Raw genomic sequence first — 72089 nt, 5'->3', positions numbered from 1 at the left:
CTCTTTACTTACCTGCGTTTTAATGAACAGTTTTAGAACATCTGACCCTTTTAACGCTTTCAAACAGGAAGTGAGCTAGTGTGACATTGATCATGGGTGAGACAGGAAGACTGTGAGTGCAGTTTCATATTAGAGTCTTTCTTCCTTCTTTTCTCACATTTTCTGCATTTTAACCACATTCGTTTGTGCTATCTTTCGCATGGGAGCTGGTGACCTACCCGTTGAGCGATCCTAAACCACAAAACACTCAAACACACAGAATACTGATAATAATAACAACATAAGGATGGTTCATAAGTTCGTACTGTTTCTCTGTAAGTTTAATAAAGACACACGCAACAGAGACTTCAGTTATGGAGACTTTAGTTATCAATAATATGTTCTCCTTCACTTTTTACAACAGTTTTCCAGCACTGGGGAAACTTTTCCATTCCGCGGCTGTAAAAATCACGTGATTTTGAGGCGAAGAACTCGTAGAGAGCTTTTTAACCCAGAAAAATTCTTTGAAGATTGTTCGATAGAACGTGGAAAAGGTGAAAAACACTGGGCGCAACATCACGTGAATAAGGTGGTTGCGGAAGGATGTCCCAACTCCTTTATAGTGCTGTTTGGCAGTCTAGTACAGGCTCGTCCAAACTGTGCCCCTGGGGCGCTAGCGCCCGCGATCGCCCGCGGCCAACGCCCCGGGCGAATTCCTATGTTGCTGCAGTGGCGAAGCCGTGTCGCCTAAGCGACTTTAGCTGGCCGTGCGGACCGCCCGCCGAGCCTCGTCATGCCGCTGTACGCAAATGTTGCAAAAAATGGTTCAAATGGCTCTGAGCACTATGGAACTTAACATCTGAGGTCATCAGTCCCCTAGACTTAGAACTACTTAAACCTACGTAACCTAAGGACGTCACACACATCAGTGCCCGAGGCAGGATTCGAACCTGCGACCGTAGCGGTCGTGCGGTTCCAGACTGAAGCACCTAGAACCGCACGGCCACACTGGCCGGCACAAATATTGCAATAGATAAAAGTTTATTTTGCGACCACACATCGCTGTCCTTTTCAGCGGAACTGGGGAAAATGCATCCAAAACCAATATTTTTTGTTAGTTTTTTATTTCAGTTTCAATGAGTGAAACAATTAATTGTTAAAGTGATAAAAGTGTTTTAAAAACAGGATTGTACAAAATTAATTGTATGTTCTTTTCTGGCGTGCTACGAGCAGGAAACAGGTGGGCAAAATTTGTCCACAAGTTACAAATGATCGCTGAGAAGTGGGAAAGCAGGGAAACCCTTTGCTGCTCATTACGGATTGCCTGGTCGACTCGCGGCCTAAGTTCTCTCAATGTTCGGTTCCACGAATATCTGTGAGCGGTTTTTCTCTCTTTTAAACCTTGCTAAAACTAATAACCGTTCATTACTTGGCAATAAAAATTTGACTAATTCTTTGAGGTTATTAGTATCAGGGAATATTGTACCAAACATTGACAAAACCGCTTCCTCGAAAAAGAAAAAAGTGTAAAATGTTAATTGTTTTCTTTAACAATGTTGACTGTAAGGATTAAAGAGTTTTATAACCTTAATTCTATTTTTTTTTTACATTTTCAAACTTGGTCGGTTAAAATTATTACGTAAAAAACAGCAAACTAAGGATCCGATTTCTAAACTCTGAAAAGGGATACAAAGAGATGTAGCCCGAAATATAACAAAAAATATTTACTTGTAACTGCTAACAGTAAGAATGAGACTCTATATCCCTTACATAAAGCTATTTCTAAAATAGAATATTTATGACTCTTGTTCATTTAAGAAACTGATATATTTTTCAGAAGACGCCTATTGTACATATGACGAGTGTGCATGAACAGTGCCGGCCGGTGTGGCCGAGCGGTTCTAGGCGCTTCAGTCTGTAACTGTGCAACATAGCTCCCGAGAATTGGAACCATGGTACACCAGCATCCCAGGGTCCGAATAGCTTAATCGAGACAGGTGGAATGTGAGAAATCTCGACGGAGCTATTATCACGGCGTTCTCAGCCCAGATCTGAAAGAATCCGAAGCTCAGAACGTGGGATCAACACGAGCAGTTTGCGTGCTAATCATGTGCCAGCAGAGCCCTCAGACCTCCACTAAATATCATCATTTATGAGTCACGTTTTCAGACGTGCTAATGGTGACTGTTTGTTGAAAGTGGCTCAAAGAACACATATTGATGACTTTATGATGAGTAGAATACTAGGACGACTGGAGGCTGTTCAAACACAGCAGGTCGTAGCACAGGACCTCCGTGTGCCACAAAGTGTGATCTCAAGATTATGGCAACGATTCGAGCAGACAGGAAACGTATCCAGGCGCTACAGTGCGGGACGTCCACAGTGTACAACACAAGAAGACCGATATCTCAGCATCAGTGCCCGCAGACGGCCACGGAGTACTGCAGTTAGCCTTTCTCGGGACCTTACAGCAGCCATTGGAACAGTTATCTCCAGACACACAGCCTACAGGCGACTCAACAGACATGGTTTAATCGCCCGGAGACCTCCAACGTGCATTCCACTGTTCCCTGGTCACATGACAGCCTGTAAAGCCTGGTGCCAAGAACACAGTACATGGTCATTCGAACAGTGGTCCCAAGTTATGTTCACGGACGAGTCCAGGTATAGTCTGAACAGTGATTCTCGCCGGGTTTTCATCTGGCGTGAACCAGGAACCAGGTACCAACCCCTTAATGTCCTTGAAAGGGACATGTATGGAGTTCGTGGTTTGAGGGTGTGGGGTGCGACTAAGATTGGTGCACGTACACCCCTGCATGTCTTTGACAGGTCAAATGTATCGGGACGTCAGTTTGTACCAGTATTTCCGCCTTTACAGGCGTGCAGTGGGTCCCACCTCCCTTCTGATGGATGATAACGCACGGCCCCACCGATGTGCCATCGTGGAGGAGTACCTTGAAACAGAAGATATCAGGCGAATGGAGTGGCCTGCCTGATCTCCAGACCTAAACCCCGTCGAGCACATCTGGGGATGCTCTCGGTCGACGTATCGCTGCACGTCTTCAAACCCCTACAACACTTCAGACATTTGCAACAATCCCACGCATGGGGTTCACTGTCATCGATCATTCTCCATACAGTCTCGACTTGCCCTCAAGCAATTTTCATCTATTTCCGAAATTTAATGAACACCTTCGAGGATTCCAATTTGATACTGACGAAGCGGTGCAAGCAGAAGTGAGGTTGTGGCTCCGTCAATAGAGTCAAACATTGTATAGCGACGGTACCAACAAACTGGTCTCTTATTGGGAGAAATGTGTTCGTCGCCATGTTGACTACATTTAGAAATAAATAATTAGACTTGGAGAACAAAGATTTAGGATGTTAATAACGTGCGCATCATTTAAAAAGCTTTAAGAGTTTTCACACAAGATGTTCGGAGGCGTAACTTTCCAGCAATATGATACTGCACCTAGAAAGAAAGTGAAAGAACAGAAAATCTCCTGTGGAACGAGGTAGCTAATAAATAGAGATTCAAACAAACTATATCAGATCATTACAGAACAAAAACATCGGAAATGTTTTCGAATGATGTGACTAAATACAACGACAATTCGTTGAAAGAAATATTTGAAAATAATAAAATTACGAACAAAGTAGAACAGGAACTACCGCTGAGAAGTTATCAACTTGCGTAAATTATGATGGCAAGTACTAGACAGCACAGTAACTAAATAAATATCGAAAATTAAACTTACATTTCAAGGTGCCTTTAATTGATAATATAGTTCGAGAGGTGAATCAGAAACTCAGATACTAAATAAACGAATATAAATACATTTTGCAACTAATCTCAGTTTTGGTGTATTCTGTTATTGCAGGTTCAAAAAAAGAAAAATGTCGGTAGAAGTGTGAAGTCATCCACGTGATACCAAAACGAATCCGCTAAATTTCGTTTATACTGTAACCCACACAAATCTAAAGGCTGTAAATTCAACTATATACTCAGCGATACCATTACGAAAAACGCAAATAGGACAGATGGCATGTCGTGGGGAAGGCCAACCAAAGACTGCAATTTATTGGCAGGTCTACTAAAGAGACTGTCCGCGTCATGCTTGTCCGTCCTCTTCTAGAGTAGGCCCCCTATTGTGCGGAGAGGGACCGCGTAAGATAACATTGACGGACATCGAAAAAGTTCGGAGAAGGGTAGATCGTTTTGTGTTATAGCGAAGTAGTGGAGAGAGTTCTACGTATATTGTACGCGAATTAGGGTGGCAGTCATTAAAACAAAGACGTTTTCCGCTGCGGCGGGACTTCCCTTTGAAATTTCAATCACAAACTTTCTCCTCCGAGGGCAAAAATATTTTGTTGGCGTGCACCACAGGTGGATAAACGATCATAATTATCAAATAAGAGAAATGAGAAGTCACTCGGAAAGATTTGTGTTCATTTTTCCCGCGCGCTGATCGAGAGTGGAACGGTAGAGAAGTAGCTTGAAGGTGGTTCGATGAACCGTCTCCCGGGCATTTAATTGTGAGCTGCAGATTAATGATGTAGATGTAAGTGTAGAAAACGAACGCGTTTCGGCGGACACAATTACAACTATAGGAGTAAAACTAAAGGAGAGTAGAACAAAAACAGTGTACTTGTTATTGAACCTTAAACAGAGGAGGAATATTGCGAAAGGAACTTGGAAGATTGTTTACGGTGTGTTTGCAGAGGAAGAGAAATCTCCAAAACCGTAACACAGTGTGACTGTAGGTGTCAATGTTTAATAAAATTATATATTATTTTCGTTTGTAAATGGAGCGACCCAGCGATCCTAGTCTTGAGTATATGACGTTCCAGTGTCCACATGGATAGCTTCCGTTTCGCCAGCCAGCGAGTCTCTCTTTGCCATACGTGCGGGCCGCATTTGCCTTTCACTACGCTGAGCTGCCCTGTTGTCACCTTGGTAGGACACTGCCACCTGATTTCCACATGGTAATTCGCATGTGCCGCGCCTTACCAAGTTAGCAGCGACAATTGTTTATTGCCAATCAGGCCTCATTTCATTTTAGATGCAGTAAAATTTTAAAGAATGGAGCACGTCTTCTTTACCTTTCGCTCGCCATAGTTCTGACGATATTCTCTGAATAGTGAATTATGAATAGGAGCGATGGGTGTGCCTATGATCTTTTAATGTTGTGAGTATATTTTAGACATTCGTTTACTAATTTTAATATCTACAAATTATGGTGACACTGTACTTTGCTTTTTACCGTGTAGGTTCACTTCATGATGCGGCCTAAAGCCGCGAACCGGTCGTGTTTTAATGGTTCAAATGGTTCAAATGGCTCTGAGCACTATGGGACTTAACTTCTAAGGTCATCAGTCCCCTAGGACTTAGAACTACTTAAACCTAACTAACCTAAGGACATCACACACATCCATGCCCGAGGCAGGATTCGAACCTGCGACCGTAGGGGTCACGCGGTTCCAGACTGTAGCGCCTAGAACCGCACGGCCACCCCGGCCGGCCGTGTTTTAATAAACAATAATTTTACCAGCCGTAGCGGAGTTCTTCCTAACATCGCATTGCAGTCATTATACTGTTTGTAGATAAATATAACAACGAATCGAAAGATATAAAATAACAACACCTGAAAATGAATTAAAACAATGAGTATTAATCCTTCTTGAAACTTCCTGGCAGATTAAAACTGTGTGCCCGACCGAGACTCGAACTCGGGACCTTTGCCTTTCGCGGGCAAGTGCTCTACCAACTGAGCTACCGAAGCACGACTCACGGCCGGTACTCACAGCTTTACTTCTGCCAGTACCTCGTCTCCTACCTTCCAAACTTTACAGAAGCTCTCCTGCGAACCTTGCAGAACTAGCACTCCTGAAAGAAAGGATATTGCGGAGACATGGCTTAGCCACAGCCTGGGGGATGTTTCCAGAATGAGATTTTCACTCTGCAGCGGAGTGTGCGCTGATATGAAACTTCCTGGCAGATTAAAACTGTGTGCCCGACCGAGACTCGAACTCGGGACCTTTGCCTTTCGCGGGCAAGTGCTCTACCAACTGAGCTACCGAAGCACGACTCACGCCCGGTACTCACAGCCTTACTTCTGCCAGTACCTCGTCTCCTACCTTCCAAACTTTACAGAAGCTCTCCTGCGAACCTTGCAGAACTAGCACTCCTGAAAGAAAGGATATTGCGGAGACATGGCTTAGCCACAGCCTGGGGGATGTTTCCAGAATGAGATTTTCACTCTGCAGCGGAAACATCCCCCAGGCTGTGGCTAAGCCATGTCTCCGCAATATCCTTTCTTTCAGGAGTGCTAGTTCTGCAAGGTTCGCAGGAGAGCTTCTGTAAAGTTTGGAAGGTAGGAGACGAGGTACTGGCAGAAGTAAAGCTGTGAGTACCGGGCGTGAGTCGTGCTTCGGTAGCTCAGTTGGTAGAGCACTTGCCCGCGAAAGGCAAAGGTCCCGAGTTCGAGTCTCGGTCGGGCACACAGTTTTAATCTGCCAGGAAGTTTCATATCAGCGCACACTCCGCTGCAGAGTGAAAATCTCATTCTGGAAACATCCCCCAGGCTGTGGCTAAGCCATGTCTCCGCAATATCCTTTCTTTCAGGAGTGCTAGTTCTGCAAGGTTCGCAGGAGAGCTTCTGTAAAGTTTGGAAGGTAGGAGACGAGGTACTGGCAGAAGTAAAGCTGTGAGTACCGGGCGTGAGTCGTGCTTCGGTAGCTCAGTTGGTAGAGCACTTGCCCGCGAAAGGCAAAGGTCCCGAGTTCGAGTCTCGGTCGGGCACACAGTTTTAATCTGCCAGGAAGTTTCATATCAGCGCACACTCCGCTGCAGAGTGAAAATCTCATTCTGGAAACATCCCCCAGGCTGTGGCTAAGCCATGTCTCCGCAATATCCTTTCTTTCAGGAGTGCTAGTTCTGCAAGGTTCGCAGGAGAGCTTCTGTAAAGTTTGGAAGGTAGGAGACGAGGTACTGGCAGAAGTAAAGCTGTGAGTACCGGGCGTGAGTCGTGCTTCGGTAGCTCAGTTGGTAGAGCACTTGCCCGCGAAAGGCAAAGGTCCCGAGTTCGAGTCTCGGTCGGGCACACAGTTTTAATCTGCCAGGAAGTTTCATATCAGCGCACACTCCGCTGCAGAGTGAAAATCTCATTCTGGAAACATCCCCCAGGCTGTGGCTAAGCCATGTCTCCGCAATATCCTTTCTTTCAGGAGTGCTAGTTCTGCAAGGTTCGCAGGAGAGCTTCTGTAAAGTTTGGAAGGTAGGAGACGAGGTACTGGCAGAAGTAAAGCTGTGAGTACCGGGCGTGAGTCGTGCTTCGGTAGCTCAGTTGGTAGAGCACTTGCCCGCGAAAGGCAAAGGTCCCGAGTTCGAGTCTCGGTCGGGCACACAGTTTTAATCTGCCAGGAAGTTTCATATCAGCGCACACTCCGCTGCAGAGTGAAAATCTCATTCTGGAAACATCCCCCAGGCTGTGGCTAAGCCATGTCTCCGCAATATCCTTTCTTTCAGGAGTGCTAGTTCTGCAAGGTTCGCAGGAGAGCTTCTGTAAAGTTTGGAAGGTAGGAGACGAGGTACTGGCAGAAGTAAAGCTGTGAGTACCGGGCGTGAGTCGTGCTTCGGTAGCTCAGTTGGTAGAGCACTTGCCCGCGAAAGGCAAAGGTCCCGAGTTCGAGTCTCGGTCGGGCACACAGTTTTAATCTGCCAGGAAGTTTCATATCAGCGCACACTCCGCTGCAGAGTGAAAATCTCATTCTGGAAACATCCCCCAGGCTGTGGCTAAGCCATGTCTCCGCAATATCCTTTCTTTCAGGAGTGCTAGTTCTGCAAGGTTCGCAGGAGAGCTTCTGTAAAGTTTGGAAGGTAGGAGACGAGGTACTGGCAGAAGTAAAGCTGTGAGTACCGGGCGTGAGTCGTGCTTCGGTAGCTCAGTTGGTAGAGCACTTGCCCGCGAAAGGCAAAGGTCCCGAGTTCGAGTCTCGGTCGGGCACACAGTTTTAATCTGCCAGGAAGTTTCATATCAGCGCACACTCCGCTGCAGAGTGAAAATCTCATTCTGGAAACATCCCCCAGGCTGTGGCTAAGCCATGTCTCCGCAATATCCTTTCTTTCAGGAGTGCTAGTTCTGCAAGGTTCGCAGGAGAGCTTCTGTAAAGTTTGGAAGGTAGGAGACGAGGTACTGGCAGAAGTAAAGCTGTGAGTACCGGGCGTGAGTCGTGCTTCGGTAGCTCAGTTGGTAGAGCACTTGCCCGCGAAAGGCAAAGGTCCCGAGTTCGAGTCTCGGTCGGGCACACAGTTTTAATCTGCCAGGAAGTTTCATATCAGCGCACACTCCGCTGCAGAGTGAAAATCTCATTCTGGAAACATCCCCCAGGCTGTGGCTAAGCCATGTCTCCGCAATATCCTTTCTTTCAGGAGTGCTAGTTCTGCAAGGTTCGCAGGAGAGCTTCTGTAAAGTTTGGAAGGTAGGAGACGAGGTACTGGCAGAAGTAAAGCTGTGAGTACCGGGCGTGAGTCGTGCTTCGGTAGCTCAGTTGGTAGAGCACTTGCCCGCGAAAGGCAAAGGTCCCGAGTTCGAGTCTCGGTCGGGCACACAGTTTTAATCTGCCAGGAAGTTTCATATCAGCGCACACTCCGCTGCAGAGTGAAAATCTCATTCTGGAAACATCCCCCAGGCTGTGGCTAAGCCATGTCTCCGCAATATCCTTTCTTTCAGGAGTGCTAGTTCTGCAAGGTTCGCAGGAGAGCTTCTGTAAAGTTTGGAAGGTAGGAGACGAGGTACTGGCAGAAGTAAAGCTGTGAGTACCGGGCGTGAGTCGTGCTTCGGTAGCTCAGTTGGTAGAGCACTTGCCCACGAAAGGCAAAGGTCCCGAGTTCGAGTCTCGGTCGGGCACACAGTTTTAATCTGCCAGGAAGTTTCATATCAGCGCACACTCCGCTGCAGAGTGAAAATCTCATTCTGGAAACATCCCCCAGGCTGTGGCTAAGCCATGTCTCCGCAATATCCTTTCTTTCAGGAGTGCTAGTTCTGCAAGGTTCGCAGGAGAGCTTCTGTAAAGTTTGGAAGGTAGGAGACGAGGTACTGGCAGAAGTAAAGCTGTGAGTACCGGGCGTGAGTCGTGCTTCGGTAGCTCAGTTGGTAGAGCACTTGCCCGCGAAAGGCAAAGGTCCCGAGTTCGAGTCTCGGTCGGGCACACAGTTTTAATCTGCCAGGAAGTTTCATATCAGCGCACACTCCGCTGCAGAGTGAAAATCTCATTCTGGAAACATCCCCCAGGCTGTGGCTAAGCCATGTCTCTGCAATATCCTTTCTTTCAGGAGTGCTAGTTCTGCAAGGTTCGCAGGAGAGCTTCTGTAAAGTCTGGAAGGTAGGAGACGAGGTACTGGCAGAAGTAAAGCTGTGAGTACCGGGCGTGAGTCGTGCTTCGGTAGCTCAGTTGGTAGAGCACTTGCCCGCGAAAGGCAAAGGTCCCGAGTTCGAGTCTCGGTCGGGCACACAGTTTTAATCTGCCAGGAAGTTTCATATCAGCGCACACTCCGCTGCAGAGTGAAAATCTCATTCTGGAAACATCCCCCAGGCTGTGGCTAAGCCATGTCTCCGCAATATCCTTTCTTTCAGGAGTGCTAGTTCTGCAAGGTTCGCAGGAGAGCTTCTGTAAAGTTTGGAAGGTAGGAGACGAGGTACTGGCAGAAGTAAAGCTGTGAGTACCGGGCGTGAGTCGTGCTTCGGTAGCTCAGTTGGTAGAGCACTTGCCCGCGAAAGGCAAAGGTCCCGAGTTCGAGTCTCGGTCGGGCACACAGTTTTAATCTGCCAGGAAGTTTCATATCAGCGCACACTCCGCTGCAGAGTGAAAATCTCATTCTGGAAACATCCCCCAGGCTGTGGCTAAGCCATGTCTCCGCAATATCCTTTCTTTCAGGAGTGCTAGTTCTGCAAGGTTCGCAGGAGAGCTTCTGTAAAGTTTGGAAGGTAGGAGACGAGGTACTGGCAGAAGTAAAGCTGTGAGTGCCGGGCGTGAGTCGTGCTTCGGTAGCTCAGTTGGTAGAGCACTTGCCCGCGAAAGGCAAAGGTCCCGAGTTCGAGTCTCGGTCGGGCACACAGTTTTAATCTGCCAGGAAGTTTCATATCAGCGCACACTCCGCTGCAGAGTGAAAATCTCATTCTGGAAACATCCCCCAGGCTGTGGCTAAGCCATGTCTCCGCAATATCCTTTCTTTCAGGAGTGCTAGTTCTGCAAGGTTCGCAGGAGAGCTTCTGTAAAATTTGGAAGGTAGGAGACGAGGTACTGGCAGAAGTAAAGCTGTGAGTACCGGGCGTGAGTCGTGCTTCGGTAGCTCAGTTGGTAGAGCACTTGCCCGCGAAAGGCAAAGGTCCCGAGTTCGAGTCTCGGTCGGGCACACAGTTTTAATCTGCCAGGAAGTTTCATATCAGCGCACACTCCGCTGCAGAGTGAAAATCTCATTCTGGAAACATCCCCCAGGCTGTGGCTAAGCCATGTCTCCGCAATATCCTTTCTTTCAGGAGTGCTAGTTCTGCAAGGTTCGCAGGAGAGCTTCTGTAAAGTTTGGAAGGTAGGAGACGAGGTACTGGCAGAAGTAAAGCTGTGAGTACCGGGCGTGAGTCGTGCTTCGGTAGCTCAGTTGGTAGAGCACTTGCCCGCGAAAGGCAAAGGTCCCGAGTTCGAGTCTCGGTCGGGCACACAGTTTTAATCTGCCAGGAAGTTTCATATCAGCGCACACTCCGCTGCAGAGTGAAAATCTCATTCTGGAAACATCCCCCAGGCTGTGGCTAAGCCATGTCTCCGCAATATCCTTTCTTTCAGGAGTGCTAGTTCTGCAAGGTTCGCAGGAGAGCTTCTGTAAAGTTTGGAAGGTAGGAGACGAGGTACTGGCAGAAGTAAAGCTGTGAGTACCGGGCGTGAGTCGTGCTTCGGTAGCTCAGTTGGTAGAGCACTTGCCCGCGAAAGGCAAAGGTCCCGAGTTCGAGTCTCGGTCGGGCACACAGTTTTAATCTGCCAGGAAGTTTCATATCAGCGCATACTCCGCTGCAGAGTGAAAATCTCATTCTGGAAACATCCCCCAGGCTGTGGCTAAGCCATGTCTCCGCAATATCCTTTCTTTCAGGAGTGCTAGTTCTGCAAGGTTCGCAGGAGAGCTTCTGTAAAGTTTGGAAGGTAGGAGACGAGGTACTGGCAGAAGTAAAGCTGTGAGTACCGGGCGTGAGTCGTGCTTCGGTAGCTCAGTTGGTAGAGCACTTGCCCGCGAAAGGCAAAGGTCCCGAGTTCGAGTCTCGGTCGGGCACACAGTTTTAATCTGCCAGGAAGTTTCATATCAGCGCACACTCCGCTGCAGAGTGAAAATCTCATTCTGGAAACATCCCCCAGGCTGTGGCTAAGCCATGTCTCCGCAATATCCTTTCTTTCAGGAGTGCTAGTTCTGCAAGGTTCGCAGGAGAGCTTCTGTAAAGTTTGGAAGGTAGGAGACGAGGTACTGGCAGAAGTAAAGCTGTGAGTACCGGGCGTGAGTCGTGCTTCGGTAGCTCAGTTGGTAGAGCACTTGCCCGCGAAAGGCAAAGGTCCCGAGTTCGAGTCTCGGTCGGGCACACAGTTTTAATCTGCCAGGAAGTTTCATATCAGCGCACACTCCGCTGCAGAGTGAAAATCTCATTCTGGAAACATCCCCCAGGCTGTGGCTAAGCCATGTCTCCGCAATATCCTTTCTTTCAGGAGTGCTAGTTCTGCAAGGTTCGCAGGAGAGCTTCTGTAAAGTTTGGAAGGTAGGAGACGAGGTACTGGCAGAAGTAAAGCTGTGAGTACCGGGCGTGAGTCGTGCTTCGGTAGCTCAGTTGGTAGAGCACTTGCCCGCGAAAGGCAAAGGTCCCGAGTTCGAGTCTCGGTCGGGCACACAGTTTTAATCTGCCAGGAAGTTTCATATCAGCGCACACTCCGCTGCAGAGTGAAAATCTCATTCTGGAAACATCCCCCAGGCTGTGGCTAAGCCATGTCTCCGCAATATCCTTTCTTTCAGGAGTGCTAGTTCTACAGGGTTCGCAGGAGAGCTTCTGTAAAGTTTGGAAGGTAGGAGACGAGGTACTGGCAGAAGTAAAGCTGTGAGTACCGGGCGTGAGTCGTGCTTCGGTAGCTCAGTTGGTAGAGCACTTGCCCGCGAAAGGCAAAGGTCCCGAGTTCGAGTCTCGGTCGGGCACACAGTTTTAATCTGCCAGGAAGTTTCATATCAGCGCACACTCCGCTGCAGAGTGAAAATCTCATTCTGGAAACATCCCCCAGGCTGTGGCTAAGCCATGTCTCCGCTATATCCTTTCTTTCAGGAGTGCTAGTTCTGCAAGGTTCGCAGGAGAGCTTCTGTAAAGTTTGGAAGGTAGGAGACGAGGTACTGGCAGAAGTAAAGCTGTGAGTACCGGGCGTGAGTCGTGCTTCGGTAGCTCAGTTGGTAGAGCACTTGCCCGCGAAAGGCAAAGGTCCCGAGTTCGAGTCTCGGTCGGGCACACAGTTTTAATCTGCCAGGAAGTTTCATATCAGCGCACACTCCGCTGCAGAGTGAAAATCTCATTCTGGAAACATCCCCCAGGCTGTGGCTAAGCCATGTCTCCGCAATATCCTTTCTTTCAGGAGTGCTAGTTCTGCAAGGTTCGCAGGAGAGCTTCTGTAAAGTTTGGAAGGTAGGAGACGAGGTACTGGCAGAAGTAAAGCTGTGAGTACCGGGCGTGAGTCGTGCTTCGGTAGCTCAGTTGGTAGAGCACTTGCCCGCGAAAGGCAAAGGTCCCGAGTTCGAGTCTCGGTCGGGCACACAGTTTTAATCTGCCAGGAAGTTTCATATCAGCGCACACTCCGCTGCAGAGTGAAAATCTCATTCTGGAAACATCCCCCAGGCTGTGGCTAAGCCATGTCTCCGCAATATCCTTTCTTTCAGGAGTGCTAGTTCTGCAAGGTTCGCAGGAGAGCTTCTGTAAAGTTTGGAAGGTAGGAGACGAGGTACTGGCAGAAGTAAAGCTGTGAGTACCGGGCGTGAGTCGTGCTTCGGTAGCTCAGTTGGTAGAGCACTTGCCCGCGAAAGGCAAAGGTCCCGAGTTCGAGTCTCGGTCGGGCACACAGTTTTAATCTGCCAGGAAGTTTCATATCAGCGCACACTCCGCTGCAGAGTGAAAATCTCATTCTGGATTAATCCTTCTTGGTTGATGGGACACATATGTCCCACTAAAGTAATATGCAGTTTTGAGCGGTGAGGCGCCAACATTCCATATCTGTCTAGGGCCACCATCTGGAGAGAAGCTTTCTAAACTTGGAGAAAAGTACTATGGACTTTGGGGTGGATAAACGAGGGTTAGAACTTAAATAGTGGCAATTATTTATTCATAATCGATACGAAAGAGTTACGTGTTTGCACCTGTTACTGTCCTTCAGAGTAGTCACCAGCGTTGTGTAGAACCCGTTGCGAGCTAAGTGGAAGGCGTAGTATACCGTCAGCAGAGCCTGCTCTGTTGATGGTGCGAATGGAGTGGTCTAAAGTTATGGTGATTCTTCAAAAAATGGTTCAAATGCCTCTGAGCACTATGGTACTTACCTTCTGTGGTCATCAGTCCCCTAGAACTTAGAACTACTTAAACCTAACTAACCTAAGGACATCACACACATCCATGCCCGAGGCAGGTTCGAACCTGCGACCGTAGCGGCCACGAGGTTCCAAACTGGAGCGCTTAGAACCGCACCGCCACACCGGCCGGCATAGTGATTCTTGTGTTTGACTGTGGTGGTGTTATCCTAATGCATTACGTACCTCCATGGCAGACCGTCAATGCACAGTATTACTGTTCGTTTTTGGAGCATCATCTGCGACCAGCTTTGCGAAAGAAGCGGCGACACTTTCTGCGCAACCCATCCATCATTTTGCACGACAATCCGCGGGCGCATACAGCTCTCTTCGGTCGATGGGACTGGGGAGTACTGTACCACCCACCATACACCCCGGAATTAAGTTTTTGTGACTTTGATTTGATTCCGAAGATGAAAGAACCACTTCGTGGCATTCGCTTCAGAACTGTTCCAGAGATTCGTTAGGCAGTAGACCGCTCCATTCGCACCATCAACAGAACAGACACTGCTAACGGCATACTACGCCTTCCACATCGCTGGCAACGGGTTCTACACAACGCTGGCGACTACTTTGAAAAACAGTAACAGGTGCAAACAATTAGCTCTTTTGTATCGGTTGTGAATAAATAGTTGCCACTATTTAAGTTCCAACTCCCATATATAAGGTCTCTGACTCACCATATGGGGAGCATTGCACAGTATGTCTGTTTCACGAAAATGAGGTCAAACCATTATCCTCCCTGTTCCAAGAATGAAGTTTTCATATACATCACATACTTTTTTTTGAATCGTTACTACGCTCCTCAGTAGTTCCACTGGTTTCTTCGTAATTTGTGGACAGTGAAACACATGTTGTTGTTGTTGTGGTCTTCAGTCCTGAGACTGGTTTGATGCAGCTCTCCATGCTACTCTATCCTGTGCAAGCTTCTTCATCTCCCAGTACCTACTGCAACCTACATCCCTCTGAATCTGCTTAGTGTATTCATCTCTTGTTCTCCCCCTACGATTTTTATCCTCCACGCTGCCCTCCAATACTAAACTGGTGATCCCTTGATGCCTCAGAACATGTCCTACCAACCGATCCCTTCTTCTGGTCAAGTTGTGCCATAAACTTCTCTTCTCGCCAATCCTATTCAATACTTCCTCATTAGTTATGTGATCTACCCATCTAATCTTCAGCATTCTTCTGTAGCACCACATTTCGAAAGCTTCTATTATCTTCTTGTCCAAACTATTTACCGTCCATGTTTCACTTCCATACATGGCTACACTCCATACAAATACTTTCAGAAATGACTTCCTGACACTTAAATCTATACTCGATGTTAACAAATTTCTCTTCTTCAGAAATGCTTTCCTTGCCATTGCCAGTCTACATTTTATATCCTCTCTACTTCGACCATCATCGGTTATTTTGCTCCCCAAATAGCAAAACTTCTTTACTACTTTAAGTGTCTCATTTCCTAATCTAATACCCTCAACATCACCCGACTTAATTCGACTACATTCCATTATCCTCGTTTTGTTTTTGTTGATGTTCATCTTATATCCTCCCTTCAAGACACCATCCATTCCGTTCAACTGCTCTTCCAAGTTCTTTGCTGTCTCGGACAGAATTACAATGTCATCGGCGAACCTCGAAGTTTTTATTTCTTCTCCATGGATTTTAATACCTACTCCGAATTTTTCTTTTGTTTCCTTTACTGCTTTCTCAATATACAGATTGAATAACATCGGCGAGAGGCTACAACCCTGTCTTACTCGCTTCCAAACCACTGCTTCCCTTTCGTGTCCCTCGACTCTTATAACTGCCATCTGGTTTCTGTACAAATTGTAAATAGCCTTTCGATCCCTGTATTTTACCCCTGCCACCTTTAGAATTTGAAACAGAGTATTCCAGTCAACATTACCAAAAGCTTTCTCTAAGTCTACAAATGCTAGAAACGTAGGCTTGCCTTTCCTTAATCTTTCTTCTAAGATAAGTCGTAAGGTCAGTATTGCCTCACGTGTTCCAGTATTTCTACGGAATCCAAACTGATCTTCCCCAAGGGCGGCTTCTACTAGTTTTTCCATTCGTCTGTAAAGAATTCGTTTTAGTATTTTGCAGCTGTGGCTTACTAAACTGATTGTTCGGTAATTTTCACATCTGTCAACACCTGCTTTCTTTGGGATTGGAATTATTATATTCTTCTTAAAGTCTGAGGGTATTTCGCCTGTTTCATACATCTTGCTCACCAGATGGTAGAGTTTTGTCAGGACTGGCTCTCCCAAGGACGTCAGTAGTTCCAATGGAATGTCGTCTACTCCCGGGGCCTTGTTTCGACTCAGGTCTTTCAGTGCTCTGTCGAACTCTTCACGCAGTATCGTATCTCCCATTTCATCTTCATCTACATCCTCTTCCATTTCCATAATATTGTCCTCAAGTGCATCGCCCTTGTATAGACCCTCTATATACTCCTTCCACCTTTCTGCTTTCCCTTCTTTGCATAGAACTGGGTTTCCATCTGAGCTCTTGATGTTCATACAAGTGGTTCCAAAGGTCTCTTTAATTTTCCTGTAGGCAGTATCTATCTTATCCCTAGTGAGATACGCCTCTACATCCTTACATTTGTCCTCTAGCCATCCCTGCTTAGCCATTTTGCACTTCCTGTCGATTTCATTTTTGAGACGTTTGTATTCCTTTTTGCCTGCTTCATTTACTACATTTTTATATTTTCTCCTTTCATCAATTAAATTCAATATTTCTTCTGTTACCCAAGGGTTTCTACTAGCCTTCGTCTTTTTACCTACTTGATCCTCTGCTGCCTTCACTACTTCATCCCTCAAAGCTACCCATTCTTCTTCTACTGTATTTCTTTCCCCCATTCCTGTCAATTGTTCCCTTATGAAACACATATGCCTCAGTAAACTTCCCAGAATGTGCGAATCATTGGTATGTAATATGTCAAAGCCATAATGAAATTTTATATAAAAAACTGTGTGCGATTTTTCTTGTTTTAACTTTCATGAGAATAAATGAGTTTCGGTTCTGAATCGTTATACTTTTGTCCTTGTTTGCCATCCTGACAAAATCTCTCTACAGATAAGAATTTAACTTTGAGAATCCAAAGTCCACGTGAAAGTATGGACCCAGTTTGGTTCTTCGGATACATGTACCTCATCTTACAGCCAACCAAAAATTTTTTGGTAGTGAAAATGTGTTATTGGTCATAATTATTTCTGAAATATGTGTAAAATGAATTTTAACCACGAAAGGGCCAACAGACTGAAATCAAGAAAATGCAAATTAACAATGAAATCATGGAAATACGTGATGAGTTTTTGTACTTAGGCCACTTAAGACAGTGACAGCAACAGAAATGAGTCAAAGAATAAATAATGAATTAGAATCCTTCTGGTACAGTAAATAAGCTCCTCAGAATTAAGTTTCTGAGGTGTGTGAGAAGGGAAATGCATATTATCAGAGTGTATTAGAGGAACTTCGTATACTGTCGGACAGCGTATTGTATCGGACAGTAGCTTTCCAGAGTCTAACGCTAGTGGTAACGTATAAAGCGACACTGCATTGTGAATCCTGGAAGAACAAGACCGCTCACGCACTTTTGAATCAAAACAACAACGCATTTCGGAGCGGCAAGAAATTATCTAACTACAGTAACACCACCTGGATCACAATTTTTTTTAACAACTACCAGGTTAATTCTGCCCCGCAGATCATCTGCAGGTCAGGCGCCGCAAGTTGCAGTTTGTCAGCAGTGGTAGGAATGACATAAAACATATCTAACCAACGCACTGTACTGAACAAAATACGTCCATACTACAACTTCGATAACATTTCATCAGATAACTGATCCTAAGACAACTATGAAACAGCTTACTTGTGCTTATTGAGTTTCCCGGTGCACAAACTTTACTTTGCAGTGTTGTGCTTTCTTGCAAGCACGGAATGTTATATTTTTATTGCCGTTTTAGATACAAGTGTCGTTGTTCTCTATACTGTATACGGTGGCAATGTCCAGCCCAAGTAACAACGCACGGAGTATTGAACTGGGACAGTGTTAAGTTCATGTTGTTTCGCATACAAAAATTTCGAATTGTTATTGGCGAAACAGATAGGTTTTTAAGTTTTTTTCCCTAACACGAAAATACGGAGAAGTCACGACGTAAGTTGGATGAAAATAACATGAAGGAAGTGGTAGAAAACGCCAGACATCTTTAAATAACTATCAGGGAAGCAAGTGAAAAATATTCAGTTTCAAGGCGTATCTTAGGCGACTGACATAAATCTTACAGGAAAACGAAGAGATGACTATCAAACCTATTTTAGGAAATAAAAAGTTTTTTCTGAGAACATTCTGTCGTGAACAGAGAACAATATTGTACACCCAATGGAACCTTAGGAGGAGACTCAATTCAGTGTCACATTTGTGTGGGATGGGCCCATGAGAATTATACATTTGCAGAACTGAATAGTCTTTACTATACACTGTACTAAATACTTCGCTAATGCCATTGACGACATTTTAAATCAGTCTGTGTAACTTCAAGGACATGGACTGATATAATATACCTTCAATAATTGTGAAGCAATTATGGACAGTATGGACAAGCAAATGAAGAGTTTCACTTAACGTTAAACTATAATATTTTTATTTGGGATTATTTGGTTCAAAACTTGAAAATAGTCACTTAATTATAATTTTTTGCATATTTGAGTCAACTTTCTCCCGATGTGGAAACTAAGCAGTAAGATGTATAGTTTGTACTTACTTTAGTATAATGTCGAAGCAATATACGGCCCTGTCAAAACTTTTCCTAACGTAAATGACTTCTTATATGTTACAGTTTCATATCTGATACAACTGTTCAAATATTTAAACAAGCAAAACGCGAAGAATGGCAAAAATCGTTGAGCAGGTAAGCTATCGTATGAGCAATAAAGTCAGCCTTCCCCCCTCCCCCACCCCCCCCACCCCCGCCCCTCTCTGGCCTCTCAGCAGGAGTGCGCATCTATTCACTGTGCACTGAAGTAGCTACAAGTTATACAATGTGGTTTATGGTCAGTAGTGTAGTTGGTTGGTTTGTGGGATTAAAGGGACCAGACTGCTACGGTCATCGGTCCCTCAGTGGTGGAATAAAAGATGTTCTATTCCGTACTTGCCCCTCCTAGGAGTCGGATATGTTTTCTTTGGATTGAGGATTGCTCAAGCACTGTACGAGGGGCGTTTGAAATGTCCGTGCAAAAATAAAAACTACTTACGTGTTTGGGGTAAACCTTTTTATTTTTTGACATAGTCTACTTTTAGACTTATGTACTTCGTCCAACGCTGTTCTAATTTGTTGATCCCTTCCAAATAATAGGAATTGTCCAAGTCTGCAAAATAGTTATTAGTTGCTGCAATCACCTCTTTGTTTGAATAAAATCTTCGTCCTGCCAGCCATTACTTCAAATTGGGGAACAAATACTAGTCCAAGGGAGCCAATTCTGGTGAATAGGGATGTATGAAACGAGCTGGTATCCTATTTCCATTAATTTTACGACCACAACTGCTGAGGTGTGTGCTGGTGCATTGTCGTGATGGAAAAGCACTTTCTTGCTGTCCGATCGGCGGCGTTTTTCTTGCAGCTCGGTTTTAAACGGTCCAATAACGATGAATAATATGCACCTGTAATAGTTTTACCCTTTTCCAGATAGTCGATGTGGATTATCGCTTGCGAATCCCAAAAGACAGTCGCCATAACCTTTCTGGCCGAAGGAATGGTCTTCGCCTTTTTTGGTGCAGATTCTCCCTTGGTAACCCATTGTTTAGATTGTTGTTAGGTCTCAGGAGTATAGTAATGTATCCATATTTCATCCAGAGTGACGAAACGATGCTTAAAGTCCTGCGGATTCTTCCTGAACAAATGCAAACCATCCTCGCAACACTTCACACGATTCCGTTTTTGGTCAAGTGTGAGCAACCGCGTAACCCATCTTGCGAATAGCTTTGTCATGTCCAAATGTTTATGCAAAATATTAAGTACCCGTTCATTCGAGATGCCCACAGCACTAACAATCCGATGTACCTTAACTCTTCTGTCATCCGTCACTGTATCATGGATTTCATCAATGATTTCTGGAGTCGTAACCTCCACAGAGCGTCCAGAGCGTTCAGCATCACTCCGAAAATTTTTTAACCGTTTATAAACTGTTCTAATCGAAGGTGCAGAGTCACCGCAATGTTTATCAAGCTTCTATTTAGTCTCCTGAGGCGTTTTTCCTTCCTTAAAGCAATGTTTAATCACCGCACGAAATTCTTTATCGTCCATTTTTTGACAATCACTCGACTTCCTTGATTTACACGAATGCCAAACACAAAGAAATAGACCAATATGGCTGAAAGTCGGTGTGCGTCCTTTCCAAAGATGCTACTAATTAAAGATGACATCGATAGGCGCCGGTGGTGCCATCTCTCGGACTTTGCATGGACTTTTCAAACGCCCCTCGTATTCACCAGGGAAAAATGCTCCCAAAGGAGCACAAAAAAGGCGAATGTGCTTCTGTTTGAAAGACGCTGATTGAAAACTATGGTACCAGATGCCTCACTCTACTATCCTCAGCACCTTTAAAAATTTTCCCAAAACTTCTGACATGCGAAAATATTCGGTCTCTTTTTGCATGGAGCTCACCTCTCACTGCCACAAGTTCCCGTAAATGTAAGTCGCTCACACCCACTAGTCCATCGCTGTTGCCTCTCCTCTCTGTCACTATGTCTTTCTTCATCGTTGTCCCTGTCATACAATCTGTCTCTCATTACCATTGGCTCTCGCCCATACACTTTCTCCTTCTCTTTATTCCTCTCCCACTGGTAATGTGTCCTTCACTGTTTTCCTAGGACTGTTCTGTCACCTATATTCCACTGCCACTGTGTTCCTCTCTTTCTCCCACACTGCCTTTGTCTTCTTCGCTCTTTCTGTTGTACGATAATTGTCTATTATCTTCCAGTATTTATTATTACTTTTTCGTCTTTTTCCCACTGCCACTGTCTCCTTCTCTGTCAGCGTAAAAAGTGTGAATATGATCCCATTTTTAAAGGTGCTGAGGAAAGAAGATTGAGACAAACAATACCCCACTTCTCAGTGTTTAAAAACAAGAGCGTATTCAGCTTTTTTGTGCTCCGACAGAAGAAATTTTCCGCTGGTTCCCTTCTTTTCCCTGCTACAGCAGGGTGTGTCACTCATATGAAATCAACTTCCTGGGTCAGTAAAATTTTGATAGTTTACTTAAGTGAAACTGAAATAACGCAAAACTAATTTTACACCTCAGACCGGATTTTACATGCATAAAAGTTTTGCATGTGCTTCAGTACTACAACATATGGTTGCCAGAACTCTTGTGATGGTAACGAAAACACTTTACAGCATATTTATCCGTGCTACGTCATTTTATAAACTAATTTTCTGCCTCCAACCGGATTTTACGTGCGTGCTTTACATGTAAGAGTAGCTTTTCAAAGCTGTTCAGCATCAAGAGCTTAGGAATAGATCGTAAAAATTACAACCGTTTGCTGTGCATAGCCGTGTTGGAATCCGCGGTTCGGTTTTGGCACTCAAAATCCATGTTTTCCTGGTGTTTCTTGATAATGGACAAAGATTTTTGAAAATGGGAAGATGGCAGTTCTAGATAAATGCCTAGAGAATATACGTTGAAATTTGAGCAATTTGCTACGTTAATTATTTAGGTATCCTCCACTGAAAGCGAAAAATGTTTAGAAACGCTTTTTTCTGTTTTTCTCAGGAAACGCCCATGAACTAAATGGTGCCTCCACGAGCCCCTTAAGGCACACGGTAGACCACATGTAACCCAATGAGAACGAACCGATTTGCTCCATTTGCGTAAGCTGGAGGAAGTACGAAATCCCAAGAATTGACACTGCACTGTAGGATAGTTACATTAAGACGATTCTTCTGTTGGGTATATGAATGGTTCTTAGCACAAAGGCTATCCAAAACACTTGACCTTACCTTTCTGTCACCAACAGAACTCGAGGTACGACCATTGGAAAAATGCCGTTTCTATGCTGGGCGTTTTGGAATATACAGGGTGTTACAAAAAGGTAAGGCCAAACTTTCAGGAAACATTCCTAACACACAAAGAAAGAAAATATGTTATGTGGACATGTGTCCGGAAACGCTTACTTTCCATGTTAGAGCTCATTTTATTACTTCTCTTCAAATCACATTAATCATGGAATGGAAACACACAACAACAGAACGTACCAGCGTTATGTGGACATGTGTCCGGAAACGCTTACTTTCCATGTTAGAGCTCATTTTATTACTTCTCTTCAAATCACATTAATCATGGAATGGAAACACACAACAACAGAACGTACCAGCGTGACTTTAAACACTTTGTCACAGGAAATGTTCAAAATGTCCTCCGTTAGCGAGGATACATGCATCCACCCTCTGTCGCATGGAATCCCTGATGCGCTGATGCAGCCCTGGAGAATGGCGTATTGTATCACAGCCGTCCACAATACGAGCACGAAGAGTCTCTACATTTGGTACCGGGGTTTCGTAGAGCTTTCAAATGCCCCCATAAATGAGGTCAGGAGAGCGTGGAGGCCATGGAATTGGTCCGCCTCTACCAATCCATCGGTCGCCGAATCTGTTGTTGAGAAGCGTACGAACACTTCGACTGAAACGTGCAGGAGCTCCATGGTGCATGAACCACATGTTGTGTCGTACTTGTAAAGGCACATGTTCTAGCAGCACAGGTATCGCGTATGAAATCATGGCGGTTAAACGAGGAAGTACAGTACATACTGACGAAACTAAAATGAGCTCTAACATGGAAATTAAGCGTTTACGGACACATGTCCACATAACATCTTTTCTTTATTTGTGTGTGAGGAAAGTTTCCTGAAAGTCTGGCTGTACCTTTTTGTAACACCCTGTATTGGCAGCGAACGCCGTCGCACGTCTACCGATAAAAGTATTTTCGGAAACACAAAGCAAAACATTCAAAGAGTAAATAGCTGTTTCAAAGAGAAAATGTTTTCACCAAATTCGCGTTATATTCTTCAAATCAATATATATGTCGTGATCTATACTTTCTACAGTAGCAAACTTCCTTCCTAAGGTTTTAAACTATCTTCACATAAATTTCGTCAAAATCGGTTCAGCTGTTCAGTCGTGAAAATATAACAGACAAACACACTTTCGCATTTATAATATCAGTATGGGTTAAGTAACGGTATCATAGTACTATTTAGTTTGAAGAATGTCCCAATACAACCTTCAGGAAAGGTGATAAGTTCGTAAAAGCTTACGTGTTGTGTGCTATTCCGACCCTTATCCTACCAGATGTGGTTAGTACCAGTGAGACATGGACCTTTAATACGAAGTTCAATAAGAAACTAACGGCTGCTCAGCAGGCTTTGAAAAGAGATGAATTTCGAGAATGAATCGAGGAGAAAAAGAATGGAGAAATAGATCTGATTGCAGACTGGAGTGGAAGTGTAATTATGACTAGAATGAACTTGAAATACTGGTCGGTAGGTTATATAACTAGCGCAGATGCAACAGGGAGGTTCGTCGTTGGTTTCTAAAATATAAGAAAAGAGTGACGCGATGATCTGATGGAAGATTGGTACGAGCAACTTGCATGCAGAGCTCACTACGTTGTCCTGGACGGCGAACGTTTAACGGAGTCAACGGTATCGTCAGAAGTGCACCAGCAAAAGGTGAAGGGACCGCCCTTCTTCTGGAATTACGAGGGTCACTCCAAAAGAAATGCACACTATTTTTTTAAAGTCCGTCTTTTATTCTACGTGTTTCAAAGTTTTACAGTGTGTAGATACATCCTTTAGGGACAATATTTTCATTTCTCCACATAATTTCCATCCTTCTCAACTGCCTTACGCCATCTTGGAACCAGCGCCTGTATACCCGTAGAGTAAAATTCTGGACCAACCTGTTGGAGCCACTGTTTGGCAGCGTGCACAAGGGAGTTATCATCTTCAAACCTTGTTCCAAGAAGAGAGTCTTTCAGTTTCCCAAAGAGATGATAGCCACATGGAGCCAGCTCAGGACTGTAAGAAAGTCACTATAACTTTTTCGTTGACTGCACGATCCCATTGCTCACTGACTTTCTGGGACACGGTGCCACAAATTAATACGCAGTGGACCCATTGCAAAATCAAGTGTAAACGCCCAGAATGTTGAGGGACGGCATCGTTCTGTTGCAGTATAATTCCCGCTCTCATGTTGACAAGGTTGTTTTCATTACGCAGCAGAAGTTTCGCTGGGAAGCCCTTACACATCCTCCATACAGTCCCGATCTCTTTCCAAGAGATTTCCATATTTTTGGAGCCCTGAGAAAGACATTCGTGATATGCTTCGGACGAAGGGGTGCACTCTTGGGTACAATTGTGGCTCGTGAGCAAACACAAATATTTTTCCATAGAGGCATTGACTTTCATGTCTCGCAGTGGGTTAAATACACACATAAAAAAAGTTTGCGTCACCCCACTTCCCAGAACTCCTGAAGATAGACGTTGACTGTGGATGTTGCATCACATACTCAGTCTCTTTGACGGTTCAGAAATGTCAGTAATCCCGACCAAAGTTGTAAACAACCATGCTTGATCAGCGCCTATTAGACGTAGGGGATCCGACAGCCGATCAGTTCCAGTCATTCCACCAGGAAAGAGGTATACGGCTCGTGTTGTCTGTAGTTCAACCATGCCTAGACGGTCAATATCGCGATTCCATAGCGTCCGCATTGTTACTTTGTGCGAGGAAGGGCTCTCAACAAGGGAAGTGCCCAGGCGTCTCGGAGTGAACCAAAGCGATGATGCTCGGACCCGGAGGAGATACAGAGAGAGACAGGAACTGTCGATGACATGCCTCGCTCAGGGCGCCCTAGGGCTACTACTGCAGTGGATCACCGCTGGATTCTTCCAATGAATCTCAGTCTGGCATCTGCTTTACCAACGATCAACTTTATATGATCATTCCATTTTAAATCACTCCTAATGCCTACTCCAAGATAATTTATGGAATTCACTGCGTCCAGTTGCTGACCTGCTATATTGTAGCTAAATGATAAGGGATCTTTCTTTCTATGTATTCGCAGCACATTACACTTGTCTACATTGAGATTCAATTGCCATTCCCTGCACCATGCGTCAATTCGCTGCAGATCCTCCTGCATTTCAGTACTATTTTCCATTGTTACAACCTCTCGATATACCACAGCATCATCCGAAAAAAGCCTCAGTGAACTTCCGATGTCATCCACAAGGTCATTTATGTATATTGTAAATAGCAATGGTCCCACGACACTCCTCTGCGGCACACCTGAAATCAATCTTACTTCGAAAGACTTCTTTCCATTGAGAATGACATGCTGCGTTCTGTTATCTAGGAACTCTTCAATCCAATCACACAATTTGTCTGATAGTCCATATGCTCTTACTTTGTTCATTAAACGACTGTTGGGAACTGTATCGAACGCCTTGCGGAAGTCAAGAAACACGGCATCTACCTGGGAACCCGTGTCTATGGCCCTCTGAGTCTCGTGGACGAATACCGCGAGCTGGATTTCACATGATCGTCTTTTTCGAAACCCATGCTGATTCCTACAGAGTTGATTTCTAGTCTCCAGAAAAGTCATTATACTCGAACACAATACGTGTTCCAAAATTCTACAACTGACCGACGTTAGAGATATAGGTCTATAGTTCTGCACATCTGTTCGACGTCCCCTCCTGAAAACGGGGACAACCTGTGCCCTTTTCCAATCCTTTGGAACGCTACGCTCTTCTAGAGACCTACGGTACAACGCTGCAAGAAGGGCGGCAAGTTCCTTCGCGTACCCGGTGTAAAATCGAACTGGTATCCCATCAGGTCCATGGCGAGGTGCGTCTTTCCAACCACGACACCATGCAGCGCGGTACAAATGGGTCCAACAACATGCCGAATGGACCGCTCAGGATTGGTATCACGTTCTCTTCACCGATGAGTGTCGCAAATGCCTTTAACCACGCAATCGTCGGGGACGTGTTTGGAGGCAACCCGGTCAGGCTGAAATCCTTAGACACACTGTCCAGCGAGTGCAGCAAGGTGGAGGTTCCCTGCAGTTTCGGGGAGGCATTATGTGGGGCCGACGGACACCGTTGGTGGTCATGCAAGGCGCCGTAACAGCTGTACGATATGCGAATGCCATCCTCCGACCGATAGTGTAACCATATCGGCAGTATATCGGCGAGACATTCGTCTTCGTGGACGACAATTCGCGCCCCCATCGTTTACATCTTGTGAATGATTTTCTTCAGGCCGGCCGGAGGGGCCGAGCGGTTGTAGGCGCTACAGTCCGGAACCGCGAGACCGATACGGCCGCAGGTTCGAATCCTGCCTCTGGTATGGATGTGTGTGATGTCCTTAGGTTAGTTAGGTTTAATGAGTTCTAAGTTACAGTGGATTGATGACCTCAGGTGTTAAGTCCCATACTGCTCAGAGCCATTTGAACCATTTGAACTTCTTTCAGGATAACGACATCGCTCGACTAGAGTGGCCAGCATGTTCTCCAGACATGAACCCTATCGAACACGCCTGAGATACATTGAAAAAGACTGTATATGGACGACCGTGGCTCACCAGCCACTCTGAGGGATCTACTCTGATTCGCCGTTGAGGAGTGGGACAATCTGGACGAACAATGGCTTGATGAACTTGTGGATAGTACGTCACGACGAATACAGGCATGCATTAATGTAAGAGCACGTGCTGTTGGGTATTTGAGGTACCAGTGTGTGCAGCAATCTGGATCACCACCCCTGAAGGTCTCGCTATCATAAAGGCGGAAATGATGTTTATGTTATGAAACTTCCTGGCAGATTAAAACTGTGTGCCCGACCCAGACTCGAACTCGGGAGAGCTTCTGTAAAGTTTGGAAGGTAGGAGACGAGGTACTGCAGAAGTACAGCTGTTAGTACCGGGTGTGAGTCGTGCTTCGGTAGCTCAGTTGGTAGAGCACTTGCCCGCGAAGGCGAAGGTCCCGATGTTCCGTCGAGAAGCGACAGACGACGCGGCAACTGCTGAAATCCTCCAGCAGACGAGGAGCGTGCTCACAGACGCAGACAGGGCGTTGCTGACAGAAAATGTCGACGTGGATGACATCAAAGAAACGATGAGGACCAGCGCAAGAGGAAGAGCACCCGGCGCCGACGGCATCCCGCTCGAGTTCTACCTCGCATATTGGGACGTGCTAGGAGAGCAATTCACGGAAATGGTGAACGAGATACTCGATGGGGCGGAAATTCCACCTGGGCTGACCGAAGGGACCATAACACTCATCCCTAAGAAGAGAGCCGCCCGCCGCATTGAAGAGTTTCGTCCGATTACGCTCCTCAACGCCGACTATAAAATAATAGCGAAATGCATCGCAAACAACCTGAAATCGGTGATGAGGAAAGTCATCAGTCCGTGGCAAACATGTGCGGTACCAGGGAAAAATATATTTGACGCCACATGCACCTACAGGGACATAATAGCACAGGCAGCCACCACCAGAAGCGCAGGTGCCATAATTTCGGTGGACTTCAACAAAGCCTTCGACAGGATCGACCACAAATATCTCGTAGAGACACTAAATAGACTCGGGTTTGGGCAAAAATTCATCGCAATCATCCATAAGATACTAAGTACTGCAAGATCGACAGTAATAATCAATAGTTGGGAAACAAAACTGATAAAACTGGACAGATCCGTGAGGCAAGGCTGTCCATTGTCAATGGCTCTATTCGCTGTAGCACTGGACCCACTCCTGCGGAAACTCACAAACGACATCAGAGGCTTCTCCGTAGGAGGCAAAGCAGTAGCATGTGTAGCCTACGCTGACGACCTAGGCATCTTTATTGAAGACCAGGAAGATATTGGAAGAGTAGAAACCATCATGAATACATTCCAAAAAGCGTCAGGCGCCCAAACCAACCCCAAAAAAACAGTGCTATTGCCGATAGGGAATCAACGACTCAAACCAGACAGCCAATGGTATAAAATAGCAGAAAGCCATAAAGTTCTTGGAATATATATACAGTCTTGTCCACTTAGAATGGCCGCATACAACTGGAGGGACGTGCTACACACCATAAGAGGTCTCTCCAGACAGCACGCGAACCGGAAGCTAACAATCCACCAGAAAACAGAACTGATAAACACGACGATCCTGTCGAAAGCTTGGTACCTGGCGCAAATCTTAAGCATCCCGACAGAAATTGCGCGAGCACTAACGAGCGCAGTGTACTACCTGTTGTGGCGTCGAAATATATTCAAAGTGGCGCAAGCAACGTGCTCGCTGCCAACAAAAGAAGGGGGACTAGGTCTAGTTGATATAAAGACTAAATGTGCAGCCCTTCTACTGAAACGAACGCTCGCCATCCAGGACAAAAACCCTGACAGCGTCACAGCCAAGATAATTGGAAGATACAAGCCCGCATCACAAGAAGCGCCGGTCGACACGAGACACATTCCCTGCAGAATGCGACACGTCAGGCTGCACTACGCCAACAAAAGTTACGTTCTGGACACCGTGGCGAACCCCAGCCACAGAACAGCCAAGAGAATATACTGGGCCCTCAGGGGGAAGCCGGAAAAAAACAAAATTGAACAAAAACTTCCGCAATACAATTGGAAACAAATATGGGGGAACGTCTCAGAAAACGTGTTACCTAAACATGCGAAGGAGACGTGGTACAAAATAATTAACAGAACGGTACCAACCAACCAAAGACTGGCGGAGATAAAACTCGTCGCAAGTGACAAGTGTGACGTATGTGGCATGACCGACACCCTCGAGCACCGATTCACGTGCGGGAATGCCATCAACATCTGGGAAGCGTGCCAGCAGATGGTGGCCCACATCAACAGAACGGCGCCGGGAAGCATCACAGTGGAAGCAATCACCGCCCCAGACTGCAACCCATTTCCACGACCCAAGCGACTGGCGACTCTCTGGATCCTCGCCATGACGGCACACGCCATCGTAGCGCGGAGGCAGACCGACCGGCTGGCCTTCCTGATGGACCTCTGGGAGGAGAACAAGACGGCCCAACAGCACAGGCGATACCACGAGAACTTCAAAAACTTCCTGCAGATTCCACTGCAGACAGCAATCGCCAGAGTCCTCCCCAGCCTGTGACCCTCAGCACCGCCACCAGCCACCTCACCACACTCACCACAAGAATAACGTGTGCAGTGATAGTGAACAAGTGCAACACAAAAGATAAAGAGCTTTCTCTTCTCGCATCAAATAGTGAAGTATAGTAGTATAAAGTGTTCCTTCCTAGTGGAATCAGTGACACAAAGTGCTCCCTAGTGGAAAGTGCCAACTACTCATTATTATTAGATATTTGATTTCCTTTACTTTGTGCCTACAAAATTCTATTGATTACTCACACTATCCTTTCTGCTTCTCTTATGTAATATGACAAAATTTTCTCCCTTCTTCAGTTAGGTATATTCTGTAGTATATGTAAAAAAAAAAAAAAAAAAGTTTCTTCCACTTCTGCTCCACCTATCATGGTGACGCTCCTTCATACTGTCCCACCAAACAGTGTAACTAGAGGAAGAGATCAAACCAGAATACACAATGTGCCTATGTCATCACAAGTGCATCACATACAGAAACATAAACTCAAATCAATGCAACGATGCCAAATATAAACTGTTATGCCTGTCCTGCAATGTCTACCCCCCTCAAAAAAAAAAAAAAAAAGACGACAAATGGCCATGTAAAAGGGTTTAAGGAACAAACAATAAGAGAAAAACGAAAAAGGAAAACATAAAAACGAAAACATATAAAATGACAATAATATTAACCATCACTAGGATAATAGATTAATAGAAAAATGTCTTTTTTTTTTAAATGTATCGTTGTTAAAATATTTAAATAAATATATATGGTTACAAAAAAAAAAAAAAAAAAAAAAGAGGTCCGTGGATCGAAACCACGCTCTGCTAAAAATTTTTAAATTCTTAAACCGACCCACAACTGCCGTTTAAGAACAAAAAGCAGAATTCAGAATCATTTTGAGTATGAATCTCTACTGTCCGTGTTTGCCACCACCCCAGCCACCGCACCACCCGCACCCCTAGTCTGTCACGCCCTCTTCGTTGCTGCCGCACCCCCCCCCCCCCCCCCCCCACGCTCCAACAATCCCAAAAATCCATATTAAAAGTGTGTATTGTCTCTAAACGTCTATAGTGCAGCTACGGTGTCCTCCCATGTGAAACAGTGGGACACAACAATTAATATCGTCACACTACTGGAAAAAAGTGTTTATTAGAGAGCTTCTGTGAGTCCTCCATTTTATTTTGCATATCAAGAGAGGGTGCCAACTTAATCTGAGAAACAACACTCGCCACAATGAAGGTGGTTATGTAAGTAAAATACCAAACAATCTCACTGCAACTCGTATCAATAGTCATGCAGGTATATTTACAATTGTTTCGTGACCCTATGCAAATATCACGATTCGCGAAGACGTTTTTTTACCATATGTCAAATGTTTTCCTCTCTCTCTCTCTCTCTCTCCCTCCCTCTCTCTCTCTCTCTCTCTCTCTCTCTCCCTCAAACACAATTCGCACCTCTATCTGTCGCTAAATCTAATATGATACCTTCCTGTTATATGTATATGTGTCATTGTTTTCATAGATGTATGTCATAGTCAGTAAGCTCAAATTGCAAACAACTTTTAACAGATACTATCTTATGGCACCAGATTAAAATCACTCTCCCTTAATGTCAGCAATTTTGAAAAAAAAAAAACAGCGTTAACAAACTCAGACAATATATCCTCCAATGTCAAAAACACAAACAAAATCACTGAAAAAAATTTCAGTAAACAAACCACAGCGAAAAGAAAAGAAAAGACTCTCGATAACTACACGGAAACTGTAAACATGAAACGTAAAGGTATATTTTCATCTGTACCAATGTAACTGTTAAGTTGTAAATAAAAATTTATTTCGTTAAAAAAAAAAAAAAAAAGTTCGAGTCTCGGTCGGGCGCACAGTTTTAATCTGTCAGGAAGTTTCATATCAGCGCACATTCCGCTGCAGAGTGAAAATCTCATTCTGGATGTTTATGTTGGTCGCTATTCCAGTTTCCGTACAGGTTCCAGAACTCTCGGAATCGAGGTAATGCAATTTTTTTTTTTTTTTTTTTTTTTTTGTGTGTGTGGATATGAACAGTTATGGCGATTACTTTCAAAATAAGAAAATTTACTTGCTTTTTTTCCAATTATCTCGTTTTCATTTCCCTGCCCCTCATACATAAACAGACTGACGGAAGGGTGAGCAGCAGTCTACGACTGTTTGCTGATGACGCTGTACTGTATGGGAAAGTACCGTCGTCGAGTGACTGTAGGAGGATATATGATGACTTCCACAGTATTTCTGTTTGGTGTGATGAGTAACGGCTTTCACAAGATGTAGACACATGTACGGTAAGGGAGATGACTAGGAAAACCCATACGGTAATGTTCGAATACAGTATTAGTTATGTTCTTCTTTACACAGGCACATCGATTAAATATCTAGGGGTAACATCGTAAAATCGACATGAAATAGAACATGTACTAAACGATTGTACGGAAGTCGTGAGGTCGACTTGGGTTTATCAAGAGAAAAGTATGAAAGTGTAGGTCATCTATAAAGGAGACCGCATACAGAACACTTATGTGACCTATTGTTGAGTACTGCTCGAGAATTTGGTATCCCTACCAAATATGATTGTAGGAAACCATCGAAGCAATTCATAGGCGTGCCACTAGAGCTGTTATCGGTAGATTCGATCAAAACACGAGTATTGTGGAAACGCTCCGTGGAATTTCGCGAGAGAAGAAGACGTTCTTTTCGCGAAACTCTGTTGAGAAAATTTATATTAAAGGCATTTGCGACTCATAGTTGTAGAAGTGTACTATTGGAGACCGTAATGCGTGAAATATCTAGAGGCAACAATTGCAGCAGGGGGTGTCTGAGGACCATCAATGACGATTCAGATCCTTGAGAGATTTCTGATGACCACTCACATACTGAAGATTTCGTGTATGGTGAATATGTTACAATCTAGGGTTCGTGAAATGTTCCGGCTGATCGTTAGTTGATCACGCCCAACATCTCTCGATGTGTGTGCCTCCGTGAGTCTTCCCAAGTTAGTTTCTGTAATGAAACCAGGTAAGGGTGAGCAGGCAAACGTGTAAATTACATTTTACATAAAATTCTAAGGAAACGCAGTACGCCAAAAACATACCATGTTGGCAAGGGCGTAAAGGAAAGCTATCTCGTAAAAGTAAACTTTTCAGTGATGCACCCAGACAAGTATAAACGTTACCCTTCGCAGAGGACACAACGGTGTCCTTAGCAACACTTACACGATACATAAAGGAATATTATTGTAATCTGGGGGATCCATATGTCATCGGACTGTCACGGGACGTGGGGCGTATAAAAAGAAGATCGACACGAATACCAACTAGTATGAATTCCGGAAACATCGGTTATGAGAAACGCAAATCACACGTTCTTCATACGATCTCCTGGACGCCACAGAATAAGGCAGTCAAGTGGATTTCTTGATTTTACCAACGCGTTTCACTCAATACTACACTAACAGTTGTTTGTGACAGTGCTATCAAAAATTAAGACTGGATTGAGGTGTTCTCTGGTTCGGATGGACGCATCATGTTATTTTGGAAGCTGAATAGTCGACAGACGTCGAAGTACCTGGTGGTTATGGTTGAACTTTCGCAATTTAACACGTTATAACACGGAAACTATTTACCGTACGAGTACCAAACCTGGTAGCATTAATGCCCAGAGTATGGGATGCATGATTTCCATGCATCACTGCGCCACCGTCCAGTTCCAATTATGGCCACTAGGTGCCGTGATAAGTCACCGTGATTCATGGTCTCACACACCTGACCAGTCGCAGTGCACTTGGTGGTGTGCCAAGATGAGCTTAGATAAAAGAAGCAGGGCACTTTAGGTGAAGCTCTATTATCAAAATAACGGTAATGTCGTAGCTGCACTTCGAGAATATCGCCGGCTGAAAGATTACGGAAGGATCCTCTTCTCCACCTGCTGTGCGGAGCATGATGAACAAGTTCGATTCAACTGGAGAAGTGGGCGTCGCTCCGGGAAGAGGACGAGGACCGGTTGCACCACGGGTGGTTGATGAAATCGCTGTTGCTATGGCAGAAACGCTGCTCGCAATTCCCGATCATCAAGCATGCGCCTGCTGTGTCACGACAGCTGAACATCCCTTGGTCCACTATACGGAAAGTGCTTCGAACCATTCTAAAATGGTATCCGTACAAGATCCATATCGAACAGTAGCTTGCACCACAGGACGCACAACGACGTCTTGACTTCGCTCTCCACTTCCTCGCGAAGATTGAAGTTGACGAGGGCTGGCCCTTTACCCTCCTATGGGCAGACGAAGCTCATTTTTCTTCGACAGGTGATGTGAACACACAGAATTGTGGTGATCTTCACCTCCAGTCACTGTGCATGAAGTTCCTCTATGTGGTGAACGTGTCACCGTGGCTTCACGGCTCCGTTCATCATTTGCCCATTTTTTGTTGAACAGGTTGGCGCTCAAGGACCAAATAAGTGCACTGTGATTGGCCAGCGTTACAGCGATATGCTTCGACAGCACGTCATATCCACCCTACAGGAGAGAGACGCATTGAGCTCAACAGTTTTCATGCAGGATGAGGCACCACCGCATACAGCTCGTGAAGTTCACCTGCTTCTCCGAAATACATTTGGAATCGATAGAATTATCAGCTGGTCGTTTCCAAATGCTTGGCCGGCACGATCACCTGATCTCACTCCCTGTGATTTCTCGTAGTGGGGCTACGTGATAGACAGGGTTTACCAGGGGAACATTCACACATGTGCTGATCTGAAACGCATAATATCAAGAGAGGTAGCCAGCACACTTACGGACATGCTTCTTTCTGCTGTGCAGATTGCAATCCTGCACTTTCAGACCCCTCTGGGCACTGAGGGTGCCATATTGATCCCCTTTTGTAGCAGTAATGGTGCCGCTATGTAATGGTATGATGTACTGTAGCAGCACATTAAAAGTGTTTCAATTGACTTGATTTTGTGTTATTTCTCTTCCTCACGTCCATGATACTAATGCTACCAAGTATAGTCCTCGTACTGTAATTAGTTTCTATGTTATAACGCGTTAAATAGGGAAAGTAACTTCAGGCGTATGGCAAATAAGTGTTGTCAGACAATTTGTCGATTGTTCCTCTCTCAAATCTTTCGGTGATGGCTCTGATTACACTCATTTTATTACGACGGGCATTTCTCCCTTTGTAGGTGGGAGTCAACAAAATGTTTTCGCATTCGGAGAAGAAACATCTTGGTTGGAATTTCATGAAACGATCTCGCTGCAACGAAGAAGACCTTTGTTTTATTGATAACCACCATAGCTCGCGTATCATATTGGTGACACCCTAACACCTACTTCTCGATAGTTTGAAACTAGATGCCCTTTTTTGTATTTTTTCGAAGTCCTTCGTCAATGCTATATAATAAGGATCGAATACCGTGCAGCAATAGTCTAGCACAGGTCGTAAAGCGCAGTGTGGGCTGTCTCTTTAGTAGATATGTTGCATCTTCTAACTGTTCTGCCAACAAAACGGAGTCTCTGGTTAAGCTTACACACAAAATTTCCAGTATGATGGTTCCAGTTAAGGCCTTCCGTACTTCTAATCTCTACGTACTTAGCAGAATCGACAACATTTAAATCTGTTTTATTTATCGCGTAACAGAAATTTAACGGATGATTTTTAGCACCCAAGTTCAGGGTCTCACATTGTTTGTTGTTATGTTAATTGCCACTTTTCACACCGTACAGATATCTTGCCTAGTTTTTCTTTGTATTTTGTATTGATCTTCTGATAACTCCAAATGGTTCCAATGGCTCTGAGATCATCAGTCCTCTAGAACTTAGAACTACTTAAACCTAACTGAACTAAGGACATCATACACATTCATGCCCGAGGCAGGATTCGAACCTGCGACCGTAGCGATCTCGCGGTTCCAGACTGGAGCGCCTAGAACCGCTCGGCCACATCCGCCGGCTCTGATAACTCCACCAGACACGAAACGACAGTATCATCTAGGAAAAACATAAGAGAGCTGTTCACATTGTGTCCCAGATCGTTAACATGGAGGACCTGTAACATTCCTTGGGATCGCCAAGTGTCACTTCTATTTCACTCGATAATTTTCCGTCAGATACTACGAACTGTGTCCCCTTTGATAGGAAATCTCGAATCCAGTCGTGCTGCTGAGACGATACTCCATAGGCAGGTAAACCGAACGAGGTGGCACAGTGATTTACACACTGTACTCGCATTCGGGAGGACGACAGTTCAAAGCCGCGTCCGGCCATCCTGATTTAGGTTTACCGTGATTTCCCTAAATCGCTTAGGGCAAGTGCCGGGATGGTTCCTTTAGAAGGACACGACCGACTTCCTTCCCCATCCTTCCCTAATCCCATGGGAGCGATGACCTCGCTGTTTGGTCCCCTTCTCTAAATTAACCAACCAACTATAGGCAGGTAAATTGGTCGTAAGCCGCTTGTGAGGAACTGTAATGAAGTACTGCCTGAAAAAGCTGTACAAATATTTAGTCTGGTCGTGACAGAATTTCTAAATGATGAAGATATTACCAGCGGGGTTTGAATATCAAATTTAGCCTTTCACAAAACGAAAAAGAAATTGTATCCTGTGGCAATAAGATCAGTGAGTCACAGTACCAGTCAACTCATACAAATTCTTGAGTGTAAAACTTTTTGGGGATATGATGATGAAGCCCCATACACCCGCCGGCCGGGGTGGCTTAGCGGTTCTAGGCGCTACAGTCTGGAACCGCGCGACCGCTACGGTCGCAGGTTCGAATCCTGCCACGGGCATGGATGTGTGTGATGTCCTTAGGTTAGTTAGGTTGAAGTAGTTCTAAGTTCTAGGGGACTGATGACCTCATAAGTTAAGTCCCATAGTGCCCAGAGCCATTTGAACCAAGTCCCATACTCTGCAACAGAGCGTAGGGGACAATGCGGGAGACTCGCACCGCCGTACTAGGCAAGGTCCTAGTGGAGGTGGTCTGTCATTCTCTTCCTCCGACCGTAGTGGGGATGAATGATGATGATGAAGACCACACAACAACACCCAGTCATCTCGAGGCGGATGAAAATCCCTTACCTCACCGGGAATCGAACTCAGGACCCCGTTTCGGGAAGTGAGAACGCTACCGCGAGACCACGAGCTGCGGACTTTGGGGATATAAGATGGTATAATTAAATAGCCTCTGTCGTAGGTGAAGCAGGTGGCAGGTTTCAATTCAACGATAGGATGCTGGGAAAATGCTTACAAAACACTCGGTTGACATATCCTAGAATACTGCTCAACTATGTGGCACCCATACCACGTAGAACAACAGAGGACGTCGAACGTATACTGAGAAGGACAGCACGAATGGTGACAGGCTTGTTAGGCTCACGGGACATAATGAAGAAACTAAACTAGCACATTCTTGAAGGTTCAGCGGTTGGACAACATGGAAACATCGCGAGAAATGCATGCTTGAAAATAACTGCAGGTGCTACCCAAGCCTGCAGACTACGCTCTTTTATTTGACCACAAACGGCACCTGTGCAATGACCTCTATACGTTGCAGATGCCGGTCGTGGTCAGAACAGTATTCTACGAGGGATATCCACAAAGTACATTACGTTTTGGAATTAAAAATAAATAAAGTATTGGAAAACTTTTTTATATATACAGATGAAAGCCACACTTAAATACTACTTTTCTACATAGTTGCCATTTAAATTAAGTCACTTATCGTAGCGATGGACGAGCTTGGAAATTCCTTCGTCGTCAAATTCGACCGCCTGCGCCTTCAACCACGTGGTTACCTCTTCTTGAAGCTGTGCGTCGTCATCAAAACGCTGCATAGCCAACCACTTCTTCATTGCTGGGAATAAGTGGAAGTCGCTCGGTGCCAGGTCGGGACTTTACGGCGGATGAGGAAACAACTCCCACTCAAAAGATTCGAGAACTTCACGAGTGGCATTTGCCGTGTGGGCCCGGGTGTTGTCGTGAATCAGCAAGATCTTTGAGCCCAACTTTCCCCTGCGCTTGTTTTGTATTGCTCTTCTGAGGTTGTGCAGAGTTTGGCAATACCTTTGAGAGTTTATTGTAGTGCCTCTTTCCAGGAAATCCACAAAAATCGTATTTCTACCGGGATACTGATTAATGTACTTTGTGGATAGCCCTCGTATTTAGTTGTGATCCCATTATGTGGGAGCTAACATGTAAGTGAATTCGAAAGTTGGGGAACTGTTGGTGCTCTTATGGTGGACGCCTCTGTAACCAAGGGAGGTAAAGTGTTTGGTGTTTCAGAAGGTATCATACCGAAGATTTATACAGCGTACAGGGAAAGTGGAAAAACATCATCCGCCAGCTCACAATGCGGACGAAAGTGTGTGTTGAGTAATCGCGACAGGTCACTGAAGAGGATTGTGACGAAAAGTAAGAGGACGACCGCTGTAAAAGCTACGGCAAAACCGAATGTCGCACTCACGAACCCTGACAACACCAAAACAAAACGAAGGGAGCTACATAAGCAGGAAATTGCGGAAACAGAATAAGGTGGTACCGGATCCATAACATCTGGACTATGGAGAAATGGGAGAATGTCATTTGGTCGCATGAATTTCGTTTCACACCGTTTCCAACTTCTGGCCAAGTTTACGTTCTAGGAGTGAAATATTGGGGGGTTCGGTGGTGATTTGAGCAGTCATATCATAGTATTCCATAGACCTATTCTTACCCGGCAATGTCGCGTTACTGCCAAAGATTTTGTGACGAATTTAACTGATCCATCCCATGATCCATCCTACGGCACAATGTTTGTTCCCCAGTGGTGATGCTGTGTTGCGAGACGACAGGATCCCTGTCTACACAGCTTGCATCATCCAGGATTGGTTTTGAGTGTACGAGTATGAACTGGCGCATCTCCTCTGGATACCACAGTCACCACATCTGAATACTGTTAAGCCTTCGTGGTCTACTTCGGAGAGAATGGTGCGTGATCCCTATCTACCTCCATCATCGTTACCTGAAGTTGCCACTATTTTGCAGGAAGAATGGTATAAGATTCCCTTGAGACCCATAAATGCCCTGTATTTATCGATTCCGAGACGATTAGAAATCGTCTTCAATGTCAAAATATTTCCTACGCCATATTAGGAATGGTAATGCGTTGTGTTTTTTGAGCTTCCAACATGTGCAGATGCTTGCTGCTCCTAGAAAGCCTACTTGCAGATTTTCAAGAACAAGTATGAAGAGGAGAATCTAGGAATATATCAGTCACCTGCGTATCACTCCTGCAGGGGACGAGCAGACAAGGCAAGACTAATTAGAAAGAGACCATTAAGCAGCAGTTTTCTCGCGCCCCATATGCACATGGAACAGAGATATACCCTACTACATAGTACGATGTGAAGCACCCTCTCCCATGTACTTCATAGTGAATTTAAGACTATGGATGTAGGTGTGGATTTAGAATGGTCACAGGTGTATCCGTTGTGCGGCACATTGTAAAGGAAATGTCGTCAACCTCAACTGTCAGGAACTCGAGGGAAGGTGCCAAGACCGGCCGCTGTGGCCGAGCGGTTCTAGGCGCTTCCGTCCGGAACCATGCGGCTGCTACGGTCGCAGGTTCGAATCCTGCCTCGGGCATGGATATGTGTGATGGCCTTAGGTTAGTTAGGCCTAAGTAGTTCTAAGTTCAAGGGGACTGATGATCCCAGATGTTAAGTCCCATAGCGCTTAGCATCACTTTTTGGAGGTGCCAAATATCGCGCAGAAACCTGCGTAGAAAATTACAGAAACACCATTTTAGGGCAGAAGCTACAAATAGCCTCCGACACTCTACGTATCTCTCCCGCAGCAGCCGTCAAAATAGAATGTTTCAAAATAACACCTCGCCAGGGTAACAATACTTCCCATGTTCTGTTTGTGAATTGATTGAGAATAGTCCTGAATAAAGGGCGTCCAAGGAGGAATGGTCATTATTCAGCGATGTGACATCAAGGATCATTCGAAGCAGAAAAGTTACTACAAATGGGTTCTAAAATGCAAGTCACATCTTCACCTTTGATGCGGTTGAACAAATATCTTCTACTGTTAGCTCTTTACTTTCCGTATATTTGGAGGAAGCAATATGGACCAAAACAAGAAAAGAAGACCAGTACAAATGAGCTCTAAAATGCAACCTTCAGAGCTATGAGCACTGTTTCGTCTTCGCTACTGCGAAACACATCTCTACTACCGATCAAGGCCTTGTAGCTCTTAAGCTGTGCACTTCAGAGCACATGTATACTGGAAATTTTTTTCTAGTTTTGGTCCATACAACCTGCTCCCAAAATAAGGATATCAAAAAACTTGTAGTAAAAGATATTTGTTTCACAATATCGGAGATGAAGTTGGGGTGGGAAAAACCGACCGGTGAAAATCGATACCGGTATTTTAGCTCTGAATAAGTGAAACTTTTTGATATTTGTTTGGTCTCGATAATAACAGGTGTTTTTATTTTTTACTAATAACCAAGTACAAAAACCGAAATGTCAGTTAATTAAAGCAGCCGTGCTAAGGTTTCTCAATTTTAAATCGCCCTTTTTTAAAAAGAAGAGTAACTTTTATTCGTAAAATCTGCATGTGTTTGAAATGTTGCGTTCTCATAGAAAATGTGAAAAGCAGTCAGTGCTGTTTTAATAACACAGCCGACAGAAATGAGTAACAGATAGATTGCATGAGAACTGGTACAGCCATTAAGCCCATTCTGTTCCGTATGTCGGGGCTTAACGTGCGCATGAGCTTGCATTGGTAATGCTCTGCCCCCGCACTGACCTATGCGGACGTCGCCAGACGTCGGCTGTATTGCAAAATGGCACCAACCCTAATCTGGAAATATTTTTAGGAAGTGACGTAGAAATGAAGTACAGTGCTTAATTTGCTTTAAGAGATTAAATGTTTGTCTGCCTTTTATATGAAATAAAAAAAGAGGAAGGAAATTATGGTGACATTCATAAATAACAATTTAGCATTCCATTCTTACTATACAATAAAAATATAAACTTGCCTGTGTCTACATAATTTTCCTTTATCTGCTTGTAAACATTGTTGTTGTGGTCTTCAGTCCTGAGACTGGTTTGATGCAGCTCTCCATGCCACTCTATCCTGTGCAAGCTACTTCATCTCCCAGTACCTACTGCAACCTACATCCTTTTGAATTTGCTTAGTGTATTCATCTCTTGGACTCCCTCTACGATTTTTACCCTCCACCTTTCCCCCTCCCCCCCCCCCCCCCCCAATACTAAATTGGTGATCCCTTGATGCCTCAGAACATCTCCTACCAACCGATCTCTTCTTCTAGTCACGTTGTGCCACAAACGTCTCTTCTCCCTAATCCTATTCAATACCTCCTCATTAGTTATGTGATCTACCCATCTAATTTTCAGCATTCTTCCGTAGCACCACATTTAAAACGTGTATTCTCTTCTTGTCCAAACTATTTATCGTCCATGTTTCACTTCCATACATGGCTACACTCCATACAAATACTTTCAGAAATGACTTCCTAACACTTAAGTCTATATTCGATGTTAACAAATTTCTCTTCTTCAGAAACGCTTTCCTTGCCATTGCCAGTCTATGAGAAGGACAAATTAACACGAAAAAGAGGTTTGTTCAACTTCCGTTTTTCACCCTACAGCACTGATTATTTGTAATGTCCAAACAGAGGTATGGACCCCCTATTGCAACATGGTTTCTGTGCAGAGCTACAAAAAAATATATTGATTCTATGTATCTTGAAACTCAGGGAGTCAAAAATTTGTAATCTTTGTTCGGCTTCTACATTTATTACAGGAAATAATAGGAAACCGGATACTTTGAGCGGTTTCAACAGTAAGGTTAAACTAACGTGAAAAAAAAGCGATATAACCGAAAACCGCCATCCCTACGATGAAGGAGTGTTCCTAGCTCTTATGGTATGCATTTTATAGTCCATGTTTACTAGACTTTTCTGCTTCGAATGAACTTTCCTGCCGTACTCCTGAGTAGAGACCGTTCACCCCGGGACACTCTGAATATGGAACAATAAAACTTCCCTCTGGCCTACAGTTTACGGTGATTCGCTGAGCGCTGTTATTGTTTTGGATCACAAATACTGTATGCGTGAGTGCATTTGTCAGAAGTGTTGTTGCCCCAGAAGACTCTTTATGTCAATCTTTCGGTGGACTCGCTGTAATTAGCCCATTAAGCCCATTATCATACCCGTGCAGGCAAACTGTTATAGAGCGAACTACAGCTGTTCCTATCTCCAGGTCCCGTTAGCTGCTATGCCCAGAGCTCCCTCGTAGTGCCCTGCACAATGCGTCATGCTACAAACTTCTCCCGCAGGCAGATTTGCACTCTCGTAGTAGGAAGGTTGTATCTGCCACGACCTGCAGCTTCCGTAAGAAACACTTTTGTTGCAGAAGCGTTTGCGTGTACAGTGAGAAAATGAAGTAGTTTGTCAAGTATCTGCACTATCGTGGTTACGTATGGCAGAAACTGCTGTAGTGGGTGGTAGTTATTAAGCCGATGTTCAAAGGATAACAAGCGGTAGCGGCGGTACTGTTTCTCGTTGGAAATATTCGATGTAGCCCTCTACTTTAAATGGATCGAAGTGTCAGTTTTGACTAACATCACCCACATACGAATACAGTAAGAGATACCTATCTTTACATACCGAGTTACCATCTCTTCTACTCACCTAACATAATGGGCTGTCCAAGATTTCCACTTCTTATTTGCATTTGTGCAGTGGGATGTTGTGACACGGAAGGTCTTAACACACTGGAGAAAGAGATGTGGCACCGCAGTAACTTTTCGCAAAACTGTTAAAATTACCAACAAATTTATACCTGAAGTTTTGTGGAACTGACCGAAATAGGACCGAAGAGTGTTAAATTTGGAACACACTTCAAACTTTCACCTCTAGCTTACCCTGTAACAGAAACCATATATACTTTATTATTTAATTTTTAAATGATGGCATACACTTTTGTGTGCCGCCGTCTTTTTTTTTAAATGTAAAAGTGAGGTTTGTCGAAATGTGGAAACTAGTTCCAAGGGACAACCTGGTCATGTACCCAGGAAAAAATATTCTATTGAAATTCAATAGTGCTGTAATCGAGAAAAATCTTGCCAATACTGTATTTAATAATCTGTCTATAGCATTATGACTCTAGTACGCACCTACAATAAGTAACGTCAAATTAAGAAGAAGTATTATCGAAAACGAGTTACAAGTGAAATTCATTTTGAAACAAAAGATATTGGAAAGTAACATAAATTTCCATTTCAAGAGACGTAAAACTGTTACGACATTAAAGAGCTCAGTCCGTTTGAAAATATCACATGTTCGGTGGTAAAAGACTGCTTCCGTTTTAAGGTACCAGGTGTTGCATGACAGACGAAGTATAGCTTAGCTATCCGCTCTGTATATAACTATTTTTTTAAATACAAATAGAATTTTAGTCACTATAAAATTCTGTAACTGAAAAGTTAAAAATATCTCCCAAATTACTGTAATATGTTGTACAGTAGCAAAAAGTGTAGCAATAAAAATATTTACAAATACTGCTCAAACTAAAATTCTACGTCTCACGTTAATGAAAACAGTGTAAAATGCCGGTAACTACTTGTGGAAATCTGTAGTGCCCATTCCTTCTTGTGGTTCTAAAATCAGTCGGTAGATTGGAACATCGACCTGAGACATCATGTGTGTGTAGTACTCTTTCCTCTAGGTACAACACTCTCCCCTAATCCGAAAACTGAACTGCAAATTTTACATGCATGTCATTTATACTTCGAGAATGTCGTCGACGTAATCAATCTTCACTGGTGGGGGAAATTGATTGCAACAGGCGAAATCAGTGAAATACGTCGAAATCAATACGTAATGAGGGTTTGAAACGTCCCCTTTGAACAATTTATACACGACTGTGCTTAACCTGACACACAATATTTTGTTAGCGCAACGCAATCTGACTTTCAAAATTCCCTACAAAAGAATGACCCTGACTAACATTAAACTATACCTTTCACAAATCACTTACCTCACAAAAATCTTCGCTGCTCAAGCTACTGCAATACAGCGAGCGCCACTACTGTCAGCTAAATAAAAGATTCAAACTACTAAAGGCACTAATTACTGATAGGGATAGTTAGCAAATGAAAGATATTAATAGAGAACAAATAATGTATTTACCTTGATATCATCATATATAAATATAGCAGTTCATGACAAATTACAAATCTCCGCCATCTCTCTCCCCACATCCACCACTGCTGGCGGCTCACCTCCAACTGCCCAACGCTACGCGCTGTTCACAGCCAGCTGCCTAACACTACAATGGCAGACAACAATGCAAACTAGCCACAGACTGCACACAGCACAGCCAGTGATTTTCATATTGAGCGCTACGTAACGTTGCCAATAAGAAAACATAAACAGCCTACTTACATAACATAAACAGCCTACTTACATAGAGAAAACATAAACAGCCTACTTACAGGTTATTAGGTATCAGAAGCACGAATACTGCGTTTATTAACTATGTAACTTTATCTGAACACCGTCTTAATTGCATTGTTACCACTCTTTAGATTTCGTTGTTGCATATTATTTTTCATTAACCAATCTCGGACAAATTTTTTAAAGTTAGTTGTTTTTATTTAATTTTTTAAGTATAACTATTAACTTATTTATTCTTTAAAGGATAAGCTTTGTAGTTATTTAGATAAGTGAGGAAACTCCACGAATCAGAGAGTATTCTTTGTAGTATATTTATTAAATTGTGCATTATGTTAATTTCTTTATTGTCAGTTTCACAAATTTGTAGGTTCGTATTTAAGTAGTAATGTACAAGATGAAAGACTTGCAGGAGGACTAAATCGTTTTATTTGTAAAAAAATTTATTAATTCAGTCACAGATAAGTACCATTAAATGTCGCACGGTTATACTCTCTGGAAATATAACTTCGAATTTATTTTGTGGTCATTAATTTTGATATTTCCCGTTAAAATTGCAAACCCTTCTGTCCAACTTCAAGTTCGTTGGTGTTTGGCTGAAAAGAACCGAGTTCTACAATAGATAAGATCTCTAACAGCCCACTTTACGGCGGATAAAAAAAGATAGCACATATAACAATCGCTTATGGCATTGCTAACCTCTGAGAAAGCGATGAGGAACTAAAGGACCAGTTGAATGTAAACAGATGGCCAATGAGCATAGAATATTAATTGACAGGAAATCAAAAAACATAAACTAATGGTGAGTAGCAGAAAAGAGATTGGCAAATTGTTGGGTAGTAAATTGTGGACTGTGGGAGAAACGAAAAAGGAGAGGATCAAAGCTTTTCAGATGTGCTACAGAAGGATGATGAAAATTAAGTGCCTTCATAAGACAATAACAGAGTGCGTGCTCCTCAGAATCAGCGAGGAAACGAATGTGTGGAAAATCTATAAAAGGCAGATGGTGCTAGAACGTGTATTAAGACATTAGGGCAAAACTTGCATAGTATTAGAGTGAGCCGTTTTTAGAACAATAAAACTTTAGGGGAAGAAAGACACTGAAGTAATCGAGAACATTCAGTGTAGGTCCTACTCTGAGGTGGACAGATTAGTCCAAGAGAGGAAATCATGGCAGGTGGCATTAAATCAAGACCATAAGGTCTCGACAGGCGTTGATATACATAACGGGGACAGTTGAAAATGTGTGCCCCGACCAGGACTCGATCCCGGGATCTCCTGTTTACATGGCAGACTCTCTATCCATCGTTTTTTTTTTGTTCGCTGTTGATCGTTGTTTTTGGTTCTTGCGGAGGACATCACATGACGCCCGTTTAAGTTCATTTGTTGATCCTTCCACTCAGTTTTTTGTATTACAGAGACCAACCAGCTCTCTGACCGAACACGCTGAGCTACCGTGCCGGCTATCTATTTGAGACACCGAGGGCTCAGAGGATAGTGCGACTGCAGGGATTCATCCCTTTCACGCTCCCCGTGAGACCCACATTCCCTACATAATTTCCATACACTACGTTCGTAGTGCCCATGCCCATTTCACTCATTACTCGCGGCAGACATTCTTACCGAGTCCCGTAAGAGTTCGGGCAATGCGTGTGCATCCAGTACAGGAGAAGAAGGTCAATGGCCGGTTACCATTAACTATATGAAGATGGTATCTGTTCTTTCGGACATGGCCTCGTCTTGACATTTTTGCGTTAACAAATAATTGCCAGAAGGGAAAAAGCAATGACTAATAGCAAATAAAGGGAATAGAAGTCTGGGAAGTGAACCCTGGATTCTTGTAGTCTAATACGCACCCACTTAACCACAGAATCGTCATCCAGACAGTGAGGGAAAGGTATGCGAAAATAATATCATTCTCTGAACAAATAAGCACATTCTACCTAGTACTTTGCTGTCAAGCCACATAAAACATAAAAATTGGCCAACCAGTACAACTGAAATTATTGCCGTTTCAAGTGAGCAATCACAACAAAATAAACATTTAGGCTTAAGACAGAGAATCATCCAAACGTAATGTTTTACAGAAATAAAACGGGAACCACTGAAGATACCATATAAGTGTCGAGAGAAGCTTGGGTAAAGAATAAAAATAGCGAACTTTTAAAAAATGACTCTGAGCACTATGGGACTCAACATCTGTGGTCATAAGTCCCCTAGAACTCAGAACTACTTAAACCGAACTAACCTAAGGGCATCACACACATCCATGCCCGAGGCAGGATTCGAACCTGCGACCGTAGCAGTCGCGCGGTTCCTGACTGAGCGCCTAGAACCACTAGACCACCGCGGCCGGCGCGAACTTTTAAAAATCCAAATAACTTCCTAGTATTTTATTATTTCTCCTTTTTCTTGAAAAACAAATTATCTGATTATGACTTCCTAAGAAATCAAAACAGCACAAGAAATTATCAGTGTGACTCGAGGAAGGGGAATTACGGTGAAAGAATATTGTCAACATACTTATTCTGTACGAACGACTAAGAGTAAGACAATACGAGGAAAGAATAGGACCAACGACTACGACATCTGAGGTAATGAACAACAGAGTACGAGTAATAAGGGGCCAAGACTGGGGAGGGTTGGTTTACATCCATGCTGGTGGCTGGGAGGTCAGTGCTAAGCCTAACTATATTAGGGGTTGGTGCAATAGTGTGGGATAACATTTCTGCAGAGAGGCATTTCATTTGAATCTACATCTAGACGATTACCCTGCAAACTGACATTTAAGTAACACGTTTCTTGTAGTGGCCATTTTCGCAGCAGTTGTTTCTTTGAAACAACTGCAGTTTATGACATTTCAGTGTCTGGAAGAGGGGTCATCAAACCACCTTCAAGCTCTTGCTCTACCGTTCTACTCTTGCATAGCGCGATGGAAAAACGAACACTTAAATCTTTCCGTGAGAGATCTGCTGCCTGTTATTACGATAATCTCTTCTCCCTATGTAGGTGGGCGCCAACAAAATATTTTCGCTTTCTGAGGACAAAATGGTGACTGAAGTTTCGTGAGGAGAAACAGCCGAAACGAAAAATGCCTTTGTTGTAACAGTTGCGCCGGCCACGGTGGCCGTGCGGTTCTAGCGCTGCAGTACGGAACCGCGGGGCTGCTACGGTCGCAGGTTCGAATCCTGCCTCGGGCATGGATGTGTGTGATGTCTTTAGGTTAGTTAGGTTTAAGTAGTTCTAAGTTCTATGGGACTGATGACTTAAGATGTTAAGTCCCATAGTGCTCAGAGCCATTTTTGTAACAGTTGCAACCCTAATTCGTGTATCATATCTGTGGCACCATCTTCCCTACTTCGCGACAGTGCAAAACTAGCTGTCATTCTTCAAATTTTTCGTTGTTCTCCGTCAATCCTATCTGCTAAGGATCTCATTCGGCACAGCAGTACTCTATAAGAGGGCTGACAAGCGTAGTGTAACCAGTCTCCTTAACAGTCCTACTGCATTTTATAAGTGTTCTGCCAACAAACTGCTGTTTTTGGTTCGCCTTCCCCACAACATTATCTATGAGATCGTTTCAGTTTAGGTTATTTGTAATTGTAATTCCTAAATATTTATCGACTTCACAGCCTTTAGATTTCTGTTATTTATTTTGCAGCCGAAGTTGCGTGGATTCCTTTTAGTGCTTACGTGGATGACTTCACACTTTTCATTACTCAACTGCCACTTTTCGCACTGTACAGATACTTTTTCGAAATAATTTTGCAATCAGTTTTGATCTTCTGATGACTTTACTAGACGCTAAATTACAGCATCATCTGCAAACAACCTACGAGGGCTGCTCAGATTTTCTGCTAAATCATGTCATAGATCACGAACAGCAGATGGCCTATGACGCTTCCTCGGGAACCACCAGATATCATTTCTGTTTAACTCGATGACTTCCCGTCAGTTGTTAGGAACTCTGGCCTTTCTATCAGGAAATCAGGAATCCAGGGGCACAACTGAGATGAAACTCTTCGGGCAATGAGTTTTATTAGAAGTCACTTTTGAGGAACGGTGTCAAAAGCTTTCTGGATATCTAAAAATATGGGTTCGAATTGACATCCCCTGTCGGCAGCACTCATTATATCGTGCGAATAAAGAGGCAGTTGTGCTTCCCACGAACGCTATTTTCTGAATCTGTGCTGACTGTGCAGAGGTAATTCATGGTGTTCGAACACAGTGTGTGTTCAAAAATCCTACTGCAAATCGACATTGGGGACATGCGTATGTACTTCGGCGCGTTACTCCTTATTCCTTTCTTGAGTATTGGTGTGACCCGTGCAACTTTCCAGTATTTAGGTACGGATCTTTCGTCGAGCGAGCGGCTGTACGTAATTACTAAGTATGCAGCTATTGTGTCAGTATACGAAACCTAACTGGTGTATGATTAGTAAGGATGCCTTGCCTTTATTATGTGATTTAAGCTGCTTCGCTACACTGAGAATATCTACGTCTAAATTACTCATGTTGGTAGTTGTTCTCGGTACGAATTATGGAACACTTATTTCGTATTCTCTGGGGAAGGAATTTGGGGAAACCGGTTTAGTAAGTCTCCTTTGGTGGCACAGAGCCTGGATCTCTTGTCGGGAAGCCACCAGATGTGAAAGCAAATAACTTGGTTTTGGGGAGAGACTGATCTGTAGCCTAGCCGGATGTCCAGGTTGGACTTGATTATGTGTGGCCAAGCCAAAGAACGCGAAAAAAGACTACCTGCATGTCTTGGGCCCCGCAGAAATGTAAACATATTTCATCCCAGCATACGCACCACTCTGCGTAACTGTCGCAATCTCTTCGACCTTGAGGGTACTACTAAATAAATAAAAACGTGCAAACTCTTCCCTCACATTTATGTGTCAGTAGTTTGTAGCAATATGGTGTCAAAGGTTGATTCCTGAGGAGCCGCGGGTGCCACAATAGAAAAGGAACCATGAGGCATATTTACAGGCGTTGATCGCCGGTGACTTCCCATCCTTGTGTAGACTAAGCGCCGACGCAACAGCGTGCGTCATTGTGGTCGCAGCATCTCCGTTGGTAGGGCGATGTAGGTGTAGACGGCAACACTGAGTAGTAATGAGGATCAGCGATATCTCATCTGACCATCAGACAGCATCTCTAGCGCACTCATTCCGACTTCTTCTGCACTGGTACTCTCATTGCGGGTCTTTCTAGGAGGTTTTTCAGGAAACAGACAAACCTCGAGGTCAGTCTGATTAAAAATATGGGATTACCTCGCCTGTGTACTTAGAACTTTGATAATAAAACTAGACAAAAACTTCGTAATCGCGCTAAGATCGTGTGACAATGACTATAAACGCGATAATATCCTGATTTCAGCGTGGAAGAGAATTCAAAAATTTTCTTCTGGTATGCCATATACAGCTAAAGATAATCATTTTTTTTTTTTTTCATAGCAGGTTCCACACCAGTACTTCATTAAAGGAAGCTGACATTTTTCACTTTTGCCATAGTAATTTTATTAGCACAAAACTAGTTTCAGCCTTCTAGACCATTCTCATTAATCAGTGACGCATCATGTCAGTCAGAAGCCCATAAAAATGCATATATTCACTCAGTGATCCGGAGATTAATAAATTTTCAACTGATAAAGATGAAAACAACGAAGAATTAGCAGTATTAAAAAATTTGGCCACAGAAAATAATTTATAAACACAGATAATTAATGAAATGCACAGACGGAAACTGCAAGGTAAGCAAAAATCAGATGCAAATTAAATTACTTTATGAAGAGAGAAATCCAAACAAAAAATTAGGTTCGTAGTTCTGCCCTATTATGGAATTATTTCTAATAAAACAGGCAAAACTTTTAGATATGAAAATATTAAAAAATTGGAAATTTGTGGTGAGGTCTTATGTGACCATACTGCTGAGGTCATCGGTCCCCAAGCTTACACACTACTTAATCTAACTTTAACTTCCGCTAAGGACGTCACTCACAGCCATGCCCGAGGGAGGACTCGAACCTCCGACGGGGGGAGCCGCACGGACTGTGACAAGACACCTCAGACCGCGCAGCTACCCCGTGTGGCGCAAATATCAAAATTATGTTCCATATTAAAAACAGTATTAGTAATATTATAAGACACACAATCAGCACAACAGACTCATTGCAGAAGTCAGGGGTATAAACTAGATATGACGATTGTGACAAAATATACATATAGAAGATTTCGGATACGTTTTAAAGAGCACATGAAATCAAACAATAGCAATACAAGTGCCTTTCCACTGAATCTCCTAAACAACAGAAACACATCAAAAACGTTAATGAAAAGCTCCAAATTTCGCATTATACTAAGAAAGGGAACCAAATGTCTATCTTAGAAGAAATCTAAATTTTTAGTCATTTAAACATTGAAAAGATATTCTTAATGAGCAGACAGATCTTCAGAACAAAAAATTTCTCGATAATTTCAGTCACATTCTGCTAATGACGAATCAGAAACCATCTAAACAATAAAATGAAATTTAAAATATAAACTTATCTCACCATATATTTAAAGATTTATTTTTTCTTTTATTTCTTCTTTATTTTCCATACTCTTTTATTTCTTACTTTTTTTTAACTTTTTTCAGAGACACACAAATATACTGTCATAATATTGAAATTATTACTCTGTTTGTTGCAAGCTTAGCTTACTCTTTGTCAAATATTAAACGACTAGCTCATTATTCACATGAAGTGCTGAGTGCTATTGACAAGGGATTTCAGATCTATTCCGTATTTCTGGATTTCGGGAACGCTTCTGACACTGTACCACACAAGCGGCTTGTAGTGAAATTGCGTGCTTATCGAATATCGTCTCAGTTATGTGACTGGATTCGTGATTTCCTGTCAGAGAAGTCACAGTTCGTAGTAACTGACGGAAAGTCTTCGAGTAAAACAGAAGTGATTAATGGCGATCCCCATGGTAGTGTTATAGGTCCATTGCTGTTCCTCATCTATATTAACGATTTGGGAGACAATCTGAGCAGCCGTCTTAGATTGTTTGCAGATGACGCTGTCGTTTATCGACTAATAAAGTCATCAGAAGATCAAAATAAATTGCAAAACGATTTAGAAAAGATATCTGAATGGTGCGAAAAGTGGCATTGACCCTAAATAACGAAAAGTGTGAGGTCATCCACATGAGTGCTAAAAGGAATTCGTTAAACTTTGGTTACACGATAAATCAGTGTAATCTAAAAGCCATGAATCAATTAAATACCTAGGTATTTCAATAACGAACAACTTAAATTGGAAAGAATTGGAAGGAACAAATAGAAAATGTTGTGGGGAACCAAAGACTGCGTTTTATTGGCAGGACACTTAGAAAATGTAACAGACCCACTAAGGAGACTGCCTACACTACGCTTGTCCGTCCTCTTTTAGAATACTGCTGCGCGGTGTGGGACCCTTACCAGATAGGATTGAAGGAGTACATCGAAAAAGTTCAAAGAAAGGCAGCACTTTTTGTATCATCGCGAAATATGGGAGAGAGTGTCACAGAAATGATACAGGGTTTGGGCTGGACATCATTAAAAGAAAGGCGTTTCTCGTTGCGACGGAATCTTCTCACGAAATTCTAATCACCAACTTTCTCCTCCGTATGCGAAAATATTTTGATGACACAGACCTACATAGGGGGAACGATCACCAGGATAAAATAAGGGAAATTAGAGCTCGCACGGAAAGATATAGGTTTTCTTTCCTTCCGCGCGCTATACGAGAATGGAATAATAGGAATTGTGAAGGTGGTTCGATGAACTCTGTGCCAGGCACTTAAATGTGATTTGCAAAGTATCCATGTTGATGTAGATGTAGATGTTGATGCCAAGCAGTGAAACCAACAAGACAGTATTTACGACCAACACGAATAGAAAACTCAAATTTAAAGATACTTTCGTTTCAATTTTCTTTTGCTGATAAATGTCAAAGTTACAGTTGGTACCTCACAACGGCACTACAAGCTAAAGGCAGCCAAGAGTGAGAGTCGTCGCCAGGTTCCATGCGCCGACTGATAGACTGCTTAGGTCAAAGCGCAGCGCCACTAACCTACTCTGAGATCGTGAATGGAGACTGTACATCTACATAGTTCAGATCAGGCGGAGCTTGTGTTATTAGTCAGAACTCTGTATCAAAGTTGAGTGTTAAATGTGCACTGACTATCCTTCAGCACCATTCAAAAGCAGGTTCTTGTACTCTGCGACAGTAATAAAATAACCAGAGATTTTCGCTCAATTGAACAAGAAAATATTTCAGTTAAGTATTTTATATTAACGAGTTATAGTAAAATCAATTAATTCTGTATGTGTGTTGTAGTAACTGCTCGACCTCCTCCTGAACTAAATCCAGCCTTTCTACGACACTCAGAAGAAGTAAAATAATACACTGCCAGTCACGTTAATGTGATCACCTCTCAAAAACTTGATCAGCCACCTTTTGCAGTGCGGACTGCTGCGAGACGTGCATGAAGAGAGTCAATAAGGTTCAGGAAGGTACTGGCATGGATGTGGAGCCATGCCGACTACAGTGCGCTAGGTTTCTCAGCTGAGGAACAGCTGAACAGCCCGATCGATGTGGTCCCACAGTTTCTCGACTGGACTTAAATACTGGAAGTTTGATGGCCATGGGAGTACGGAAAACTCACCCTGGTGCTGTCCGACCCGATAGCTGAATGGTGCCGGCACGGGAGCTCAGCGTGTCCGGTTAGAAGGTTAGCTGCCCTCTGTAATAAAAAAAAAAACTGAGTTCATCGATCAACAACGAACTTAAACGGATTTCTTATGACGTCCGCCCCAAGCACATGAACAGAACAAAATGAGATTTAAAAAAAAAAATTGTGTGACGGACTGCCGTCCTAAGAGGCCCGGGTTCGATTCCCGGCTGGGCCGGGGATTTTCTCCGCTCAGAGACTAGGTGTTGTGCTGTCTTCATCATGATTTCATCCCCATCCGGCGCGTATGTCGCCCTATGTGGCGTCGAATGTAATACGACCTGCACCAAGGCGGCCGGACCTGCCCCGTAAGGGGCCTCCCGCCCAGTGACGCCAAACGCTCATTTCCATTTCATCCTGGCGCGTACACTGTGAGCCGTGTGACACTTTGCATTGTCCTGCTGGTCGATGCCATCGTGCCGAGGAGAAAGAAACTGCATGTAGGGGCGGAAAGATCCCGTAGGATAGATAAATACTTGTGTTGATCCAGTATGCCTTCCGGAATGGGGAGATCACCCAGGGAAAGCCACAAAATCATTCCGCATAGCATAAAGCACTCTCGTCCGGCTTGGACCCTTTCGACGATTGTTACAGGGTGTTTGCTTTCAGACGTTTCGGGCTGTACTCGCCAATAGCCGTCTGAAAAGGCCACCTGTCGCCACCCAGTCGACGTAGAGTTGCGGTCCTGGCTCGCAAATTCCAGCCTTAGTCGCCGCTGAACAGCAGTCAGCATGGGTGCATGGACAAGGTGCCTGCCGCGGAGCCCCATACGCAGCAATGTTTGCGTCGAGGAGAAACTGCTGATATCACTTTGGTTCATATGGGAGAACAGTTGCTCAACAGTTGCGCATCTATCCGACCGTACACATCTCTGCAGCTGCCGTTCAACCCTGTCATATAAGGCCTGTGGTGCACCACAGTCGCCACGACCCTGATTTTGGACAGCGCCATTTTGCGGTGCACAGTACTGTTCAACCACGGCGGCAAGTGAACAGATCACATACTTAGCCGTTTCGGAAACGTTCCCATCCTTGGCTCGAAAGCTGGTGATCATGCCCTCTAGGAAGTCAGATAAATCGCTCCGTTTCGGCATCACGATAACAGCTGCACTGTTTTTCGTTTCCCCCGGACACACTTTATATTTCCTCCACCGCTAGTGATGCCATCTGTGAATGGTTATTGCACGTTGACGTGGAACGTAGGCGGCGGTCACATTAATGCGACTGGACTGTGTTACAGTACTGGCGTGCATATTCCATCCTTCGTCGCCTATGAACGGTAGTCAGCATTGGTACATGAACCAGGTGGCCTGTGAGGACGCCCAGACGCACCAAAATCGCTGAAAGGTCGTTGAGGAGACAGTTTATATCCACTTGGTTTATCAGGGCGGTCAGCTGCTCAACAGTTGCAGATATATATGTTCGTGCACGTCACAGCAGCCATCGATCACCACTGTCATTTGTAGCCTGTGGTGGATCACGACTACCTCGGCTCCGGTTTTACACAGAAGAGCCAAAGAAGCTGGTTCACCTGTCTAATGTCTTGTTGGGCCCCCGCGAGCACGCAGAAGTCCGGCAACACGACTTGGAATGGACTCTAAAAATGTCTGAAATAGTGCTGGAGGGAATTGGCACCATGAATCCTGCAGAGCTGTCCATAAATCCGTAAGAGTATGAGGGGGTGGAGATCCGTTAACAACAAGTTGGAAGGCACGCCAGATATGCTCAATAGTGTTCAAATATGGAGAGTTTCGTGGCCAAAGGAAGTGTTTAAACTAAGAAGAGTGTTCCTGGAGTCACTCTGTACCAATACTGGACGTTCCGGGTATCGCATTGTCCTGCTGGAATTTTCCACGTCCGTCGGAATGCACAACGGACAGGAATGGATGCAGGCGATCACACAGAATGCCTGCGAACGTGTCACCTGTCAAAGTCGTATCTACACATATCAGGGGTCTCATATCACACCGAGTGCACACGCCCCACACCATTACAGAGCCTCCACCAGTTTGAACAGTCCGCTGCGCTGCTGACATGCTGGAACCGTGGATTCATGAGGTTGTCTCAGTACCCGTAGACGTCCATCCGCTCGGTTCAATTTGAAACGAGACTTGTCCGACCAGGATGTGTTTCCAGTCATCACCAGTCCAATGTCGGTGTTGACGGAACCAGGTGAGGCATAAAGCTTTGTGTCGTGCAGTCATCGAGGGTACACGAATGGGCCTTCGGCTCCGAAAGCCCATATCAACGATGTTTCGTTGAATGGTTCGCACGCTGACACTTGTTGATGGGCCAGCGTTGAAATCTGCAGCAATTTGCGGAAGGGTTGCACTTCTGTCGCGTTGAACGATTGTCTTCAGGATCTTTATTGTGGCGCAGCGATGTTGGAGAATTGATGTTTTACCGGATTCCTGATATTCACGGTCCGCAGCTCGTGGTCGTGCGGTAGCGTTCTCGCTTCCCGCGCCCGGGTTCCCGGGTTCGATTCCCGGCGGGGTCAGGGATTTTCTCTGCCTCGTGATAACTGAGTGTTGTGTGCTGTCCTTAGGTTAGTTAGGTTTAAGTAGTTTTAAGTTCTAGGGGACTGATGACCATAGCTGTTAAGTCCCATAGTGCTCAGCGCCATTTGAACCATTTGATATTCACGGTACACTCGTGAAATGGTCGTACGGGAAAATGGCCGCTTCGTCGCTACCTCGGTGATGCTGTGTCCCAACGCTCGTGCACCTACTATAACAGCACGTTCAAACTCACTTAAATGTTGATAAGCTGCCATTGTAGCAGCTATAACCGATATAACAACTGCACCAGACACTTGGCTTACATAGGCGTTGCCGATAGCGGTGTCCTATTCTGCCTGTTTACACATCTCTGTATTTGACTAAGCATGCCTATACCAGTTTCTTTAGTGCTTCAGTGTATATCGCCATTTTGCCAGGAACGGTACACTTTAACGAGGGCATGAGACGAACAGCTTACAAACTTAGTCGTTTCTGAAATGCATCCATCCTTGACAGGAAAGCCGAAGACCATGTCGTTTTAGACGTGAGATAAATCGCGCCGTTTCCTCATTCCGGCAAACGACTGCACAGTTATCCGGACGCCGATTGCAATGTGAAAGAGTGACATTAGTCTCCGAACCCTGTCGGATGGCAGTTTTGTATGACCACTGTTATTACGCAGTGTTACGTAGCTGCCATTGGTACGCCATTCCATGTAGACACGATGATCCGTCAGATTTGGTACAGCGACAATTCGGGCAGTTTCACTCACGGTGTAGTCAAGGGCATGTCGGACGAAACACGACAGGTCCTTTCTCCCGTTAGATCACGCCTCCACTTCGACCCATCTTACTTCGATGGTTCCTTACAACCGACTGGCACATAACACCATTTCACTGGCAAGACTACAATTGAGAGTCGCATTACCTGGTAAGAGCTCTTCCCCACCAACAGTGCTCCAAAGGAGCTGAATAATACGAGGGCGTGCGGAAAGTAACACCTTCGAATTTTTTTTATGTGAAAACACTTCAGAACTAAAGTCTGTTCGAACAGGCCTTGAGCGCTCAATGACCGACTTCTATGTCATCCTCAGCCCATAACTGTCACTGGATGCAGATAGGCAGAGGCATGTGGTCAGACATCGCTCTTCCGGCCGTTGGCAGTTGTCGTGATCGGAGGCGCTACTTCCCTGTCCAGATGCTCCTCAGTTGGCGTCACAAGGGCTTAGTGCACTCGCTTGGCAACATAACTCGGCAGACCTGGACGGTCACCCATCCTAGTGCCGCCCGTTGTGGCCGAGCGGTTCTAGGCGCTTCAGTCCGGAACCGCGCTGCTGTTACGGTCGCAGGTTCGAATTCTGCCTCGGGCATGGAAGTGTGTGATGTCCTTAGGTTAGTTAGGTTTAAGTAGTTCTAAGTCTAGGGGACTGATGACCTCAGATTTACGTCCAATAATGCTTAGAGCCATTTGAACCATGTGAACCCATCCCAGTGCTAGCCAAGCCCAACAGCGTTTGATGATGCTTAGAGCCATTTGAACCATGTGAACCCATCCTAGTGCTAGCCAAGCCCAACAGCGTTTGATGATGCTTAGAGCCATTTGAACCATGTGAACCCATCCTAGTGCTAGCCAAGCCCAACAGCGTTTGCCTTCGGTGATCTGATGGGAGCCGGTGTTACCACTGCGGCAAGGCCATTGGCGAAACCTCTTAAGGTTCTTTAAATAAAACAAACATTATTCACTTTCTACATCTTTATTCTTCATGTATCATATTTATTTTTCAGCATAGCCATCAAGGCGACAAACACATTCCTGCCACGAGAGATTACTTTGTTGATACCGACAATGTGGAATGTTGGACTTTATTGACGGAGCCACAATCTCAAGGGGCTGTGTCTGTATTTTGCAGTGTCTGTACAGATCGATGGAATGTTCCTTCGGCCATTCATACATGTCCGGAAGAACATTATATCGAACTATATAGACACAGTTAAACAAAGGGACTGTGCCACTGTGTTTCGTGAAAAGACAGACAATCTGATGTGCAAAATAATGTCTCTCCTTGTGTGGGAATCATCCGATTTGTATGACCGCAGTATGGACGTAGACACGAGGACATGTGGAAGTTTGGGTCAGTCGTGAAGGTGTGCTCGGATGGCTGAGGCGGTTAAGGTGAACGCACGCTTAAAGCGGAATTCGAGTCCTGGTCGGGCACAAATTTTCATATACCTAGTAAATCGCATAGCAATTGTACAGTCGCATTCGCAATTTGCGAATTCATTTCACAAAGAACTGAAGTCCTAGAAAGTATTCCTTAAGCATTGGAAACAGAGAAAAATCTCACGGGGCCTACTCAGGGCTGCATGGAGGACGACTGATGACAGTGAACCCAAGGGGTCGGACTGTTGCTGATGACGCTGCGCTCAAACATGTTCTGTTTTCTCTCTGTAAATAGAAAATTAACGAAAAGAAATCATTTTTGTCTTACAAATTTCTGGCCTTACGGCATTTTGTAATATTTGTATGTGATTTTTTGGTACGGTTCCTTGTGAAAACTGTGGAATAAACTTCAGACATGTTCTATTTACTGTTTGGGAAAAAATAGAGTTAAGGCGACCGCTCGCATAATGGGGGAAATCCGGGTTCGAGTACCGGTGGGTCACAAAATGTTCATCTGTTCCTAGTAAATCGTATAATAGATGTAAAATCGTATTCGCTGTTTGCAAATGTATTTCGTAACAAAGCAAATCCCTCGAAGATGTTCTTGAGGCTTCGGAAACCGCCGGACTGTGTGGAGGATGATCGATGACAGTGAACGCAAGGCGACAGATTTTTGCAGATGTCGCAGCGCTCGTGTGTGGTCTGACATTGTCATGCTGAAGAAGAGGGTGCTGCATGTGTGGAAGAACTCTTCGAATTCGAAACTCGATCAGAGCACGCTCTATCTCATACACCGACGTTCTTACGTTAGACTCCGTCATGTTTCACGTTATAATTCGTAGCCCTCTAACGGCAGTGGGACGCAGATATGCACAGATGAAAAATGAAGATGTAGAATATTAATAAAGTTTGTTTTACTTAAAAGGCTCCGAGAATTCTCACATACAAAATTCGGGGGAATTACATTTCAGCATGCTCTCGAATTTGTCCAGCGGTCTAACTTTTGGCTGAGTTTTTAAATCTGCCATTTCCTCTTGTACAACGAGGCCACGGATATCGTTATTTATATGGTGGTGTCTCCTTTACCTCTGTCCACCACTTCGTTTTTCCTCTCCTTCCCCCCTCCCCCCCCCCCACTCATCCGTCCAGGTCCCCCACCCCTCCCCCAGCTACCCTTGGCTGTGGTGTATCATCTGCGTGCCAACATTTAGTGCAGTGTTTCAAGTGAGTGTTAAGTGTTGTGCGTCTTTTCCGAAGTGTTCCGAACAGAATTCATACTGTCGCTGGGTGTGATTTTTATATCTCTTGCGAACAGAAACCACACTGTCACCGTGTTTTTTTAATTGTCTGTCTACTATTTTCCCTCTCTGCTTCCTGTGTACTTTATTAGCATCGCCAACCCTTTGTTTTATGTTTTAACTTACTCAATTTTCCGCCATTTTACAATTTAAGTCACCGTTTTTATCGCCTGCTTTTATTGTTTCTTATCTTCTTCTTCCGTTTTAAAAATCTGTAGGCTGAAGAGCGGCGTACTAAGCTGCGGCTAGCCCGCCCCCTTCGGGGGGAATCGAAACTCAGTAAAGGAAAAAAAAAGGACCTTACCGCTGGAGCTTCGTTAATTTCAGATTGACACCTTGTTGTGCACATTCACCGAATTGTTTTTGAAAAGGCACTCTACAGAGTCGCTACATCTGGCTGCCTTTGTTCCATTCTCTTTTCTCAAGGACGACAAATCAAGCAGCTAATCTATGTCATTCGTAAGTCAAACGCTGCTTCCGGTTTGTCCAGCAAAAATTTGTCCTACTTCAGTAACTTAGTCCACAAACGCATCTGTTTTATTGAAGTTTTGAACAGCAAAAACTACTCCATCGTCTTAGTTGCAATTTACGGCTCTCCCTTGTTTAGACTTGGTTTCAAGTGCGCCTCACGCACCAGGCACACGGCTATGGCCTCGCCTGTGCAGGAATATTCGTAATTCACTATACTGCATGCGAGTCGTGGTTGTATTCCAATAAAGATGGCTAATATGCTGTGCTATCAGATACGCTCTATGGCCAGAATATTTGTGCTCATGGAGAAATAGAAGTTACCCCACTAAATGAGCTCCGTTCGAAGTGATTCAAGCTGAACTTGCACATCCTAACATAATCGCGCCCTCAGAGTATTATAGATATGTTTCATATTCGCAATCAAAAATGAATAGCAAGCTGCGTTATCGGATGCCACAACTACTAAACAACATTTATACAAATTGACTCGGATAAAAAAGCACAGTGTGGCTGTCATACATTTTTTTTGGGTAGAGACGCCCCAAATGACTGGAGAGGGAGTTGTCGAGCTTTCCTTCTTCGTATTGGTCAAGTACTTATGCCAAGCCCCTTTCTTAAGCCACACTTCAAGCTTACTCTTCACTTTGCCACGCCATTGTCAGTACTATTATTGACGTATGCACCCTAGTGAGTCATGCAATAAGGAAGAAGGTGCATTTTCAGCGTGTTGTTTCAGCTTTCGTTTGTTGCTGTAATTCCTCAGAAACGGCTCTTTTCCGCTCGTCACATCAAGTTGATCCAATCATCTTGTGTTTTTCTGCCATGTCAGCTATTAATTTGACACCTAAAATTTTTCCTGCGCAGTAAATCAAGTTACATTATTTCTACTTCTTTCACTGCACCAATCGATTTCTTTCTTTTAATTTTAGCTTCACTGTGAATTTCGTGGAATTTCACAACTGGTATAGTTAATTTGCTTGGTTCTATTTCTTTAATATACCCATAGAAGTATAAAACACAAACTCCATCCGAACAGGTCTCGCAAGGAGAACGGTATCGATTGACCACTGTGTCGTCCTAAGACGACGAAGATTCATGTGCTCTTAGTCTATATGTTCCGGCAGTATAATTTAGATCTAAAATTTTCCTGATTACTTCTCGTTCTCTATTTAGGATCTCTTCATTCTCTCTTTTTCTGTTTAAATTTGTGTTTCATCCCCGTAAAGACACTTCGGTTTGATGACTGTGTTGTAGTGTCTCAGTTTTGTGCACTTTGAGATATATTTTTTGTTATAGATGACTTTTCTAAGGCCGAAAGATGCTGTCAGTTCGTAACAAGGAATTTCGTAGCCGGTCTTTTCCAGTTTAGTCTCCTGAATGATTTGGCCTGAGAAACTCTTTCGCTTTTCCCGTATTTAGTTTTCAGAATTACGGGTGCCATGTTGCTGCTGGATATGCGTTTTACTGTTTCATATGATGTTTGCTGCCGTACTCTTGCTGCTGTTTCTTTAAGAATTTCTGTTTCTTTTTGTGGTGTTTAAATTTCCTGACACATACTCGCCAGGTCGTCTGTAAAAGATGAGCTCTCTACGATAAAACTAGTTTTTCCTAATTTTGTCGCTTTGTAAGTTTTAAGCTCTGATTTTAGTTTACTAGTTTTTCTAAGAAACATTTGAGAAATGATGGAGATTTGCAATCAGCTGTTTTCACTGTCGTTTCAATTTTTAAAAAAAAGTTCCGGAAGTTCTCAGCTGAATTTTACCTTAGATTTTGTGTTATTTCATGTTTCACTAATACCTGCAGTGGTTTTGAGGCCCCGTCCTCGGTCCTTTAGAATTCGGAAGAGAGACTTGCGGTCCACTGAGTCTTAAGCTTTTCAATATATGCAAAGATTCAAACTACTTTCTAATTAGAAATTTTTTTGATGTCTGAGAATCAGTTTGAGAACTAAAATTTGACCTGCGGAAGAGCTATTTGATCTGCATCGATATATATTGTAAAAATGGATGTACCTATACATGTATGTATGAATGTTCCACCTGTCCACCCAAACCACTGGATCGATTTAACCAGTATCGCCATACCTATCACTTTCTGTCTGGAAATCATCGCTGTGGGGGTGAATATCAGCTACCTGTCAAAAGGTTGGGGGTGGGGTGTAGCCCACGACGAACGAATACTGATATTTTAGGCATCCAGAATTTGACAATGAGAGCACTTAGACTATTTACACATAATTTCAGACCTTTTCGAAACTTTTTCTCCCTGACGACTCCCACAAAATGATGAATGTTTTTCGCCTACTGCATTTTCGCTGCTCGTGCAGTAAAACTGCCGCATGAAACATGACGTTTTAATTTATTCCTTTTCTACTACTAACTCTATTCCCAACTCTTATTTCCGAAAGTATCCACGTATACAACTGAATGTACCATAAAAATTATGTCATTGTGCTCCACATAGTTCAGGAGAAATGACGTCATAAACACTGAGATGCATGAAACACTAGCGCTTCATGCAAGGCGTTTACATCTATTACTTCGTTGCTTCTAACTCTAGGTCGCAACATATTTCGTACACAGTACCTATATCTGCTGCTGAATGTACCTAGAAAAATATAGCATTGTACCACACATAGTTCAGGGTATACGATACGATAAACACTGAGATACGTGAAAAACAGCCGCATCATGCACAACATTTTATTTCCTGTTTTATTATTTATTTTTTATTTTTTTTTTTTTTTTGCCACAGATCTATTCACAACACATTTCACAAACAGTAGCCATATATTACACTGAATCTAACTGCAAAATTGAATCATTGTGCAGCACATAGGTACAACGTTATAAACAGTGAACTGAGTGAATATGAAATTACAGAGCGAAATGGGCTAGATATACGGATGAAATATGTGTACAAATACGTGTGATATACGCATGTTAAATATATGTGAAATGTATTTGACATGTGCGTCATCATCGTCATCGTTTTTCAACCACAGTTTCCCGGGTGTGGTGTACAAGCGCTCGCCAGCTTCATCTGTCTTCATGTATCATCTGTTCCAGGACAGCTTCCCACTTCTGTCCTTTATGTGATCTTACACTGTCTATACAGCGTTTTCTTGATCTTCCCCGTGGTCTTCTTCCTAGGAGGTTCAAGTCGAAATACCTTTTGGTAGGTCTTTGGCTCTTCATTCTCATTTTATTTCCACACCACTAAAGTCTGCGTTTGTTTATGACACTGGTAACGGAACCTAAGTACCAGTTACTTTTCTCTTCACCTCATTCTTTATTTTGTCCTTTGTAGTTGTTTGGTTCATAGTTCTAATAAATCTCGTTTCCGTTGCCTGAATTTTGCTGAGGTCTTTGTTTAGTAGTGTACATGTTTCTAAATCACATGTGAGGACTGGTATGAAATAGATGCGAACCAAACCACGGGTAAAAAGCTCATCCTAAACCCCTGGAACGTTTTCAACCAAATTTGGCACACATATTAGTTACATTCTGGAAACAAATACTTTGGGGTAAGACCTACCATCCTCCTATTGGGGTGATCTTGACACTTGGGGAGAGAAGGGGGAGGGGAAGAGGAGATGCACAGAGAGAGGGGAAGGTGTAAATCGACAGAGAGAGGGGAGAGGAGGAGATGGACAGAGAAAGGAAAGAAGTGGAGTTGGACTAACAGAAGACTGCAGTCAGTACATACTCGGGCAACGCCTAGAACTCAGGTTCTATATTATAAATTGAGGACATTCTATAGGATGGCTAACTTGATGTCAAGTTATCATAGATCAGGACACACGTATATTAAGCGATCTCCACATAAATCACATGCGCCTCAGGGACTAGAGCGATGTGAAGCGAAGTTTAACATATGAAATTTGCAAACAGTCACCTTTGAGCGTAACCTATTCCACTGGCTGTGCAAGCCATTCATCTCAACCAAGATTTCAGACCCCTAAACACACACACACACACACACACACACACACACACACACACACACACACACTCAGTCACATTAGAACCAAATTCCCATCGGGCATTATAGAGGCAAGTACATTCAGCGGCTCTTATCGTATCGTTCAATGCCACAGTTCTTAGTTTGTAACAAAAGACTGACAGCAAGCGCAGATAAAGAAACAAAAGGCATTTGATGCTTACCATTAAGTAAAGCTGTCTCCGACAGCGTATCTGCATGAGCTTATCTTGGAACGAAGTCAGTCCCTTCCGATAGCAGCTTTGGAGCGATGCTAGACAACGGTCCGTATCACCTCCCGCCATGGCCTATTGCGAGGGCTTCGCTCGAAGCCGATGACGGTGAATCACTCTCTTTCTCAAGAAATGGTATTTTCTATCAGTCAGAGGAGACAGGCTGTGCTTGGATGTTGGCGTTTGAGACAAAAATATATATCACGAGCAAAAGGATGAATTATAAACAGTAGTGTCCTTCAGTTTCGCATTTTGAAATCTATTTGTCCTTTTAAAATTAGCCAGCATGATCTCGCTGCATAATCTACTTCGATAACGAAATGGGTGGTTCAGTTCATACACAATTTTCTTACCTTCTTTTATTTTTCTTCGTCATTTCGTCATTACTAACAGTCCATTTCATAGCTTAAAATGCTTCAGATATGTGATCGAGAAGAAGCTGCAGCTAAATTCTAGCGAATGAAACCATATGGTTCCAGAAAAACGAAACGAAGCTTGACTTGAGAAATTTGCTGATTGTCACCTTTGAACGCAACTGACTGCTACTTTCATTAATAACATCAACAAAATAAGTTACACTGTACCGAACCCTTCACGATTTCCGTAACAGATGATAACTCTATCGCCTGCATTGTGTTTCATTTGTGACAGAAGCCTCATTTCCGAATGTTCTGTATGTACGGTACGTAAAAAACTAAACACATTAATCGCTGCAACATAAGAAGGTGATGTGGAGCACGCGCCAAGTTTGGTACGGATGTAGAAGGGATATCTATTGGAGAGTGTTAATTTCACCTATATGTACATGAGATGCTATACAGGGTGTTACAAAAAGGTACGGCCAAACTTTCAGGAAACATTCCTCACACACAAATAAAGAAAAGATGTTATGTGGACATGTATCCGGAAACGCTTAATTTCCATATTAGAGCTCATTTTAGTTTCGTCAGTATGTACTGTACTTCCTCGATTCACCGCCAGTTGTCCCAATTGAAGGAATGTAATGTTGACTTCGGTGCTTGTGTTGACATGCGACTCATTGCTCTACAGTACTAGCATCAAGCACATCAGTACGTAGCATCAACAGGTTAGTGTTCATCACGAACGTGGTTTTGCAGTCAGTGCAATGTTTACAAATGCGGAGTTGGCAGATGCCCATTTGATGTATGGATTAGCACGGGGCAATAGCCGTGGCGCGGTACGTTTGTATCGAGACAGATTTACAGAACGAAGGTGTCCCTACAGGAAGACGTTCGAAGCAAATGATCGGCGTCTTAGGGAGCACGGAACATTCCAGTCTATGACTCGCGACTGGGGAAGACCTAGAACGACGAGGACACCTGCAATGGACGAGGCAATTCTTCGCGCAGTTGACGATAACCCTAATGTCAGCGTCAGAGAAGTTGCTGCTGTACAAGGTAACGTTGGCCACGTCACAGTATGGAGAGTGCTACGGGAGAACCAGTTGTTCCCGTACCATGTACAGCGTTTGCAGGCACTATCAGCAGCTGATTGGCCTCCACGGGTACACTTCTGCGAATGGTTCATCCAATAATGCGTCAATCGTCATTTCAGTGCAAACGTTCTCTCTACGGATGAGGCTTCATTCCAACGTGATCAAATTGTAAATTTTCACAATCAACATGTGTGGGCTGACGAGAATCCGCACGCAATTGTGCAATCACGTCATCAACACAGATTTTCTGTGAACGTTTGGGCAGGCATTGTTGGTGATGTCTTGATTGGACCCCATGTTCTTCCACCTACGCTCAATGGAGCACGTTATCATGATTTCATACGGGATACTCTACCTGTGCTGCTAGAACATGTGCCTTTACAAGTACGACACCACATGTGGTTCATGCGCGATGGAGCTCCTGCAAATTTCAGTCGAAGTGTTCGTACGCTTCTCAACAACAGATTCGGTGACCGATGGATTGGTAGAGGCGGACCAGTTCCATAGCCTCCACGCTCTCCTGACCTCAACCCTCTAGACTTACATTTATGGGGGCAATTGAAAGCTCTTGACTACGCAACCCCGGTACTAAATGTAGAGACTCTTCGTGCTCGTATTGTGGACGGCTGTGATACAATACACCATTCTCCAGGGCTGCATCAGCGCATCAGGGATTCCATGCGACGGAGGGTGGATGCATGTATCCTCGCTAATGGAGGACATTTTGAACATTTCCTGTAACAAAGTGTTAGAAGTCACGCTGGTACGTTCTGTTGCTGTGTGTTTCCATTCCATGATTGACGTGATTTGAAGAGAAGTAATAAAATGAGGTCTAACATGGAAAGTATGCGTTTCCGGACACATGTCCGCATAACATATTCTCTTTCTTTGTGTGTGAGGAATGTTTCCTGAAAGTTTGGCCGTACATTTTTGTAACACCCAGTATATTCTTCTGCATGTACTCCTTATTTTTTCGTCATTAAATTCGCAAGCACACAGTAAAGAACTGGGCTACAATGTGTACCATACATCAGAGTGGAAACTGAATGAGCAATATAGAGTACAACATGGAAACTACTAGTCTTGTGTGGAAACACAAACCGACTATACTCAAAGAATCCATGTATGCGACTAAATCTACCAAAAAACACAACGAAGCGGAATAAAGGCGCTGTAAACTTTCCTCTGTCGACAGCTCACACACTTTAGCGTTACACACAAAGTGATATCAAATGGCCCAACTATAAATCTGTCTCGTTAAAATGAAGGAATTTGTCGGCAATATTATGCTCTTTTCACTACAGATCGTGGCAGCTGTTTTCTAGCGAATTCTTCTCTCTGTTGATTTGTCAGACAAACGTTTAGGGTTTTCGTGATACACTTGGAGCCAGAATAGCTGATTTGAGTCACCAATGGAACACCCATTAACAACGGACTGTTGAGGGGAAGGAGCGTTTTTTCCTTACGGTCGCAGCCACGAAAAGAGGAGGCTGAAGATGGAATGTGTCAGCCTTTTACGTCGCACCCCTCTTCGCCCCTGGCCATGTAGTGTTGCCTTGTCACGTAACGGCTGGTCAGTGGACACTGTTCACTGCTTCCGCAAAGTTTGTTTCGCTTTGTTCATTGAGAGTCAGCTCATTCTGCCCTACAGACAGTTACGAGTGATACTGAACGGTATCATTAGATGCGTAACACAATTGCTGTAAGACGCCTTCTTGGTGTATATCAGGACCGAACGGACACAAGAAAACAAACTAAATATGTATTACCTAATGTCTTCAAGTTATTCAACAAATTTGCGCAAGACGGAGTAACATAGCCGTGGAGGAAATAGGGGTTTTCTAGTGTGTAGTTCAAACGCGCAACGCTTGCTGGAGGCTTAGTCTAAAATAATATGATTCTTTTTAACAGGCACTAAATTGACAATTAGTGATAAGTATACTACAAAACAATCAATAATATTTTAAACTTTACTTTTATTAAATCCAAAAAAATGTTATGTTTTGAGCATAAACGTTCCGTGTCATGGAATAAATATTATCAGAATTAAATTACAATGGACATTACTAACGTACCTTACTGATGTACCCGCAGACGTGGTATCCTTTGAAGTATCACAAACTTTATATCGTATGATATGAACTTCTTCTCATGTACATTATGAAAGTTACTATATAAAAGGTACTTTCTGGATAATGAACAGAAGTTAACTTACCACGATTGCGAAAAAGTATATCAGTTGGAATGGACCGCAGTTGCACGGACATCAAGAATACAGTTGCAAACGAACAGAAAATAATTTTTGTACTTCTTATTCAGTGGCAATGAGAAGAAAAGGTCTTATTTACGAATCTAAGCGACACAGTACAGGAGAAAAGATACAATAAAAGTGGCTAAGAGAAGAGGTCGAAAGAATTTTACCCTAATCGCGAAAGTAAAACTGCTACGCAAGAACTTGGAAAGAAAACAAAAGAAACTTTACAGATGTTTAACGAAATACGTGGATCCTAAATATGACTCATAAATCAACTGTTGACGAGTTTTGTAACATAAATCTAACCTTCCGAAGACAGTCACACAGTTGTATCATTACCTATTCTGATTCCATAAAAGAAAACAGCAAAGTTTCTCCAAACCGTACGAACAAACGCATTTATGACGTCTCCAAGGGAAATGGTGACCTGGAAGTGTCGCGTGTATCAGCAACAATAAGGGAAGTCTAGGATTTTCTAAAGTCTTTGTAACAACATATAGCGTCAGTAAAGAAGGTCTTGGTGAAGCAGGCAATCCACGAGACCCATGCATCTCGCCCGTATCGCAGTTTCGGGAAGACATTGTTCAAAACATGCGAGCAATCTACGATATTCCATGGTGGCAACGGCTTTTGGATTCGCTTGTCTTCGACAGGTTTTACCCAGCCCAAGCTTCATTACCTATGTCTTCTATTTTGACACTGTATTACAACTAAATCTACATGTACATTTCTACTCTGCAAGCCGCCTAACGTTATTTTGCGTAGGCTCCTTCGTGTACCACTGTCGTTTCTCCCTTTCTGTTCCAGTTGCGAACGGTGGGTGGGAATAACAACTGTTGGTTACCTTCGTGTGTACTCCTAATTCTCTAGTTTTATCTTCTTCGTCTTATCACGAGACGAGGAAAACACTTATTGGTTGACTCTTACAGGTACGCAAGTCCTCGAAATTTTGACAACAAATCGCACTGTTATACACCACGCCACTCTTGCACCATCTGCCATTGAAGATGGGTGACAATTTCAGTAACGGTTTAGCGCTTACTTAGCGAACCCGTCACGGGACACTTTGCTGTTCTTTGGGAATCCTCGTTTCCTCTGTCAGCACTACCTTATAAGCATCCCAGTGAGGAACAATACTCAAGCACAGCCTAAACGAGGGTTTGTTAACTATTTCCCCAAGGAGTCTTCCTATGATTTACAGCTTGGCATTTGTTTACTCTACGAATACTTTTATGTGGCCGCCCACTTTAGATCGCTGCGTATGCATATTTCCACTTACTTAATATACACTGTGTGATCGAAAGTATCCGGACAAATGACTTACAAGTTCGTGGCGCCCTCCATCGGTAATGCTGGAATTCAGTATGGTGTTGGCCCATCCTTAGCCTCGATGACAGCTTCCACTCTCGCAGGCATACGTTCAATCAGGTGCTGGAAGGTTTCTTATGGAACGGCAAGCCATTCTTCACGGAGTGCTGCACTAAAGAGAGCAATCGATGTCAGTCGGTGAGGCCTGGCACGGAGTCGGCGTTCCAAAACATCCCAAAGGTGTTGTTTAGTATTCAGGTCAGGCCTCTGTGCAGGCCAGTCCATTACAGCGATGTTATTGTCGTGTAACAACTCGGCCACAGGCCGTGCATTATGAACAGGTGCTCGATCGGGTTGAAAGATGCAGTCGCTATCCACGAATTGCTCTTCAACAGTGGAAAGCAAGAAGGTGCTTAAAACATCAATGTAGGCCTGTGCTGTGATAGTGCCACGGAAAACAAACAAGGTATGCAAGCCCCTCCATGAAAAACACTACCACACCATGGCACCACCGCTTCCGAATTTAACTGTTGGCACTACACACGGTGACAGATGACATTCACTGGGCATTCGATATACTCACACCCTGTCATCGGATCGCAACATTGTGTACCGTGATTCGTCACTCCACACAAAGTTTTTCCTCTGTTCAATCGTCCAATGTTTATGCTCCTTACACCAAGCGAGGCGTCGTTTGGCATTTACTGGCGTGATGTGTGGCTTATGAGCAGCCGCCCGACCGTGAAATCCAAGTTTTCTCACCTCCCGCCTAACTGTCATAATACTTGCAGTGGATCCTGGTGGAGTGTGGAATTCCTGTGTGATGGTCTCGATATATGTCTGCCTATTGCACATTACGACCCTCTTCAACTCCAAAAATGGTTCAAATGGCTCTGAGCACTATGGGACTTAACATCTGAGGTCATCAGTCCCCTAGAACTTAGAACTACCTAAACCTAACTAACCTAAGGACATCACACACATCCATGCCCTTGCCAGGATTCGAACCTGCGACCGTAGCAGTCGCGCGGTTCCGGACTGAAGCGCCTAGAACCGCTTGGCCACCGCGGCCGGCCCTCTTCAACTGTCGGCGATCTCTTGTCAGTCAACGGACGACGTCCGCCTGTACGCTTTCGTTGCCACCTCACTATCACATCGAAAACAGTGGGCCTTGGGATGTTTAGGAGTGTGGAAATTCCGCGTACAGACGTATGACACAAGTGACACCCAATCGCCTCACCACGTTCGATGTCCGTGTATCTCACGATGTCTAATGACTACTGAGGTCGCTGATATGGAGTACCTGGCAGTAGGTGGCAGCACAATGCACCTAATATGAAAAACGTATCAGTATGTTTTTGGCGGTGTCCAGATACTTTTCGACACATAGTGTATGTTACAGGGGGAAAACGTAAAGTGTGGGTTTTCTGACCACGGGGAATTGCAATGTTAAGCGGGAGAAGGAGCCACTTGGGGAAACAGCGGACAGGTCGGAAGATAAGACCAGCGTCCACTCTGTATGCTGACCAAGGACTGTCCACGGAGACATGGAGGAGATCTGCCGGCTGGGAATTGTGGATCATGTCGGCACGAATGACGCATACCGTCTGGGTTCAAAGAGCACCCTCGGTTCCTACCTACAGCTGGCTGCTTTGTTGAAGACAGCTAGCCTCTCGCACGGTATGGAATGAAAGTTTGCGTTTTCATCGTCCACACAAGCTGTTGCAGTCGCCTGGTCTGCAGTCGAGTGGAAGTTTTAAATCAGCCGATTAGACGACAGTGCGACGTTATTAGATACGTACCTCCCGACCACTGCAACAATCGCGTTGCGAGTTGTAGAAGCCTCCCTGTTCTCCCTCCCACCTCCCCCCCTCCCCCCCCCCCCCCCCTACACACACACATCCTTAACAGGTCAAGCCTGCACTACGTGCCGGAAGCGTCTAATAATGAAGTAGAGAACGAAGCTTTTTAAGAGAAAGAAAATCTTCCACAGTTTCAAAAAACAATTAAGTACCGATACCAGAGAGGGGTGAATATCAGACGTATTAACTACAGAGCATTCGTTATTGCAGTTCGAAAACAAGAATTTGTTAATATGCCATTAGTTAACTGCAGGATGACTCATGGAAAAATCACACAATTTATCTCCCTTATGAACACTAATATAATTATCACAAAGGGCAAAAGGCCGCTAACATTAGAAGCGAATAACAACGAAATTCTAAATTCCAAGTGAAAGGTATATCTCAAAGATAGACTGGATGCCAGTGGCGCAGGCGTGTTTATAGACATAAATAATGCTATAGTGCATAGTGAGGTTAATATACATTCCGATGTGAAATAATTTCGCCGATGATAAGTAAAGTAAGTGCTAAAGGTGCACTAGTCATCTTACACAGAAACCCTGCCTCTAAAACCGTAATGGTGAGACATTTCAGGCAAAAGTCAGAGACGATAGTGCACATATCTTCTAAACATATAGTGGTGTCGTATAGAGGAGTATGTCAACTTACCAGCAGTAGACTGGGAAATTCAACAGATTAGGGTGGGTGATAGGGACTGGTTTGTTCTAGGTGCGAAAATTACTTCGAGAAGTTAATCAGAGAACCGTCTAGCGAGAGGAATGTCTTTGATCTGCTGATCTCAAACAGTCCCCAAAGTTTCGGCTCAATTAATGCAGAGCAGCGAGTCAGTGTTCCTACGGCCGTTGTAGCATTGCTCACACTGGTTATCAGTAGGAGTCTTAAGAAAGCTAGGAAATACTTTTGGTTAGTAAGAGGGAGGAGAAAAGATTACTGACTAACTGAGCAGTTAAACCTCAAAAATTCATCTCTCAAACGGAAATAGTTGAGTGTAAATGGATAATTCAAGAAAATTCCTGTCCCTCACAACTTTTCTCGGCACGTAATAGAGAGACCTGCTATGTTTAAAAAGCTGCGTTAGAAACTAACTCCTAAGACTTAAGAGAGCTTTATCACCTCTATATATAAAAGACAGTGTCCTGACTGACTGACTGACTCACTCACCATCGCCCACCCTAAATCGCTAAAGACAAAAAACTTGAAATTCGAAAAAGGTGTGGATCTTATATTGTAGGGATCGTTTATGAAAGGATTTTTCGAAATTCCAACCCTAAGGGGGCGAAATAGGATACGAAGGTCTTTTTAGAAAAAAGTCGCTATTAAGACAGTTGTAAATTGGTATTTCGTTTCTCGGTCAGAAATGAAGAAATTCATGTTTCTGCATTTTTGGAAATTAACCCCTTTGAGGGTGAAACAGTGGGTGAAAACTTTCTTTGGAAACGTTTCATTATTAAAGAACTACTAAAGTATTTTTAAGGCTACATCTAGTAACATTGGTATTTGACTTCTCGGTTACAAATAAAGAAAAGTTTGTTCCATTGTTTCTGGACAATCAACACCTTAGAGAGTCTAACAGGGGATGAAAATTTTTAAGAAAATATTTCGTTTCATTAAAAAAATTTAAAGCTAAATTTATGAAAATTCGTGTTTTACTTGTCGGTTAGATGTAAAGAAATATTTGTGAGGGGGATGAAAGTTGCTATGGAAATATCTCCACAAGAATGCAAAAGGCATGACTAACGAAACCTTTCGACTCCACCCATTAAAATCGTTCTTTGGTCAGAAGTACATTCGGAAAAGATAATGTTTACTTGGCCTTAATTAGCGTGAAAAGCTTAGTATGTTGCTATTGGTGAACAACAAAAAAATTCGATTAAATAAAACCAAAAAACAATCTCTGCAGCGCGTAAAGTCTAACTCTAAGTTGGTGGATTTATACACTACTGGCCATTAAAACAGCTACACCATGAATATGCGGAGTGGCCGTGCGGTTCTAGGCGCTACAGTCTCGGGCATGGATAGGTGCGATGTCCTTAGGTTAGTTAGGTTTAATTAGTTTTAAGTTCTAGGCGACTGATGACCACAGCAGTTAAGTCGGATAGTGCTCAGAGCCATTTGAAGCATTTGAACCACGAAGATGACGTGCTACAGACGCGAAATTTAACCGACAGGAAGAAGATGCTGTGATATGCAAATGATTAGCTTTTCAGAGCGTTCACACAAGGTTGGCGCCGGTGGCGACAGCTACAACGTGCTGACATGAGGAAAGTTTCCAACCGATTTCTCATACACAAACAGCATGTGACAGGCGTTGCCTGGTGAAACGTCGTTGTGATGCCTCGTGTAAGGAGGAGAAATGCGTACCATCACGTTTCCGACTTTGATAAAGGTCGCATTGTAACCTATCGCGATTGCGGTTTGTCGTATCGCGACATTGCTGCTCGCGTTGAACGAGATCCACTACTGTTAACACAATATGGAATCGGTGGGTTCAGGACAGTAATACGGAACGCCATGCTGGATCCCAGC

Source organism: Schistocerca americana, chromosome 4 (assembly GCF_021461395.2).
Source record: "Schistocerca americana isolate TAMUIC-IGC-003095 chromosome 4, iqSchAmer2.1, whole genome shotgun sequence".
Taxonomy (NCBI): Eukaryota; Metazoa; Arthropoda; class Insecta; order Orthoptera; family Acrididae; genus Schistocerca; species Schistocerca americana.
Note: the sequence above shows the minus strand (reverse complement) of the source record.